The 72,089-nt window shown below is 39.7% G+C and overlaps 2 protein-coding genes across 6 annotated transcripts in view; both read right to left on the bottom strand.

Moving 5' to 3' along the window:
• Positions 1 to 534: 534 nt before the first annotated feature.
• Positions 535 to 39,972, bottom strand: slc7a6 (solute carrier family 7 member 6). Of its 4 annotated transcripts, none has more exons than XR_010000586.1 (12): positions 39,726 to 39,972; positions 37,967 to 38,085; positions 29,849 to 29,967; positions 18,357 to 18,921; positions 16,875 to 17,000; positions 12,182 to 12,326; positions 11,206 to 11,329; positions 7,213 to 7,316; positions 4,501 to 4,597; positions 3,278 to 3,427; positions 2,456 to 2,571; positions 535 to 814 (listed from the first exon to the last, which is right to left on the bottom strand). XR_010000586.1 is itself a non-coding variant. In XM_062961821.1 (12 exons), the coding sequence occupies exons 4-12, from the start codon at positions 18,880 to 18,882 to the stop codon at positions 741 to 743; spliced, it is 1,530 nt and encodes a 509-aa protein (XP_062817891.1). In that variant the 5' UTR covers positions 18,883 to 18,921; positions 29,849 to 29,967; positions 37,967 to 38,085; positions 39,726 to 39,972; the 3' UTR covers positions 535 to 740. The 4 variants fall into 4 exon arrangements, 3 of the variants coding, with proteins under 3 accessions (XP_062817891.1, XP_062817892.1, XP_062817893.1); XM_062961821.1 differs by having other exon boundaries at positions 2,456 to 2,639; XM_062961822.1 differs by lacking the exon at positions 29,849 to 29,967 and having other exon boundaries at positions 2,456 to 2,639.
• Positions 39,973 to 52,274: 12,302 nt separating this feature from the next.
• The window catches only part of LOC103279342 (receptor-interacting serine/threonine-protein kinase 2), a 22,895-nt gene continuing 3,080 nt past the window's right edge, over positions 52,275 to 72,089 (bottom strand). For both annotated transcript variants that reach the window (XM_008113950.3, XM_062961694.1), the window contains 10 exons: positions 71,658 to 72,089; positions 71,065 to 71,220; positions 69,640 to 69,788; positions 68,167 to 68,216; positions 65,326 to 65,487; positions 62,201 to 62,286; positions 61,947 to 62,015; positions 58,999 to 59,164; positions 54,494 to 54,709; positions 52,275 to 53,722 (listed from right to left, as the gene is read on the bottom strand). The exon at positions 71,658 to 72,089 is cut by the window's right edge and continues 881 nt beyond it. In XM_008113950.3, coding sequence (XP_008112157.2) covers positions 53,424 to 53,722; positions 54,494 to 54,709; positions 58,999 to 59,164; positions 61,947 to 62,015; positions 62,201 to 62,286; positions 65,326 to 65,487; positions 68,167 to 68,216; positions 69,640 to 69,788; positions 71,065 to 71,220; positions 71,658 to 71,768 — 1,464 coding nt within the window. In that variant the 5' untranslated portion in view covers positions 71,769 to 72,089 and the 3' untranslated portion in view covers positions 52,275 to 53,423. The remainder of the gene's footprint in view (positions 53,723 to 54,493; positions 54,710 to 58,998; positions 59,165 to 61,946; positions 62,016 to 62,200; positions 62,287 to 65,325; positions 65,488 to 68,166; positions 68,217 to 69,639; positions 69,789 to 71,064; positions 71,221 to 71,657) is intronic.

Below are 72,089 nucleotides of genomic sequence, written 5' to 3' on the forward strand. Positions count from 1 at the left end.
GCACCAAAGCGGCATGCGCAAATTCTTTGTTCATGAACTCGGCACATAAGAGCATGAAGCAAAGGATTCCTGCACATCTCTTTTGTTTATTTCTCCATTTACTAAACTGGCTAATTCTGGGCATTATACTGAAAAGCAGTTCTGCGGTGTAAAACATTTGATGGTTACCATTGGCCCATTATATTTCCAGGTTCGACGTTTGCAGATCTGATGAATAACTTTTCTCTAGGAATGTCAGGCATGGGCAAACATCAGCCTTCCAAGTGTTTTGGACTTCAACTCCCACAATTCCTGCGGCCAGAAAGTGTGGAAGCTGAAGTCCAAAACACCTGAAGGGCCAAACTTTGCCAATACCTGACTTAGGTCCTTCGGTGTAGCAGAACTGTTGTTATAAAGTTGGAGAAATTATTGTTAAATTCCAATACTTGTAAATTCCAATAGTTCGGAACTGAGCATTTGCTGCCATCCTGCCTGGTTCCCTGAAATCCACTCAATTTGATACCTGAGTGCTTGTCCTAAGATACTCTTTGTTTCATGGCTGAAAAGTATTTATTGTTTTTAGATGCGAACCGTGAGTTCTATATGCCTGAGAAGACTGGCCTTATACAAAAAAAAGAAATAAAAAATAAAAAATAAAATCCCCGAGATCATGACACAGTATGATCTGGCAAGAATCTCAGTCCGATAAGAAGTCCAAAATTCAGTGATGCCTCCAGTCCTCTTTATGGAGACTTGATTTCTCATTTTTCATTGAAATTATCCATTTCTGTCAAAACGGAGTAGCAAAGCAGTTGAGTGGCTCGTGTGACAGAACCTGCAGAAGAGATCAAACACAAGCAGAAATGGACCATTACCAGTACATTGCCAAGACTACAGGCAGTCCACAAGTTATGAACAAGATCTATTCTTTAGGTTTATTCTCATGTAGAATTTGTATGTAAGTCGGAGCAAGGACATTTTTAAGTGTAACTCTATACAATAGAGTTCCGGTTATCTGACTTCCGCTTATCCGACACACCGTATTATCCGATTTGCTGGCGTCTCACTTCTCCTACAAACTAGTACCCTCCAGAAATGTACTAGAAATCCCATCATTCCCAGTCAAGTGGATAGTGATGGGAACCATAGTCCAATGTACCTGGAGGGCACTAGATTTGGCTCGGGCTGATCTACATACATCCCAACAAAGCATCACAAGTACCAAGAAAGTTGGGTATTCTGTTGTTCTTTTAGTAAACACAGCCACTAATGCGCTGATATGAAACAGAACTGATAAATCATGAATTGTGCCTGGAAGAATGCACAATATGGGCGCATAGATCTTTCATTATAGATATTGTAACAAAATTCATATGGGAAATATTCTTTCTATAAACTATGGTTTATATTTAGTTCTGAATGAATCTATCTATCTATCTATCTGTGCTAGTACGGCTGTACCAAAAGCTCCAACTTTATTTTCTTTCTGCTAATGTTTGCAGTCATAGGGCAGGCCGCCTGTCCATCATCATTAAGTTTGGTTCCGCCCTTGTTCAGGGCTCTGGGAGGGAAGGAGCCATTTTTAAGTCAGTCTCACTTAAGGAAGCTATGCTATAGGACGTAGGCCAGCTCGTCCCGTAGAAAAGCTTCATATCTCAAGAACATCCGGGGATATAGAACATCCGAGGAATCAGAAACAGAAATTCCAGGGGAAAGGTCCCAAAGGTTCTGGCTAAGAGCTCACAGCCCCTCAGCCTCACAGCTCCTGAGGGAAACAGCCCTAAAGTTTCCAAAGAAACCTCGGAAAGGGAACAGTACCACAGATCCACAGAACCCCAGCTGAAACATCTGCAAGCCTTGGTTGGTAGGTCCACTCGATACCCAGACGCATTTGGAATTGGTAGTGGGTCCCACATCAGCTAGGCCCATATGATAGGCAGCCTGGGAGAGGTTATAAGGGGTTTTTCTTCTTATAGAGAAAGCACAGTAATCCAAAGCCAATTGTCTGTCCCCTGGGGACAAGACTGAAAAGGCCAACAGTTTATTAAGGAAACCTTGAAGTGTTATTTGACTCTTTGAAGATTTATTATTTGTTCAATAATAAATACTTTGTTATCTCATTAAAGTCTCAAAGGATTATCCTTTTCAGGAAAATCCTCAAGAACCTCTCTTTGAGGCGCCCTGGCTTCCCCCGCTGGGCATAAAGTATATGTCCTATACAAAGACAATCGTTACAGGCTACTGTACTGAACATAAACACCCTTTCCCATGAGATGCAGTTCTTTCTGAATAGCAATGATTTGTAAATATTCTACAGAGTTCTAAGTCTTTATGGCTGCCTCGACAAAATACTGTTTTTAACAGTACTATTTTTGGGTTCATCATATAGCCACACAAACAGGGTCTGCAACTGCAATTTATGTGCACATTGTTGTATTTTTCATTTGGTAATGGAAGCCCTCGAAAATGTTCTTACCTATGATTTTGCTGACAAAAGGAGGTCTTTTGGAAGCAGGCAAGGAGACTCCCATGAAGTAGACTGGGATCCCAGAGAGTGCAATGCCGATGCCGATCAGGGAGTTAATGGTGTCGCTATAGAGTGGCACAACCACCAGAAAAATTGAGCACATACAGAAGACTATGGGGAAAAACAGGCTCAACTGTAAGAGAGGAAAGGTGTACACTGAATGAGTAATTCGGATGAAGAATCACCACTTTTGCTCTAGCGTAAGCTTATGATTCCTCTCCAGAAGCCATTTCTTTCATAAATAGGACTGAGATTCAGAGTATAGAGCTAATCTCGGCAGGTAGGTTTACATTTTGATAGGCAGTCCTTGTACTGAATGTCAAATTGACAGAACTGAGTATACAGTATAACCAAATAGGTTTGCACTTTGCAAAGGCACATCACCGTTGTGGGATGGGTTCGTGAAGTCATGTATAGTTTCCAAATCACGATGTCCCTGAACCACTGCAAACTGGATAAGTGTCCCAGAAGCAAGCAAAAATACAGCGGAGTCCTTTCATAGCATAAACATGCTTCAAGACATCTATCAGTATTTGACCTTATCTACACACATTGTTTAATAAACTCAAAGATTTGGGTTTTCATCCAAAATATCTGGAGGCTTTAATCTTCACTGTTGTAATGTATACAAATATACAATCAGGATTCACAGATTCGATTTTCTTTTCTTGTATTTGCAAACAATCAGAGTCATCAGATAGTCACATACAACATAGGCAGATACTCACACTGAGTCACACAGGAGAGAGAAAGATGGATTTTTACTCTCACCTTGAGGGGCCGGTGCCGATTTGGTTGTTTCCAGCGGAGGTAGAGTTGCCCAGCAATTGACAGTCCCACAAAGAACCAATAGCTGAAGCTGAAGTAGTTTATAAGCTGGAAGACATCTTCTACAGTCAAGTATATGAGGGTCATAGTACACTGGAAGACAACAGAATGCCATGAAAATCTCCAAGAGTGATTTCCCCCAATATCTGTGTTGTTAGCCTTTAATTGCATTTATTGTGTGTTGCAATATCATCTCTTTGAAATCAGAAGCCTTAAGGGCTCTACGGAACATAGTTTGAGAACCCTAGTCTACAGTATTGCCCAGTATTGCCTTTATTTGTAAAAAAAATTAAATTCCTAAAAATCAGATTCCTAAAAATTCAGATTTTTTTCCTGAAACTTGGAAGGAATGATGCCTTACTCCTGTTTTGTGGCTGTGGAAAAATTCCGCAGGATAGCTCTTTTGTTTTTTTTAAAATGACATTTTATTAGTAGAAACTTTAACAAATTCCTAAAAATCAGTGGATAACTGAAACATTCTAAAATTTTGCTAGCTCACAAATCTGACCTACAAATGTGGTAAGTATAGTCTCAATAGCCAAAAAAATGACGGAAAGACGGGCCTCGCAAATTTCCCCATTGGCATCAATAGACTGAATTTTCCCAGAACAAAAACAGAACTTTGTATTTTGAATTACAGATCAAACTTCCCCTCCCAAATCTCCCAATTTTCCCCAAAAACAGAACAGTATTGTAGATCAGCCTGAGACTGATGGGTTCACTGATGTTTTAGAGAGGATTGTGGGATTGCCTGTGGGATTTTCGGGGGCATGAAGTGATGAAGATTTACGTAAGTCAAGGGAATGATCCTTTTGTCTGTGAGAAAGTTGACTGTGAAAATGCAGGCCTTCAAGGTCAGGCCAAGCAGCCAGAGACATTAGATAAGGAAGAGTCCAGCGGAGAATTGCGTGGTACGGAAGGACCTGGAAATTAACACAGGCCTTCGTTTACAGATCAGAGCAGACAACAGACATTGCGTGGGAAAGCTGGGGAGAGATTTCAGGGGAGACAAAATGCTTTCATGGGCGGCTTTTAATTGGCAAGATGTTTAATTTCAAGTTAGTTCAGGCAACGTAGCGTTTGGAGTAAGAAGCTAGGCCTAAGTTCCTGTTTCAATCAATCCCAAGCTTTGGATTTTTGCAAAATAACTTCTACAGATAACTCACATTGAAAAGTAGGGCTGGGACAGGTGTAAACCTCCCTATATGGATCATAGATAAGAGATCTGGCAAGTGACCCTCCCGGGATCCTACAAAGAACAACCTGCAAAAGAGAGATGAAAGTTAGTTAAATCGCATGTATTCTGAAACTAAGAATTGCACCCAAGGTGTCTCTCCATAAACTGGACTTTACAGGCCAATGAAGACTCCACCACAGACATCAGAAGAGTGGCAAGACCATGAACAATCTATGAGAGGAAAGACAAAGATCCACCCAAAGGAAAATTATTCTTACCATACAACAAGGGAACCACTGACCGCATAGGGAGCTGAGGAAGAAACACAACCTACTAACTATCAACAGACCCACTCAGAAAATCCAACAAATTCTACATTCAGCAAAGGACAAGAGGGATCCTTTCACCTCTGTAGGACTCTACCATATACCATGCAGCTGTGGACAAGTCTACATAGGGAGGAACAAACACAGCATTTCCCAGACACAAATCAAGGAATATGGAAGGCTCTGCAGACTAATTCAACCCCAGAAGTCAGCCATAGCAGAGCACTTGATGAACCCATCTGGACACAGAATATTATTTGAGAACACAGAAATGCTGGACCAGTCTAATAATTACCATGTCAGAATACACAGAAATGCCACTGAAATCCACAAGCATATCAACAATTTCAACAGAAAGGAGGAAACCATGAAAACGAACAAAATCTGGCTACCAGTTTTGAAAAACTAAAAAAAAAACAGGACAGTAAATAAAGAACAACTTTCTGAAAACAGGGGGATTCTAGGCATGAAACAACCAGGGCCAGTTAACACTTCCCAACAAAGGATTCCCCCTGGCAGGAAGCAGCCAGGCCTTGAAGCTGAAAGACCATTCAATGCTAATCAAAGTGGTCACTTGCAACATTCACATTTGCCTCAAGCGGACAAGAGTTATTTCTCCCACCTTGGACATTATTCCACAGATATATAAACCCCACTTGCTTAGTTTCCAACAGACCGCACAACCTCTGAGGATGCCTGCCATAGATGTGGGCGAAACGTCAGGAGAGAATGCTTCTGGAGCATGGCCATACAGCTTGGAAAACTCACAGCAACCCACTGTCTCTCCATAATTTATTTTATGAACAAGGCAAGGCTATTTTTGTCTGATTACAAGCAATTGCTAAGTGAGTCCATGATGACTAGAGGCTTCCTACAGATCTGAGAGGTTTTCATGAATCATACAATCCAAATATCACTTTGTCTTTCTTCTATATCAAAAGGATTGTGCGATGTATGATACCATGCATTTGTTCTGTTGGATTCGCAGAAATTGTTAGATGTTAGAGAGATGGACAATACGCTTGAAAATCAAAGGGATCTTAGATTTGGCTTTCTTTGTCTTGTTCCATACTTCCAAATCTGTTTGCTGTATTCATTGTTGTCTTCTCAGTCCCTAAACCTTTTATTTTGTCCTCTAAAAATTCTTTGCAAAATAATCCTGAACACTTTAGACATTTAACTTTGCATCCAGGACAGAATCAGTCCTAAGCAAACACAAACAGGTTTGTGCAGAAGGCACAAACATATGTGAAAAGTGTTAGGTAGAAAAACGCTGTATTAGATAGGAATGTATTGCATGTACCCCTGTGGGAAAAATACAGTTCACAGCACAGTCCACAATAAGGGTAAAAAAAATAGGGATGTAATCTTAGACGGACAGCTGAGTTATTTCCTCCTTGGAGGGAGAAATGGGAGTAGCTAAAATGTGCACTTCCTCTTTGCTATGGTTGTGAGTATCTCTGTATACTGATAGCAGACCTGTAAATAGTTGTACGTAGCAACAACTGAAGAATAAACCCCCAAAAGAGTTTGGATAAAAGCCAGAGCTCAAGTGTGCTTATTAAAGTAGTGAGCTACTATACAAGGTCGGAGGCTGGGCTATAAAATTTCTGCTAACTGTGATCAAGACTCTGCAGTGTTTTGGATCAGAATTGCTTGGCTTTGAGACAGTCCGTCCCATTGCACAGTTGGAGGAGGTGGCCATGAGAGAAGAAATTCACGTGGTGTTGTGTGTGTTTACTTTTCAATAACCAAATGACAAAAAAGCAGGTAAGACTTAGGCAAAAATATGAAAAATAAATTGTGTGACCCATCTAGTTTGTTATCAAAATACTATAAAGAATTGATTTGTTTCTTGAACAGAACTCAGAACAAAACCAGAAGGCAAAATACTGAAACCGGGTATATACAGATCATGTTAATGTGGGATTTGTGTATTGGTAGTGTTTAAATGAATTTTGTGTCTTGTATGTATTGCATACTGATTGCATCATCCAGAGTGTACTATAGTCTGGAAAGAGTTAATTACTGAGAAGCTGTGATGACCTTGATGTGTGGCTGGAACTGGGGAGTGTCCAGACACAAGTGTTTGTGCATTACTGATTACATCTGTTCTGTTCTGTCTGCCTAGAGTGAGAGTCCTGTGTCTATTGTCTGCAAGTCTGTTTGTCTTGTACAGTAAAACTTTGTATATAGTTTTACCAAAGTCTCTGGATGTCATTTCGTTCTGCGTCCCACTGACTCCAACTACTGCTGCGCTGCTATTACTCTGACAGATCAAATGCACAAAGACAGAATTTATGTTTTGATTCCTTTCCTCTCTGTTGGAAAGTTGCCTTCTTGAGCACGATGCGCTGAAATTAGAAATGCTTTACCTGGATGATGCTAAAATAGATGCATTGAGTCCACCAAAACAGGACAGGGCCACTGCAATTGGAATTGTCCAGCTGAAAATGCCAAATACCTGGTCCGCAAAGGTCTGGTTAAGGAAAAGAGAGGAAAGGTGGAAAATTATTAATTAATTATTATTAACGCACCCAAACAAAGAAAGATACTGTCTCTGCAAAAGGTTAATGTTCAAGACATCTCCAGTCAGTAGGATTGACTCAGCAAATTAGCAGAGTTTCTGGAAAACATTTCTGTCTGGTTTAAAGTTCAGGTCAGGTCAAATTGAATTTCAGAGGTAAACTCAATTTGATTTGACATTCAGAAAGCCTTGAGTACAAAAGAATTAGAAACACACATTATAAACTATATTGCTGTATGATTCAGCTTCTCCATGTAAGCAACATACTGAATTGAAAATGATATAAAACTTGTAATAAACTGGCTCCAGGAGAAGATTAAATTAAATGGCATAAAGCTTGGCATTTTGGTGTTTAACATAAGGAAAGAGCAACTTGCTTGTCTGAAGCCTACACCGAGGTATATATTCACTCCGAATATTTTTCATAGTTGCTTATTTTTATTATGGTCTTTATTTTACTTTATTATTATTATTATTATTATTATTATTATTATTATTATTATTATTATTATTAGTATGACACAGCAAAGAAGATAGATATGCTGGATTTCGTTTCAGTACACAACCTCAGAGGTTGTGATGTACCTCACAACCTCTGAGCATGCCTGCCATAGATGTGGGTGAAACATCAGGAGAGAATGCTTCTGGAACATGGCCATACAGCCAAGTAAACACACAACAACCCTATGACTCTGGCCATGAAAGCCTTCGAGAACAAAAAGCACAAAGCACTCCCAACAGATGGCCATCCAGCCTTTGTAATAAATAATAATAATAACACAACACAACACACCAGACATCACAGTTGTGGAAAAGAAAAAGGTTTGGATCATTGATGTTGCCATCCCAGGTGACAGTCGCATTGACGAAAAACAACAGGAAAAACTCAGCCGCTCTCAGGGCCTCAAGATTGAACTTCAAAGACTCTGGCAGAAACCAGTGCACGTGGTCCCGGTGGTGATGGGCACACTGGGTGCCGTGCCAAAAGATCTCAGCCGGCATTTGGAAACAATAGACATTGACAAAATCACGATCTGCCAACTGCAAAAGGCCACCCTACTGGGATCTGCGCGCATCATCCGAAAATACATCACACAGTCCTAGACACTTGGGAAGTGTTCGACTTGTGATTTTGTGATATAAAATCCAGCATATCTATCTTGTTTGCTGTGTCATAATAAAATAATAATAATAATAATAATAATAATAATAATAATAGTGGCATTTCGTCCATCACAACAGGAGAAAACCACTATCATGGGAATGGTTGATTTCATAAAAGCCAAAGCCCCTTCCTAGGAAGCTTGAAGCGCAAGAAGCAATTTGTATCATTTACAACATGTTTGACAAGTCCAGGAATCCAATGTTTCCTGAACTGTGACCAGAAAGTCCTTAGAAACAAAGTAAGTGGATTAATAAAGAAATCGGATGGCCCAATAGCTCTTCCAATTAGAGAGATTAGAAATAACCACGTACATCTGCTAAATCCGCTGTAACGGCCGGTGAAACCACTAGACAGGCATTAATGAAATGGGAAAGATGGGGAGTGATGCCAGGAGCTTCCAGCTGGGTATTTAAACCCAAAACATTCACATTCGTGATGCTATTAGCAGATTAATCTCAGGAGAGAGATCTAATTACCGCGAAAATGTAAAACACTCATTGTGAGACATAACAAACTGGGATCACTCTCTTAAATTAAAGCACTTCATTTTGTATATTATGCTTCTGGTTTCCCTGCAGTATTGGAATTGTTAATATATCCTATATAAGTAGAGGAGTTACAGTATTTCAAAATGAGATGAGGCAGGAATTGCAAAATCTCCCAGATAGAACAGATCGAAGTAAGTTCAGCCGCTGGTGCAACGAAGATTAAGAATATGAGTTCTGATTTAGATAGTTCCCAGATTTAAATTCTACTTAAATTGCAATATGTAACAAAATGTGGTAAATTTTCTGTTCCTGGTTTGAAACTATGAATGTTTGGTTTAATTGTGCAGTATGGTAGAGTCTCACTTCTCCAACCTTCGCTCATCCAACATTCTGTATTATCCAACACAGTCTCCCTTTTAGTAGTCAATGTTTTCAATACAATGCAATGTTTTGGTGCTAAATTTGTAAATACAGTAATTACTACATAATGTTACCAAGTATTGAACTGCTTTTTCTGTTGATTTGTTGTAAAACATGATGTTTTGGTGTTTAATTTGTAAAATCATAACATAATTTGATGTTTTCCTTAATCCCTCTTTATTATCCAACATTTTCGCTTATCTAACGTTCTGCCGGCCCGTTTATGTTGGATAAGCAAGACTCAACTGTATATAACGTTACAGTGTATTGAACTGTTTTTTTTTTTTGTCGATTTGTTGTGAAACATGTTTTGCTGCTTAATTTGTAAAATCATAACGTAATTTGACGTTGAATAGGCTTTTTCTCAATACCTCCTTATTATCCAACATTTTTGCTTACCCAATGTTCTGCTGGCCTGTTTATGTTGGATAAGTCAGACATTACTGTATTTACTTTGAAAGTAGTTGTTATACTCCAGAAACCTTTTTGTGCCCTAGACTATGCTGAATTGGTTGCCACTCTATGAAAAATTCATTGAAAAACTATTGCAAAATGTGCTGTGTGGTGTCCAAGAAAAACAAAGTTTTTTGCAGTTAAATAAACTGTTCCCATATTTTTTATGATATAACCCATTGGGAAATGACATTTATAACCCAGGAACAAAATCGTGATGCATAGTGTTATACACAATATGCGATGTTTTCTTGAACTCTTATAGCTCGCATCTTCAATTTATTTCCAGTTTTTAAGGCCCTATCTTCACTGCCATATAAAATCCAGATTATCTGCTTTGAACTGGTTTATATGGCAATGTAGATTAATATAAGAGACAGGCTTAGCACAGCAGGCTAAACTTCTGAGCTACAGAATAATCTTGCCGCTTGAAAAGTTAGTTTGAGCCCAGGTCGGGGTGAGCACCTGCCGTTAGCCCCAGCTCACCTGCCCACCTACCAGGTCGAAAGTAGAAATGTGAGTAGATAAATAGGTACTGCTTTCAGTAGGGAGGTAATAAAGATATCCTTAAGGACATCAATCAGAGGAAAGCTCCTCGGCATGGAAGATGGAGCGACAGCACCCCGCCTTCAAGATGCCGGAAATAAGATAGGAAAAACTGCCTTTACCTCTGTTTGTGTTGTCTGTCCTTGTTAATTGTATAATTGGCATTGAATGTTTGCTGTATATGTGTTCTGTAAGCCACTCTGATTCCCCTTCAGGGTGAGAAGGGAAGGGTATAAATAGTAATACTGTAAATAAATACATAAATAAATAAATATAATCCAGTTCAAAGCAGATAATGTGGATTATCTGATTTGATAATCTGGATTTTATGGCAGTGAAGAAGGGGCCTGAGCCTCTGCAAGGGACAGATGTTCAAGGCTCACCCATTAGGAAACATTTCTTTGGGAGATGTAAACGAGCAGTCAAAAGTCAGCCAAAATCATGAAATGTGGCCCAAGTTCTACAACACATAGAAACTGAATGATCAGATTAACAAAAAGGCCACACAAATTGCCCAGAAAGAGAAATGCAAAACCCAAAACACAAAGAGGCAATACTACTCGATCTGCACTTGCAGAAATGCCCTTCACTCTCTCTCTCGTGCACTTTCAAACTTCCGATTAAGTTGTATATTCAGGTGGTGTCCCCATAGACCATATGAAATAAAAGCGCTGTCCGTTGCAGAAATGAAAATACAATGCAACTCTCTGTGCGTTATATTGATTTTTAGGCCAAAAGCCTGAGAACGTACAGAGGTCTCCAGACTTACCACAGCCACGGCATCGCTGGAGAGCACGGCATTAATATCCAGCACTGTATAGTAAGCGATATTGGTCAAGATGTAGATAATGGTCACAATCGGCATAGAAACAGCAATCGCTAGAGGCAGGTTCCTGGGTGAACAAGAGCAAGGCAGGTAAACTTAGAAACACTTACAGGTCAAAGTCAAAGCATGTACATTTGACTATTTGGGCCACAAAAGGCCGTTGCTAGGTGAAGTGGCCCTCTGTGATGTCACAAGACTGCCTGTTGCTAAGTGAAGTGGCTCTCCGTGATGTCACAAGATTGGCTGTTGCTAGCTGAAGTGGCCCTCTGTGATATCACAGGATTTGCTGTTGCTAGGTGAAGTGGCCCTCTGTGATATCACAGGATTTGCTGTTGCTAGGTGAAGTGGCCCTCTGTGATATCACAGGATTTGCTGTTGCTAAGTGAAGTGGCCCTCTGTAATATCACAGGATTGGCTGTTGCTAGGTGAAGTGGCCCTCTGTGATGACACAGATTGGCTGTTGCTAGGTGAGGTGGCTCTCCGTGATATCACAAGATTGGCTGTTGCTAAGTGAAGTGGCTCTCTGTGATGTCACAGGACAGCCTGTTGCTAAGTGAAGTGGCTCTCTGTGATGTCACAAGATTGCCTGTTGCTAGGTGAAGTGGCCCTCTGATGTCACGGGACTGGCTGTTGCTAGGTGAAGTGGCCCTTTGTGATATCACAGGATTTGCTGTTGCTAGGTGAAGTGGCCCTCTGTGATGTCACAGGATTTGCTGTCGCTAGGTGAAGCGGCTCTCTGTGATGTCATTGGGAAATGCGATATGTGTATGAGGGGAAAGGAGGAAGGAAGCCAAGAGTGATAAAGTATACTGATTTAAACCTCATTTAAACAAAATGGATCTCCATCAGAACAAGCAAATTGAGAAAATGTTATATTCAGAGTCCAGGTGATAGCCCTAATGAGTTTCACAAAACATACCTCTCTGGGTTTTTGATTTCTTCCGTTACAAAATTGAGGGTGTCCCAACCTGAGTACGAGAACAAGGCAGAATAAAGTGCGAGAGAAATGCCCCCGAGGTTCCACGACGATCCCTCAAAGGAGTCCTGAAAGTGTTGAGAGTATCCTGCGGGCAAAAGAAAAGCAGACAAATAAATAAACTTAACTAGATCAAAGGAATATAGTCGTCCCTCCATGTCCACAGATTCTGCAGCCAGGGATTCAACAATCTATTGCTTGAAAAACCATGATTTTGCAACTTTATATCAAGGGTTACCAGTTTACTACATTATATATAACTAGCTGTGCCTGGCCACGCGTTGCTGTGGCAAAGTATGGTGGTATGGGAAATAAAGTATTGAGGTATTGCTGGTAGTTAAGATAAAAGGTAAAGGTTTTACCTTACATTAAGTCCATTATAAATGGGTTATATAGCTGTGTGGAAGGGCCTTGAGTCTACACTGCCATATAATCCAGTGCAAATCAGATAATCGTATTTTATAGGCAGTGTGGAAGAGGCCTAAGTGAGGCCTAACTCTGCCTGTCCCCTGGGCTGAATGGGTTGCTAGGAGACCAAGTGGGCGGAGCTTAGCCTTCTAACTGGCAGCAATTGGACAAAAACAATTATTCCTCTCCCTCTAATTAGGACTTTATTTTTCTTTTTGTTGTATGAACGTAGAGGCATGGATGAGGGGTTGTGCTGCCAAGTTTAGTGTTTCTGGGATGTGTAGTTTTGTTGTTTTGTCCTAGGCCAAAATTTTATTACCCTTTTATATATACAGTAGAGTCTCACTTATCCAACATAAACGGGCCGGCAGAATGTTGGATAAGTGAATATGTTGGATAATAAGGAGGAATTAAGGAAAAGCCTATTAAGCATCAAATTAAATTATGATTTTACAAATTAAGCACCCAAACATCATATTATACAACACATTTGACAGAAAAAGTAGTTCAATACGCAGTAATGCAATGTAGTAATTACTGTATTTACGAATTTAGCACCAAAATATCACGATATATTGAAAACATCGACTACAAAAATGCGTTGGATAATCCAGAACGTTGGATAAGCGAGTGTTGGATAAGTGAGACTCTACTGTATATAGATAGATGGATCTCGAGTATCCATGGGGGTCCTGGAAATAAGGCTGGATCTACATTGCCATATAACCCAGTTCAAAGCAGATAATCTGGATTTTATATAGCAGTGTAGAAAGGGCCTTAATCTCATTTGGGATTTTGAAGCATTTGTGACAGTACTAGAAATTTACTTTTAATAAAGATGAATATAATGAACTATTGTAGCCATTCAAAGCTGAGCAGTCATGAAAGCCTTTGGCAACACAGTCTATTTTTTCCTTTCACTATTTACATTACTTTGCTTCCTCCAAAAGCATGGCAACAAAGTTATAACAGATATCATGAGCAAGACTCATGTTGCCAGAACATACAGTATTCCTTTTTGTTATGCCTGTATATTATTCTGCAAAGGGCTGCTACAAGGAGAAAACATCATATGATCCTTTTCTAAAACAGAAGGTAGAAATGACATTTTAAAAGAAGAAAAAAAACTGCATTTTCAGCACAGTGGAAACGTGGGCTTCCTATTTTCTCAAGTCAGCATATCAAGAAAGCGTCCAAAACAAACAGGAATCAAATAGCTTTTCCCTTTGAAAAATAAAAAAGGAAAAACCCCAGATAAATTGACAATAGCAACGATAATATAACTCTAAGGGAAAACAAATCCGCAGGCCCAGCTGTTCAATGAATAATAAAACAAGTAAAGAAATAGAAAAGGAGAAAGTGTCGATCTTTGCACGAAGCTAAAATCTCGCCAACGCTCTCCAAATTGTAGCCATACAAATTGCCCTTCAAATGCTGTTAATAGTTGGCCAAGAGGTCAAATTAGTATTAAAAGAAAAGTAGCCCATTTTAAAGTAGCCTATACATGTGCCCAAAGGCATTGCAGTCCACTAGTTTTGTAACCCCAAAGCATAGAAAATGAGTCCAAAGTGTGCCAGTCAAAGTACAATGTCCAGCAGTGAAGGATAAAAATAAAGCCATCTTAAAACATCGTCTCTGGAGTTTTTTCCCCTCTCTCCAGAAACCTACAAAATATCAGAAGTGTACATTTGAGGTAATAATTTTCACAGGCTCATGGTAAATAATCCCTTTGTTGAACTGCATAACTTAAATACAAAGCAAGATTATTAACTGCACAAACAACAAGCAACTAAATGTTCCCAAGGCTTAGTCACAGGACACATGATGAACAAGTAAAACTGAACTGGTTTGGTCTAGTTAGTACCAGAATGGGAAAACTACTTGGGAACTATTAGTTAACTACCTTACATTCTTTGAAGTTAAGTTCTTATGATTTGATAGAGTATTTTTGCAAATGTATGTATGCTTAAGGCCAAAAGTTGGAGGACATCTTGTTTTTCTTTCCAATACAATACAGAAATACCTATCCTGTTTCCCCGAAAATAAGACTTCTCCTGAAAATAAGACCTGGTAGAGGTTTTGCTGATTTGCTAAATATAAGGCCTTCCCTGAAAGTAAGACCTAGCAAAGTTTTGGTTTGGAAGCATGTAAAATGTAACGGTGGGATTTCAATTATTGGTAAACAACTTTCACCCCTTTTTCGCCAAAAATCCGGAAGATTTACAAGAGGAACTCAGACAACTAGATCGACTCTCAAAATCAGGAGGACTGAAAATGAACTTGAAGAAAATGAAATGCATGAAAAATTAGCCGTGTATCCAGGGCTGCGTGGCTATAAACAGATATGAAATCGAGGAAATGACTTAATATGTGTATCTTGAATAACAAGTACAGTCAAATAATTTGGCAAATGGTAAATGGGAAGACGCAAGGCTGCTTGGATGGCTTTTAATCGAAACCGGACAGTGCTAACAAATGATAAGCTGTCAATGAAGATATCTTCATCACTGTGAAGTCTTGGCTCTGCCTTTTTCTCTCCTTTGCTATTCATAAGCTTTCCCAATAGTGTAGATACCTCCCGTTGTATTCGTTTTGGGTGGAGCATTAAAAAAAAACCCTAGAAGCCAGCCTTAGTTGGTCTAGTCCATTTGCCGTACATAATTCTCTTACTAAACTCTTCATATTCTGCAGCAGAGATACAGTGTTTTAGAGGCTTGGGCATTGTCTGGTAATCCTAGGCCCAAGCAATTGAAAACAGGCATCCTTAGCACTAAACACTGCATCCAGCCAGTGTCCTTATACCACCAGACACAACAGAAGCCTTTGACCAGCTTAGGCTTCACAAAGAAACAAGATTGAGACTGTTTATGAGCTCCATCTTGTAAGCCATTGTTTTGTATCAGAGGCAAAAGACTTTCAAAGACTCCAGAGAGATGACTGCAACCAGCAAAATCTCTATTTTGTAAAGTATTTTCTTAAACTTTCTTACAATAGTCCTGGATGGAGTTAACCCTTTATTTATCTTACGTTCAGTAAACTCATTTTAGTTATCTTTTCACCTTGCCTAAAGTGCCTCTGTATGTTAAGGGTCTTGATCTTAACAGAAGGTATACAGATAGCCCCCGAGTAAAGCCAGACACTGTAGTTTTTCCCAAAGGCTTGGGAATGCCATCACAAACACTACAGTTATACTGGCAATGTTATATGCATCTGAGGAGGAAAACTGGTGGTGACTCAGGGAGCAATGAAAAAAAGGATGTGTGACGTGACAATAAGAGATAAAGCCAGCAATAAAGAGCTGCATCAAAGAACTGGGGTACGTGACGTGATCAATGAAATATAAGGCAAAAAGAAGATGGGTAGGGCATATGGCACAAACAAAACACAATCAATGGACTTGTTGACTAAAAAACTGGACACCAAGAGGCCACAAGCAGCCTTTGGACAGACCTCGTACTCGACGGGACGAACCAATGGTTAAGCTATTCGGCCAGAAATGGAAAAGAAAAGCACAGGATCATCTATTTTGGCAAATGGTAGATTTGTGTGAAGCCCAAAGGAGTGAACTGATGACAAATCAGATAGAATAATAGAACGATAAATATCTCTTCAAGGAGTTAATTTCCTTTCCGAGGGGAAGATTTCACTCAGTCCCGTTCTTAACTACGTGTCGTTTGTAAGTCATGTATTTGGAATTCAGAGACTGCCTGTATTGTTAATAATCCCCAAGAATACAATGATAAATATCACATTCTCTTGATACATCTGCCCCATGGAGAGAACTCGCTCCACATGTTAGTTCATTTTGAATCGACATAAATCTCCCAACAAACCCCAGGCACGAAGCAGTCAGACTTTGAAGCTGAAAGGCCATTCAATGCTAATCAAGGTGGCCAATTTGCAACATTCACACTTGCCTCAAACAGACAAAAGTTATTTCTACCCTGGACTTTCCACAGATATATAAACCTCGCTTGCCTAGTTTCCAAAAGACCTCACAATCTCTGAGGATGCCTGCCATAGATGTGGGTGAAACGTCAGGAGTGAATGCTTCGGAACATAACCATATAGCTTAGAAAACTCACAGCGACCCAATGTAAACCTTGCTTGCTGTGAGTTTTTCGGATTTTATGGCTGTCTTCAAGCAGTATTTTCTCCTAGTGATTCTGACCAAGAAAGCCTTCGATAATACAGTGTAAACCTTGATAGAAGCATCTCTCAGTCTTACCCTGGCATAATCTAACAACTCCGCTTACGATGATGACAATAAGGGCGAGGACTTTGGCATAAGTGAAGGCGTCTTGCACCCTCGTTCCCCATTTCACGTAGGCACAGTTTATAAACGTTAGGAGACCTGGGAAACAAAAAAAGGGAAGCAAAAAAGGGGAAAAGATTAAAGCAAGTGTTGTTTTTGTTCTGGATATAGTTGAAATACAATAAGGTTTCCCTTGACGTTAAGTCCAGTCGTGTCTGACTCTGAGGGTTGGTGTTCATCTCCATTTCTAAGCCAAAGAGCCGCCATTGTTCGTACACCTCCAAGGTCATGTGGCCATTGGCATGACTGCATGGAACGCCATTACCTTCCCGCCAGAGTGGTACCTATTGATCTACTCACATTGGCATGTTTTCAACTGCTAGGTTGGCAGAAGCTGGGGCTAACAGCGGCTGCTCACTCCGCTCCGGAATTTGAATCTGGGACCTTTCGGTCTGCAGGTTCAGCAGCTCAGTGCTTTAACACACTTCGCCACTGGGGCGAAGTGTGTTAAAGCTCCTTATTATCCAACATTTTTGTGGCGCCATCTATATGTCGAACTGTAACTTGCAAGATTTGAATTGTTGTATCATGCCTGATTTTGCCTTTACCCTGCAAATGTAGTTGGATTAATTGGTTATTTATAGCTATCAATCAATGTTGTTTGCACCAGTTATATTACTCCCTCAGCTCAATTATTTGGCTCCACCCTTTCCTGAAGTGAGTCAGTGTTTCCTTTTTCATTCCACCATCAAGCTTTCTATCAGATGAACGTGAGAGAGGGACTTGGCTCTAAAAGCCCTTGATTAAGTTACCTCTCAGCACCAATTCTGAGGTTCTTACCCTTGAGACTTATGCTTCAGGGCCAACCTGGATGACGTTGAGGAGTCTCAAGCGCCTTCAAATCAGTTCTTTGGCATCAGAGGAAGACTCTGTGTCTTCAAACATAGGCCATTTGGACTGAGGCTGAGGATTGCTCCGGCATTCACAGCCATTGAGAAAGAGGGACCTGGAAAAGCTGCTCAGCTACAAAGCTCCTTGGACTTAAGACAACCAAAGACTGTAATGTATATTTTCCCTTTGAAACTTCCAGCTTATTGGGATAACCTTTTGGGAACAATAAAACCAGTTTTGAGTTATCTACAGTGTTTTGGTCCTTGGGAGTTCCAGTTTCCCTAAAGGAGGGCAAGAAGCAACCCCTGGGGAAAGATGTCATGTCCATGCCTCTTTCGCCAAGAGTTATAGCCCCAGGCACAATTTTATTGGTATATAGCGACGGCACAATTTTCGTTTATCTGATGTTCTGCCAGCCTGTTTATGTTGGATAAGCGAGACTCTACTGTAGATAGTGATTTGTCAGACAGCCTTATGGGGGCTAACATTTTCATCAAATGTGTCATCAGATTTATTTCAAGTCTAACATACTCACGAACACTTCTTTCTAAACTACGTACTCACATATACAAGCGGCTGCAATGAGGCGGCAAGCAGCGTAAGGCGGCTGGCAGGAAGGGAAGACCGGCTGCACAATGTAGTTGGCGAAGGTTATTGCAATAATGGCTTGGCTGGTGGGCTCAATGATCAGGAGCGAGGTCCACAGGCGGATAAAGGCAATGAAGCTCCCAAAGGCCTCTAAGATGTAAGCGTAGCTGGCTCCCGACTTTGTGATCGTGGTTCCCAGTTCAGCATAGCAGAGAGCACCAAAGACAGAAAAAATCCCCCCAATGGCCCAGATCACCAGCGACAATCCGTAGGAAGTGCTGTAGAAAAGGACTCCTTTGGGGGAAACAAAGATCCCGGAACCAATCATGTTTCCGACGATGAGGCTGATCCCGTTCAGGAGGGAGATTTCCTTCTTCAGCTGCATGGCCCCGTGGCTTTCTCGACGTGCTTGTCCGTTGCTGCTGTGGTTGTTCTGGTCAGCCTTGACGGCATGATACTCGGTCAGCGAATTGAGAGCCGAAAAATTATTCCTCTCCTCCATCGCAATATCGGCACGGATCCAGTCGATGCCAATCCTGAACTGCCACAAAAGAAGAAAATACAGTTACCGTATATACTCGAGTATAAGCCGACCCAAATATAAGCCAAGGCAGCTAATTTTACCACAAAAAAACTGGGAAAACATTGACTCCAGTATAAGCCGAGGGTGGTAAATTTCAGAAATAAAAATAGATACCAATAAAATTACATTAATACATCAGTAGGTTAAATGTTTTCGAATATTTACATAAAGCTCAAATTTAAGATAAGACTGTCCAACTCTGATCAAATCATTATTCTCATCTTCTTCAATGTAAGTGTGCTTATGTATCCATTTTAATAATAATAGAGTAAAATAATACATGTAATAATAATAATAATTACAGGAAAATAATACATGTAATAATAGAGTAAAATAATAAATGCAATAATAATAATATCAGAGTGAAATAATAAACATATTATTAATAATAATAAAAATGGAGTAACATAAATGTAATAGTAGCAACAATAATAGAGAAAAATAATAAATGTGCCATATATTCTCGAGTAAAAGCTGACCCAAATATAAGCCAACCAGGACCCTCACCCGAGTATAAGCCGAGGGGCACTTTTTCAGTCTTAAAAAAAGGGCTGAAAAACTAGGCTTATACTCAAGTATATACAGTAATACAGATAGTAACTGACACTACTTGCACTTTCTTTGGCCCAGTTCTTTTTTGGAGCCAACCCAGGATTTTATCATAGTATATTTATCGTATGTGACCTCATTTGTTTTATGACTTGTTTTATTGCTGGGTTTTTATATTGTCTGTTGCCTGGGCTTGGCCCCATGTAAACCGCCCCGAGTCCCTTCGGGGAGATGGGGCGGGGTATAAAAATGAAATTATATTATTATTATTATAACAACCAGTGAACTTATGACAAACTTGTTGCCTGCTGGGCAAAATGGGCTTCAATGTGTCATATGGCTGCAAAAATGTTGCGCTCATATCTCACACTAAGATCTTGCCCCAACTCAAGATGTCGAGCCTTGGATCTACATTGTCAAGTAATGCAGTTTGAACTGTGTTATATAGTCAGTATAGTTCAGGCAAGGGGAAACTTGCCTTCCCGCCAGAGCGGTACCTATTGATCTACTCACATTTGCATATTTTTAAACTGCTAGGTTGGTAGAAGCTGGGGCTAACAGCAGGAGCTCATTCTGCCTCCCGGATTCAAACCTGCGACCTTTTGTTCCACAGGTTCAGTAGCGCAGCACTTTAACTCATTGCACCACCGGAGGTCCCACAGCTGGACCATGAGGATAGGATGCATAAAGAGTAATACATAAATGCACAAAATGTAACATACTTTGACCTGAGTAAATGGATACTTAATGGTTGCATTGCAAAACCAAAACATATCAGTCTTGTAGAGCAACATTTTTTCTTTCAGATGATACTATTCACAAGCATATTCAGGTAGACTCTTTTTTAACAATTGGCCTTGAACTTTGGTAGATTTTACCATTTGCACGGACAGTGCCAATTTGAAGAGATCCTTTAGGGCGGTTACAGATGCTGGATGGTTGCAAATCTGGCAGTATTATGTCCAGCATAAGCATAAGGCTTGGTCAAAATTTTAAGTCTGTATTTTAAATTTTAAATTCCACTTGGCATGGAATGATGATAATGGCTGTTTGTTCTGTCTGGATTCGGCAGGATGGTGGTGGTAGTTCCGGGTTCATAAGTTGAGTCGTATGTGCAAAATTCTGCCGAAATAGTAACGACTTACGAACAAGTCCAAAATTTTGCACAGCTCTACTAACTAGCATGACCATGTCGAGGCCAACTGGCAAATGACCTTTGAAAACTTCCTCCTGTAAAGCTGTCTTGTAAGTACCCAGAACAACTCACTGCCTGCAGATTTTATCATTTAAAAAATCGAAATTGGCATTTTTTTCCATGCCTAGAAACAGGCTTTTTCCAAGACCTTGGAGAATTGCTGTCCCTCAAAAGAGACAGTCATGATTAAAAGAGAGACTACAGAGAGCAGCCCCATATTTTCAGCTTCAAAAACTTCACACGTAACTCCTTCTGACATCCGAAATCACGTCAGTGTGGAAAAATGCCAAATTTCCAAATAGACCTACTTCTGGAGTAACACATACCAAGGTCACAATATAATGGGCATGCCCACCAGAATGAAAAAGAATGTCTAGTGTCATACCCCCGGGATGTGTGGCCAAGATTAAGAAAAAGACAAGTGAGTAATAATATGTACAAATCATTAAAAAACTCACTTATTTTAGCAATACCATTTTGCATTTTTGCAGCAGTTAATGGCGTTCTTATACAATCCGCATTCAAATCACGCTGCATATTCAGGTCATGAATAACCAGCGTGGCTTTTGCTTCATTCCAGACATCCAAGGGAGAAAGCATCCAATTAGTCCGCCACAATCAATTCTACGGGATTAACATCCCGTCTAGGCAATCCAGACAGACACACTTATTGCCACAACACAGGTTAGTTAATGCATATTAATCTACTTGGGATCTGAATGCTTTGTAGCTTTTGATTCTTTAATGTAACTGTGTATAATGGAATACACAGTCAGCACTCCCTATCCATGGATTTTGCACCGACAGATACAACTATTCATGCTAAAAATATTCCCAAATCCAAACCTTGATTTTGCCATTTTATCGATACACATAATAAAAGTGAAAATAGGTATGTATGTCTGTGGCTAAGGTGCATAGCTTCGGTGTCAACTTCCACAAAGAGCTAGAGCTCCCACTACTCAGAAGACACCAAAGGCCTTCCCTCCAATGACATTGTAGGTTATAGTGAGCGCTGTGAACATGTCCAAGAGCCCTGCCAATGTCCTCCACAAACACCATATTGTCCACCACCCAAGTCAAGGCTTTCATTCGGAGACAATTTCATTTGATGTGTTTCCTCCACCACAGACATCCCAGTGTTTCTTAGTCTCTCCGTTGGTGTGGAATTTGCATGACCGCGCCCACTGCCTCTCCCATAACCTTTCCCTATTTTTTTGTATGGCACACAGAAAACTGTGGAATTGATCAGCAACTAAATATACTGGAGAGAAGTCACCATGATTTATGGAGTTGTAGGGACTGGGATGTATAGTTCACCTGCAATCTAAGAGCACTCTGAAATCCACCAATGACGAACCTGGAACTAACTTGGCATACAGAGGCCTCATGAATAACAAAAAATACTGGGGGTCTTTGGGGAAAATTCTTCTTGATTTGGGGGAGTTGTAGTTCACCTACATCCAGAGCGCACTATGAACCCATTATTATTACGTATTATTATTACTATTATTTTTATTATTTTATTATGACACAGCAAACAAGATAGATATGCTGGATTTCGTATCAAAATCACAAGTCGAACACTTCCCAAGTGTTGTTGTTATTATTATTATTATTATTATTATTATTATTATTATTATTTTATTATGACACAGCAAACAAGATAGATATGTTGGATTTCATATCACAAAATCACAAGTCGAACACTTCCCAAGTGTTATTATTATTATTATTTTATTATGACACAGCAAACAAGATAGATATGCTGGATTTCGTATCACAAAATCACAAGTCGAACACTTCCCAAGTGTTGTTGTTGTTGTTGTTATTATTATTATTATTTTATTATGACACAGCAAACAAGATAGATATGTTGGATTTCGTATCACAAAATCACAAGTCGAACACTTCCCAAGTGTTATTATTATTTTATTATGACACAGCAAACAAGATAGATATGCTGGATTTCATATCACAAAATCACAAGTCGAACACTTCCCAAGTGTTATTATTATTATTATTATTATTATTATTATTTTATTATGACACAGCAAACAAGATAGATATGCTGGATTTCATATCACAAAATCACAAGTCGAACACTTCCCAAGTGTTGTTATTATTATTATTATTATTATTATTATTATTATTTTATTATGACACAGCAAACAAGATAGATATGTTGGATTTCATATCACAAAATCACAAGTCGAACACTTCCCAAGTGTCTAGGACTGTGTGATGTATTTTCGGATGATGCACGCAGATCCCGGCAAATGATGATGGTGATTATTATTATTATTATTGTGTTGAATACTTTCATGGCCAGAATCACTGGGTTGCTGTGAGCTTTCCAGGCTGTATGGCCATGTTCCAGAAGCATTCTCTCCTGACATTTTGCCCACGTCGATGGCAGGCATGTTCAGAGGTTGTGAGGTCTGTTGGAAATTAGGCAGGTGAAGTTTATATCCCTGTGGAAGATCTAGGGTGGGAGAAAGAACTCGTCTGTTTGAGGCAGGTGTAAATGTTGCCACTGGCCACTTTGATTTGCATTAAATAGCCTTGTAGCTTCAAAGCCTGGCTGCTTCCTGCCTGGGGGAATGCTTTGTTGTTGTTATTATTTTTAATGCTGGGAGTGGGGCAAAATAAAATATTTAAAATGTAATGTTCCAGCTGAGCAATGGTTTCGAAAAAAAGAGCGTTGTTAAGTGTACAAACAGAACAATGCTTGACAAATGTGCCCATTGTTATTTTTAGCAGCGTCAGGCCGGCTATAATTTTCATGGGTAACCTGAGCTGCTTTCCCGGAAAGAAAACCCATCTCCAATGTTCTTGCCTCCTGAACAACACAGCCACACAGCTGCCAACTACAACCCAGATTGACCCCAGATGACCACTCCCTTTTCCCAGAATATATATCCACTACTAGTACGGCCACATTTTTGGTCCTTGCGCAAAAGAGAAGAGCCGGAAGACATCGTGCAAAGTATTAAGTTTAGTGTTAAGCTGATCAAGTTTGCAGATGACACCAAATTGGGAGGCAGAGCTAATACAGTAGAGTCTCACTTATCCAACACTCGCTTATCCAACCTTCTGGATTATCCAACTCATTTTTGTAGTCAATGTTTTCAATACATCGTGATATTTTGGTGCTAAATTCGTAAATACAGTAATTACTACATAGCACTACTGCGTATTGAACTACCGTTTCTGTCAAATGATGTTTTGGTGCTTAATTTGTAAAATCATAACCTAATTTGATGTTTAATAGGCTTTCCCTTAATCTCTCATTATCCAACATATTTGCTTATCCAACGTTCTGCTGGCCCGTTTACGTTGGATAAGCAAGACTCTACTGTACTCCAAAAGACAGGATCAGAATGCTAAATGACCTTCATAGATTTAAGCAGTCATGTCACAAATCCGTCCCAGGAGCCAATTGCAGCAACTATAATTCTTTTGAAGTCCAAAATACAGTAGAGTCTCATTTATCCAACATAAACGGGCCGGCAGAACATTGGATAAGCGAATATGTTGGATAATAAGGAGGGATTAAGGAAAAGCCTATTACACATCAAATTAGGTTATGATTTTACAAACTAAGCACCAAAACATCATTTGACAGAAAAAGTAGTTCAATATGCAGTAATGCTATGTAGTAATTACTGTATTTACAAATTTAGCACCACACATATCACAATGTATTGAAAACATTAACTACAAAAATGTGTTGGATAATCCAGAATGTTGGATAAGCGAGTGTTGGATAAGTAAGACTCTACTGTAATAATAATATGATGATGATGATGATTAATAATAATAATGATAGGACAGGAGCAAGGTGAGGATAGGTTGACTTGTCCAGGAAGGTCTGCTAGATAAGCGAGTGTTGGATAAGTGAGACTCTACTGTAATAATAATATGATGATGATGATTAATAATAATAATGATAGGACAGGAGCAAGGTGAGGATAGGTTGACTTGTCCAGGAAGGTCTGCTAGATAAGCGAGTGTTGGATAAGTGAGACTCTACTGTAATAATAATATGATGATGATTATTAATAATAATAATGATAGGACAGGAGCAAGGTGAGGATAGGTTGACTGGTCCAGGAAGGTCTGCTAGATAAGCGAGTGTTGGATAAGTGAGACTCTACTGTAATAATAATATGATGATGATGATTAATAATAATAATGATAGGACAGGAGCAAGGTGAGGATAGGTTGACTTGTCCAGGAAGGTCTGCTAGATAAGCGAGTGTTGGATAAGTGAGACTCTACTGTAATAATAATATGATGATGATGATTAATAATAATAATGATAGGACAGGAGCAAGGTGAGGATAGGTTGACTTGTCCAGGAAGGTCTGCTAGATAAGCGAGTGTTGGATAAGTGAGACTCTACTGTAATAATAATATGATGATGATTATTAATAATAATAATGATAGGACAGGAGCAAGGTGAGGATAGGTTGACTGGTCCAGGAAGGTCTGCTAGATAAGCGAGTGTTGGATAAGTGAGACTCTACTGTACTTGCAGGGCCGAAGTTTGCCCATGCCTGGGCTAATGGGTATTCTACGACAGACATCAGGAGAGCTGCAAGACCAAGAACAAGCCACGAGAGTAAAGATCAAAATCCACCCAGAAGAAAAGTGTTCTTACCATACATTGAGGGAACCACGGACCGTATAGGGAAGCTGATGAAGAAACACAACCTATGAACTATCAACAGACCCACTTAAGAAATTTAACAAATGCTACGTTCAGCAAAGGATAAGAGGGATCCTCTCACCACTGTAGGAATCTACCATATACCATGCAGCTGTGGACAAGTCTACATAGGGATCACCAAATGCAGCAATGCCCAGACATGAATCAAAGAGAATGCCACTGGAACATGGCCATACAGCACGAAAACCTCATAGCAACCCATTCACATTTTAATCTGTGGTTTCTTTGGCATAATATCCAAATGTGGCAAGAACCGTCACTCTTTCTCTCGCTCTAACAAGTAGACAGCATGCTAAACAGCATTAGTTCTTCAGAAACATCCCCCATGACAGGCAAAGCGCAGAGTAGACATAGATAATACAGAACCAGACAGGCAGAAACCTCTAGCTTAATACAAGGCAGCTTCCCTTGGCTTTACACAAAGCACTAAAGGGACCTTTTCAGTTGGAACACACTGCAAAAATTGCATTGACTGCACTGTTTTCCTGATGCAAATGATGACTTTTAAACTAGTTTAAAAGAAATTAATTATACTAGAGATATACTGGAGCAACTGAATTGCTAAGAAAAAGATCTATGCTAATGCAAAAGCTGAGGTCCAAAGAAGGACCAGAGAACTCAAGAATATCTGGTGGACAAAGAAGATTAAAGAAATCCAACACCTGGGAGATATAATGATGCTCAGGAATTTTTAAAGCCACCAAGGTCATCTACAGACCAAGATATCATGGCATACACCAGGGGTCCCCAAACGAATTCAGCAATGCCATCAGCCATCAAAAAATAACAAAGCCAGCGGACCTGATGGGATCCCTGTTGAAGTCTTTAAAGAGGATAGACCTGAGCTGACATAACTCCACCAGCTCATTAAAAAAGTATAGGTGACTTCAAGGATGCCACTTAAGTAAGTGAATACTGGAGATGAAATATAAGGAGAAGAAGATAGATAACTGTTGATGTTTGATTAACGTTTGCATATTTCCATATTTTAGATTGTATGCTGATGCTTTTGTGTTAAGCTGCTTTGAGTCTCCTTTGGGAGAGATAAAGCGGAGCAAAATAAATGATAATAATATAATAATAAGCTGACACGATATGAGGATTTAAAGATCGAACTGCAAAGACTCTGGCACAAGCCAACAAAGGTGGTCCCAGTGGTGATCTGGTGCAGTGCCTAAAGACTTTGGCCAGCACTTGAAAACTATCGGCGCTGACAAAATTACCACCTGTCGGCTGCAAAAGGCCACCCTACTCGGATCTGCATGCATTATCCGCCAAGGTAAAAGGTAAAGGTTTTCCCCTGACATAAAGTTCAGCCATGACTGACTCTGGGGGTTGGTGCTCATCTCCATTTCTAAGCTGAAGAGCCGGCGTTGTCTATAGACACCTCCAAGGTCATGTGGCCATTGGCATGACTGCATGGAGCGCCGTTACCTTCCCGCCGGAGCAGTACCTATTGATCTACTCACGTTTGCATGTTTTCGAACTGCTAGGTTGGTCCGCCAATACATCACATAATCCTAGACACTTGGAAAGTGTCCGACGTGTGATCCAAAACCAGCATAGTGATCTTGTTTGCTGTGTACTAACCTTGTTGTGTATCAAAAAATAATAATAATATGATGATGATTAATAATAATAATAATGATAGGACAGGAGCAAGGCGAGGATAGGTTGACTGGTTCAGGAAGGTCTTCTAGGTATTAATGCCATGACATATAAGTGGATTTACTCACAAAATCCTCCTGATTCCAAGCGATTATACTTTCCGAGGAAACAAGTGGAGGCGAAGCTGCAGCAACCCAAGACAGTGTATATGATGCTCATTAAAAATCTATGCGCAAAATGAATACCAACGCAGACCAATTTTTTGGAGCAAGTAACACCTGCAAATACATCAAATTTGGCCCCAAGGCTTTCCGTTGAAAACAAGAATCCGAGCAAGAGGCAAACTCCTTGAAAAAGTCCAAAGTGCCAAGTTGCAAAGAGCCCTTGGGGGCAGGGAAAATCCTATTTTCTGAAGAGTTATCTCTTGCTTAGATTTCTATGAAACAACAAAGAAGTGGGTTTCTATGGAGTGAGGAAAAAGAAGGGGAAAAGAGGGAGGAAAAGGAACTTTAAGTGGCAACATACCTATACCATGTACTTCTGGAACATGCCCATACAGCCCGGAAAACACACAACAACCCAATGCACATATGCATGTCAAACATTCAATGCCATTATCAGACATACGATATATACAGACAGACAAATAGAGGCTATTTTAACATTTTTCCAGCTTCCCCCTTTATGAGGTTATGCTCGATTCCGGCCACAGGGGGAGCTGCCGCTTCATCATCCACTGTGACGCCGAGTCCTGTTGATGGTAGTACTTCCTCATATTCTTCATACGCTGTTGGCAGTTTTATGGTGTCATAAATTAAGTTAAATTAGCCTCCCCGCATTAAACGGTACCTAGAATTTTCTACTTGCAAACACATATGCTTTCAAGCTGCTTAGGTCAACAGCAAACTAGGTGATTAACGGTCGGGATAGATATTAAATCTGTGTTATTATTTATTATTAATGTATTGACAAAAGAACTGACTCTACGATATGTTAGTGGATAGATATTATTAAATCCATATTATATTGACAGAAGAACTGACTCTAAGATATGTCAGTGGATAGATATTAAATTATTATTATTATTATTAACATATTGACAAAATAACTTTTAGATATGTAAATGGATAGATATTATTAAATCCGTATTATTATTATATTAATATATTGACAAAAGAACCATCTCTAAGATATGTAAATGGATAGATATTATTAAATCCATATTATTATTATATTAATATACTGACAAAAATTGACTCTAAGATATGTAAGTGGATAGATATTATTATATCTGTATTATTATTATATTAATATATTGACAAAAGAACCGACTCTAAGATATGTAAGTGGATAGATAATAAATAATAAATAATATGGATTTAATATGTATCCACTTACATATCTTAGAGCAAGTTCTTTTATCAGTATATTAACAACAACAATAATAATATGGGTTTAATAATATCTATCCACTTATATATCTTAGAGTCAGCTCTTTTGTCAATATATTATTAATAAATAATAAATAATATGGATTTAATATTAATATATTGACAAAAGAACTGACTCTAAGATATGTAAGTGGATAGATATTATTAAATCTGTAATAATAATAATAATAATAATAATAATAATAATAATAATAATACTATATTGACACACACATCACACATACATCACACAGTCCTAGACACTTGGGAAGTGTTCGACTTGTGATTTTGTGATATGAAATTCAGCATGTCTATCTTGTTTGCTGTGTCATACAATAAAATAATAATAATAATATATTGACAAAAGAACTTACTCTAAGATATGTAAGTAGGTAGATATTATTAAATCTGTAATAATAATAATAATAATAATAATAATAATAATACTATATTGACACACACATCACACAGTCCTAGACACTTGGGAAATGTTCGACTTGTGATTTTGTGATATGAAATTCAGCATGTCTATCTTGTTTGCTGTGTCATACAATAAAATAGTAATAATAATATATTGACAAAAGAACTGACTCTAAGATATGTAAGTGGATAGATATTATTAAATCTGTAATAATAATAATAATAATAATAATAATAATAATAATAATAATAATAATAATAATAATAATAATACTATATTGACACACACATCACACATACATCACACAGTCCTAGACACTTGGGAAATGTTCGACTTGTGATTTTGTGATATGAAATTCAGCATGTCTATCTTGTTTGCTGTGTCATACAATAAAATAATAATAATAATATATTGACAAAAGAACTTACTCTAAGATATGTAAGTAGGTAGATATTATTAAATCCCACTTACATTATTATCCATATTAAATCCATATTGTGTTGTCAAGGCTCCATAAAAGCTTTCGACCACCCAATAAAAATAATAATTGTATTCCTTACCCGCCTCTTGTCTTATAATTTTCTCTGTCAAAGAGTGCTGGTGTCTCATCAACTAGACGACTCACGATTCCGTGATTGTATTTAAAGCGGTGCCAAACTGCATTAATTCCAGGGTGCGGACACCCACCCTTTGAGTGACAGCCTTCAGAGAATGCGATGAAGCCATAGTTCTGGTGCATTATAATGTCATAATATTTGATCCACACTGAATTCTAGTTTGTAGCTCAGGTATGGGCAAAACTTGGGCCCTCCAGGTGTTTTGGACTTCAACTCCCACAATTCCTAACAGCCTACCGGCTGTTAGGAATTGTGGGAGTTGAAGTCCAAAACACCTGGAGGGCCCAAGTTTTGCCTATACCTGCTAAGAAGTCAATTCTTAAGGCTCACCTGTGATGCTTGGTCCTCTCCTTCAAGGCCGCACCATGTCGCTTTGTCTTTTTCTCCCAAAGGGAAACTGAGGCCAGGCTCTTCTTCTCCTTCTTTCTCCCAAGAAAGAAGGAGGGATGCTTAAATAAAAATATGGCAGTGTAGACTCAAATAATCCAGTTCAAAACAGATAATGTGCACTATCTGATTTGATACTCTGGATTATATGGCAGGGTAGGAAATCCCTTAAACATACAGTCTAAAAAGAGCTAAAACACAAGAAAACGGGGATGGCACCAGGAAAGAGGATTCCAGCAAACCCAGAAAATGCTGGGCTTCTCCAGCATTTCTCTCCCTCAAGGCCAAAGAAGTGACAGTTGGATTTGAGGGAGGAATAGACCGTTTTCCTTATTTTTATTATTGGGGAAAAAACAAACACACCTTGAAAATTGTGTTGAAGCACGATAAAAATATTTTCAAAAATATTAACATTTCCTATTGGCAGGCTATGGCCTCTAAACACAACAACGAAACACCTGTTTTACTTGTAGGAGCAAGAGTCCAAATGAACCCATGTTAATACTCTGCAAGAATTTGGCATTGCGTCAGTTCTGGCACCAAACAGAAAGCTCAAATCAAAGGGAAACACGAGGAAACATCTTATCTTCAGAAAATGAATCCCACTGAATTGGGTTTTTTTTTAATTTCTGGAAGGAATAAATGGGCTTGTTACTCCATTGGCGTCTTACTAGAATAGCTACATTGTAGTTTAAGATATGAGTAACTTGATTGATATGTTGCTCACTTGTATTTCTGTTTTTATCTTGTTTTGGAAACAATGCCATGTGAAGGATATGTTAAAAAGTGGTATATATGATGGAATATACTAATTTATTTATTATTTATTATTTATTAGTGACATTTATATCCCGCCCTTCTCACCCGAAGGACTATTATATTATATGACTATATTGCAATATTATTACTGTTATGATTGAGCCTCGTGGCTCTGTTTCTGACAGGCGTGGGCGTAAGACTCCTCGAGAGTCGGATACTCTCGAGGAGCGAGAGAGAAAAAGACTGCGAGACATATTTGCAGCACCCTCTGACGAAGAGTCTTTCGAAGGGTTCACGGAGAGAATGGAGGAAGGGCTGGTTAGCTCAGAGGAGGATGAGATGGATTGGACTCGGGTAAGGGAGGAATTGGGGGCCACTGGCCATGATGGGGCAGAAGATGAATGGGGACCTTCAGGATTAGACCCATGGCGTAGCTGGAGGGATGGGACGGGATCCACAGCTGGAGATGCTGTTGGGCGTAGTCAGAGGTGTTCCAGCTCTGACGAGGAAAGTGATGAGGAAACGCCCGGGTTAAGGAGGGCAGCTGACAGTGATGAAGATTTGTAACTGGCATAAAATGGGGCTTGGGAGCAATTGCAAATTGCGTCGGGCAAGGTAATCTGGGCAAACGCTTGGGATTCGTGTGTGTGTGTGGGACGCTTCCCTGAAGACTTGTGTACTTTCCTGTGCTGAGACGTAAGTTGATTGGAATCCAGGGTCAGACGGCGGGAGGGATTGTGTGGGCATTTGTTTGTGCAAACCTGTGCTTACTCTTATTAGCTTGACCTTCCGTCATCTTCCTGACGGACGCCATCTCCTGCTTTGAGAACTCGGACTGAACTGACCACGGCTTGTCTTCCCCCCTTCTTGGACTTGGAAAAACTACAAACGTCTGCTTCTGGCTTTGATCTACGGAACGGAACTGGTCTACTCTACTGCTAAAATCCCTGGCTGCGTCTGCTCGTGTTGGAGATCCTGTCTGCTGTGTGTGTGTGTGGGAGCGACGCAAGTTACTCTAAACTCAGTGTTGGCAGCAGAGAGGAATCTGCTGCCAATTAGTTGCATTCCTTGTATCTTTTGTTCCTTGCCTTTCGTTTTGTTTATACCCAGGCTGAAGAAAGCAGTTTGTTTTTACCCGGATTAAACTCCGGTTTAATCCGGTTTATCTTTTGAACATTTACTTTTGTCCCTTTTTGCTCCTAAAGGCAAAAATTGCCTGGCCCTTGTGTTTTTACGGGCATTTTTGAGTTCTGTAATCTAATAAACTCTGTTACTTTGAATCTTGTGGCGTTCTGTCCTTGACAGATTGCCCGACGCAATAAAAAAGGTTTATTGCAGCAATAAACCCGTCAGGAAGACGATGGATGAGTTAAGGGTCAAATTAGATCAATTGCAAACGGCCTTTACCGTTAGCCAAACCGCTCATGCCGTGAAAGGACATGTTTTGACTCCTGAACGCTTTGACGGAACCAGGTGCAAGTTGCCAACCTTTTTGGCACAAGTGGAGCTTTATTTTTCTCAGCTCAGTGCTCACGCGTATCCTACAGACACTAGCAAAGTGGCCTTTATTTTGAGTTTGTTGACCGGTCCCGCAGGACAATGGGCCACTAATTTAATTTTGGGCAATGACCCAGTCAAGGACAATTTGAATGATTTCAGAAAGTTGTTAATTGATACTTTTGGGGATCCTCTCCGCACGGAGAACGCTGGGTGGGCTCTGTATCGGTTGAAACAGGGAAAGGGGACTGTTTTGGATTACTTAAATAAGTTTAACCTGTATCGCCACCAGCTGGATTGGGGGGAAAATGCATTCATGCTTTTATTTACTGCCGGGCTAAGTGATATGCTCCAGGATGAATTAGCACGCTTGGAGCCGGCTGAAAGCTGGGACGCCTTAGTAGCTAAGGTGCTGCGTTTAGACGCAAGGTTCGAGGCTCGTAAACATTCAAAAGCAATGTGTGCGCCACCCATGCATGTAACCAGGGCACCTGTGGTGATGGGGGAAGAGCCCATGGAGCTTGGGGTCTTTAAAAAGCTGTCTACAGAAGAAAAGAGCCGTAGGAGGCAGCTGGGCTTGTGTTTGTACTGTGGGAATGCTGGGCATTTTGCCAAAAGTTGTAATGTGAAACCTTCCCAGTTTTCGGGAAAAGGCCAGCCCTAGTGCGACGTGAGTCCAACGCACTAGGGCTCCTCAAGCAGTCAACTGAGGGGAGGAAGCATGTTTTCGTACCCATTACATTATCTGTTGGGGGAAGGGAACTTGTTTCTACTTTGGCACTGCTGGACTCAGGAGCCACGGTCTCTTATGTAGATATTGAGTTTGCTAAGAAGCATGGCATTCCTAAGGTGCGCAAGGCATGCGACGTGTGGGTGGAAGGAGCAGATGGGAGACTGCTGGAGACTGGGGTGGTTAACCAGGAAACCTCGGCAGTAACGTGGGAGGTGCAGGGAGTAACGGGAACGTTTGTGTGGGATATTACGAGCTTGCCTAGATATGATGTGATCCTGGGGATGGATTGGCTAGCTGTAGTAAACCCACAAGTAGATTGGGCAACACGTAAAGTGATTTTAAAGAGGCAGGATTGTTGCACTCTAAATGTTACTCATTCTGATATGGAGGGAGTGCCTGCTGAGTATGGGGAGTTCTCTGATGTATTTTGTAAAAAAGAAGCGGACAAATTACCACCGCACAGGCCATATGATTGCGCCATCAAGTTGGCAGAAGGTGCGAAACTGCCAGCAGGGAGGCTGTATGCCTTGACTGTACCGGAAAGGCAAGCTTTGCGGGAGTTTCTAGATGAAAATTTAGCCAAGGGGTTTATTCGCCCATCTAGTTCTCCAACTGCGGCACCAGTATTCTTTGTAGCCAAAAAGACTGGGGAACTTAGGCTGGTCTGCGACTATCGGATCCTAAACAAATACACCATTCGGGATAGGTACCCGCTCCCTTTAATCTCGGAACTGTTATCAAGGGTGCAAGGGGCTAAGGTCTTTACCAAGCTTGACCTGCGGGGGGCCTATAACTTAATCCGTATACGGGAAGGGGATGAATGGAAGACGGCATTTAACACGTGTTTCGGATGCCACGAGTTCCGAGTCATGCCTTTTGGGCTTTGTAATGCTCCTGCGGTCTTCCAGAGGTTCATGAACGATGTGTTCAGGGACCTAATTGACCAATTTTTAGTGATTTATTTGGATGATATCTTGATTTTTTCTAAGGACGAGAAAGAACATCGTCAACATGTCAAGCAGGTTCTGCACCGACTGCGGGCTAATGGGCTTTTCGCCAAGGCTTCCAAGTGCGTCTTTCATGTGCCTGAAGTGGAGTTCCTAGGTCATGTAGTGTCAGGTAGGGAACTTAAAATGGACCCACATAAGGTTGACGCCGTCAACTCATGGCAGGAGCTGAAGACTAAGAAGGATGTACAAAGGTTCTTAGGTTTCGCTAATTACTACCGGGAGTTTATTCCGAATTTTGCAAAGCTCACGGTACCTTTGACGCAGCTTCTGCGCAAGAAACAGCCATTTGTGTGGGGGCGGGAAGCTCACGAGGCATTTCTACAACTTAAGTCTAGTTTTCAATCGGACAACATACTAACCCATCCTGATGTTGACAAACCGTTTGTGGTAGAAGCGGACGCTTCTAGCTACGCGTTGGGGGCTGTATTGTCTCAGAAGGATTCCTCAGGGACCTTGCGTCCCTGTGGATTTTACTCGCGGCAACTAACACCCTTCGAGCAGAACTATACCATATGGGAGAAGGAGTTGTTGGCGATTAAGGTGGCGTTTGAGGTGTGGCGGCACTGGCTTGAAGGGGCACGGCACCAGATCGTGGTCAGGTCTGATCATAAGAACTTAGAGCACTTGCAAACAGCAAAGAAGTTAAACCAGCGTCAAATCCGCTGGGCTTTGTTTTTCTCCAGGTTTAACTTCAAGGTGCAGTTCGTGGAGGGGAAGGCAAACTTGCGAGCCGATGCTTTATCCCGCAAGCCAGAATTTAAGACCAATGAGCAGGTAGTATGTCAGACCATCTTGCCTACTGCCTCGCTGTGTGTTGTAGATAATGAGCTCGGGTTACATGACCAGATCCTTGAGGCTCAGAAAGATGATGTGTGGACTCAGGAGCAACTGATGTTGCTCTCAGCAGGTAACCGTACCATACTGCCGCATCTCCAAGATCAAGACGGGGTATTGGTGCGTAGGGGGCAGGTTTACGTACCAGTGGGGGCCCTCAGGTTGGAGGTGATTAGAGCCCACCATGACGAACCCATGGCTGGGCACTTTGGCAGGTTCAAGACCGTACAGCTTATCACCAGGAGCTACTGGTGGCCAAAGATGCGGCAAGACATTCTGCGCTTTTGTGACAGCTGCGCCGTTTGCCAGCAAAGTAAGACGCCTGTTGGGCGCCCTAGAGGGTTGTTGTCGTCTTTACCTGTTCCGGAGAGGCCATGGCAAATCATTTCCATGGATTTCATTTCAGATTTGCCTAAGTCTGGGGGTTATACTTGTATTTGGGTGGTGGTGGATTTATTTAGTAAACTGGCTCATTTTATTCCTTGTTCAACCATTCCGGCGGCCCCTACGTTGGCCTTACTATTTACAAAGCACATCTATCGCTTGCACGGAGCACCCGAGGTGATTATTTCCGATAGGGCTCCGCAATTTGTGTCACGCTTTTGGAAACACTTCCATGAGTGCTTGGGGACTAAGTTAAACGTGTCGTCCGCCTTCCATCCGCAAACGGATGGACAGTCGGAACGGGTTAATGGGCTCTTAGAGCAGTATTTGCGTTGTTTTTGTTTAGATCAACCCACGGCTTGGGTGAAGTGGTTACCGGTGGCGGAATTTGCTTACAACAATGCGGTGCACACGTCTAGTCAGCATACGCCGTTTGAGCTTACTTATGGCTTTCACCCACGGGGAGGTGTGGCGCCGTCGACCAATGTGGTCTCTTCGGACCCTGTGTACCGCTCTACGGAAATGGCTGCATTGCATGATGTTGCCCGTCGCTTACTGTTGGAAGCTAAGGCAACGCAGAAGACTCAGGCTGACCGCCACAGGCAGGCAGGGGAGGAGTTGGAAGAAGGGGATTTGGTGTGGTTATCTTCCAAACATATTAAACAGGCTGGGGGAAAGTTTGCGCCTCGGTATTTGGGTCCCTTTCCTATCGTTAAAAAGATTTCTTCTGTTGCGTTTCGTTTGCGTTTACCGTCTAGTTTAAAGGTCCATCCAGTCTTTCATCGTTCGCTGTTGAAACTTGATACCTCTAGTCGTCGTGGTGCTATAGCGGAGGGTATCACTGCCACTTCTCCGCCATCGGGGGAGGAGGCCTTTGTGAGAGGGGATAGTGTTATGATTGAGCCTCGTGGCTCTGTTTCTGACAGGCGTGGGCGTAAGACTCCTCGAGAGTCGGATACTCTCGAGGAGCGAGAGAGAAAAAGACTGCGAGACATATTTGCAGCACCCTCTGACGAAGAGTCTTTCGAAGGGTTCACGGAGAGAATGGAGGAAGGGCTGGTTAGCTCAGAGGAGGATGAGATGGATTGGACTCGGGTAAGGGAGGAATTGGGGGCCACTGGCCATGATGGGGCAGAAGATGAATGGGGACCTTCAGGATTAGACCCATGGCGTAGCTGGAGGGATGGGACGGGATCCACAGCTGGAGATGCTGTTGGGCGTAGTCAGAGGTGTTCCAGCTCTGACGAGGAAAGTGATGAGGAAACGCCCGGGTTAAGGAGGGCAGCTGACAGTGATGAAGATTTGTAACTGGCATAAAATGGGGCTTGGGAGCAATTGCAAATTGCGTCGGGCAAGGTAATCTGGGCAAACGCTTGGGATTCGTGTGTGTGTGTGGGACGCTTCCCTGAAGACTTGTGTACTTTCCTGTGCTGAGACGTAAGTTGATTGGAATCCAGGGTCAGACGGCGGGAGGGATTGTGTGGGCATTTGTTTGTGCAAACCTGTGCTTACTCTTATTAGCTTGACCTTCCGTCGTCTTCCTGACGGACGCCATCTCCTGCTTTGAGAACTCGGACTGAACTGACCACGGCTTGTCTTCCCCCCTTCTTGGACTTGGAAAAACTACAAACGTCTGCTTCTGGCTTTGATCTACGGAACGGAACTGGTCTACTCTACTGCTAAAATCCCTGGCTGCGTCTGCTCGTGTTGGAGATCCTGTCTGCTGTGTGTGTGTGTGGGAGCGACGCAAGTTACTCTAAACTCAGTGTTGGCAGCAGAGAGGAATCTGCTGCCAATTAGTTGCATTCCTTGTATCTTTTGTTCCTTGCCTTTCGTTTTGTTTATACCCAGGCTGAAGAAAGCAGTTTGTTTTTACCCGGATTAAACTCCGGTTTAATCCGGTTTATCTTTTGAACATTTACTTTTGTCCCTTTTTGCTCCTAAAGGCAAAAATTGCCTGGCCCTTGTGTTTTTACGGGCATTTTTGAGTTCTGTAATCTAATAAACTCTGTTACTTTGAATCTTGTGGCGTTCTGTCCTTGACAATTACAGTAGAGTCTCACTTATCCAAGCTAAACGGGCCAGCAGAAGCTTGGATAGGTGAATATCTTGGATAATAAGGAGGGATTAAGGAAAAGCCTATTAAACATCAAATTAGGTTATGAATTTACAAATGAAGCACCAAAACATCATGTTATACAACAAATTCGACAGAAAAAGTAGTTCAATACGCAGGAATGTTATGTTGTAATTACTGTATTTCCGAATTTAGCACCAAAATATCACGATGTATTGAAAACATTGACTACAAAAATGCATTGGATAATTCAGAGGCTTGGATAAGCGAGGCTTGGATAAGTGAGACTCTGCTGTGTATATGATGGAATATACTAATTGGAACTGTAACTGTGTACATTTCAATTGAACTGTTTTTTACTGTTGTTTTATGATGTTGTTTTTTATTACCGTATATACACAAGTATAAGCCAACCCAAATATAAGCCAAGGCACCTAATTTTACCACAAAAAACTGGGAAACATTGACTAAGCTGAGGGTGGTAAATTTCAGAAATAAAAACAGATACCAATAAAATTACATTAATTGAGGCATCAGTAAGTTAATAATAATAATAAGGAGGGATTAAGGAAAAGCCTATTAAACATCAAATTAGGTTATGATTTTACAAATGAAGCACCAAAACATCATGTTAGACAACAAATTCGACAGAAAAAGTAGTTCAATACGCAGGAAGGCTGTTAGGAATTGTGGGAGTTGAAGTCCAAAACACCTGGAGGGCCCAAGTTTTGCCCATACCTGCTAAGAAGTCAATTCTTAAGGCTCACCTGCGATGCTTGGTCCTCTCCTTCAAGGCCGCACCATGTCGCTTTGTCTTTTTCTCCCAAAGGGAAACTGAGGCCAGGCTCTTCTTCTCCTTCTTTCTCCCAAGAAAGAAGGAGGGATGCTTAAATAAAAATATGACAGTGTAGACTCAAATAATCCAGTTCAAAACAGATAATGTGCACTATCTGATTTGATAATCTGGATTATATGGCAGGGTAGGAAATCCCTTAAACATACAGTCTAAAAAGAGCTAAAACACAAGAAAACGGGGATGGCACCAGGAAAGAGGATTACGGCAAACCCAGAAAATGCTGGGCTTCTCCAGCATTTCTCTCCCTCAAGGCCAAAGAAGTGGCAGTTGGATTTGAGGGAGGAATAGACCGTTTTCCTTATTTTTATTATTGGGGAAAAAACAAACACACCTTGAAAATTGTGTTGAAGCACGATAAAAATATTTTCAAAAATATTAACATTTCCTATTGGCAGGCTATGGCCTCTAAACACAACAACGAAACACCTGTTTTACTTGTAGGAGCAAGAGTCCAAATGAACCCATGTTAATACTCTGCAAGAATTTGGCATTGCGTCAGTTCTGGCACCAAACAGAAAGCTCAAATCAAAGGGAAACACGAGGAAACATCTTATCTTCAGAAAATGAATCCCACTGAATTGGGTTTTTTTTAATTTCTGGAAGGAATAAATGGGCTTGTTACTCCATTGGCGTCTTACTAGAATAGCTACATTGTAGTTTAAGATATGAGTAACTTGATTGATATGTTGCTCACTTGTATTTCTGTTTTTATCTTGTTTTGGAAACAATGCCATGTGAAGGATATGTTAAAAAGTGGTATATATGATGGAATATACTAATTTATTTATTATTTATTATTTATTAGTGACATTTATATCCCGCCCTTCTCACCCGAAGGACTATTATATTATATGACTATATTGCAATATTATTACAGTAGAGTCTCACTTATCCAAGCTAAACGGGCCAGCAGAAGCTTGGATAGGTGAATATCTTGGATAATAAGGAGGGATTAAGGAAAAGCCTATTAAACATCAAATTAGGTTATGATTTTACAAATGAAGCACCAAAACATCATGTTATACAACAAATTCGACAGAAAAAGTAGTTCAATACGCAGGAATGTTATGTTGTAATTACTGTATTTCCGAATTTAGCACCAAAATATCACGATGTATTGAAAACATTGACTACAAAAATGCATTGGATAATTCAGAGGCTTGGATAAGCGAGGCTTGGATAAGTGAGACTCTGCTGTGTATATGATGGAATATACTAATTGGAACTGTAACTGTGTACATTTCAATTGAACTGTTTTTTACTGTTGTTTTATGATGTTGTTTTTTATTACCGTATATACACAAGTATAAGCCAACCCAAATATAAGCCAAGGCACCTAATTTTACCACAAAAAAACTGGGAAACATTGACTAAGCTGAGGGTGGTAAATTTCAGAAATAAAAACAGATACCAATAAAATTACATTAATTGAGGCATCAGTAAGTTAATAATAATAATAAGGAGGGATTAAGGAAAAGCCTATTAAACATCAAATTAGGTTATGATTTTACAAATGAAGCACCAAAACATCATGTTAGACAACAAATTCGACAGAAAAAGTAGTTCAATACGCAGGAAGGCTGTTAGGAATTGTGGGAGTTGAAGTCCAAAACACCTGGAGGGCCCAAGTTTTGCCCATACCTGCTAAGAAGTCAATTCTTAAGGCTCACCTGCGATGCTTGGTCCTCTCCTTCAAGGCCGCACCATGTCGCTTTGTCTTTTTCTCCCAAAGGGAAACTGAGGCCAGGCTCTTCTTCTCCTTCTTTCTCCCAAGAAAGAAGGAGGGATGCTCAAGCCAGGCGGCTCAGAGAGACCCAGAGCCCACTTCCAGCCCTTTTTCCTCTTCCTTTTCCTCCTCCTTCCCTTTCTTCTCCCGGTTTGTTTTTTCCCCGCAGCCGCCCCGCCTCTGTTTCCAAAGACCGCCCCTTTAAGACGCGGCTCTCAATTGGGCTGAGGATTATTATAGGCTTTCAGAGTCCGAAGGGAACCCCAAAGGGCATCTAGTCTGACCCTTGTTTCAAAGCCTCCAAGGAAGGAGCTTCCACTACACTCCCGCTGCTAAATAAATAGCAATAGCTAACAATCAAGACATTGAATTTCCTTTCCTGCCATTGGAAAGCCATATATGTCTCCATTGAGACCCAGGACAGCAGCAAAAAAAAGCCTTACAAAATGTATCAGAAGTATCAGAAGCTGAAGAATCAGTCTAAATAGCCATGTTCTAGATATAAATACAATAAGTATTTGCATATGTATGTATTACTAACATATTTATAAACCGACTCTTAGATATGTAAGTGGATAGATATTATTAAATCCGTATTATTATTAATAATAATATATTGACCAAAGAACTGACTCTTAAGATATGTAAATGGATAGATATTATTAAATCCGTATTATTATTATTATTATTATTAATGATATATTGACCAAAGAACTGACTCTAAGATATGTAAGTGGATAGATATTATTGAATCCGTATTATTATTAATAATAATATATTGACAAAAGAACTGACTCTAAGATATGTAAGTGGATAGATATTATTGAATCCGTATTATTATTAATAATAATATATTGACAAAAGAACTGACTCTAAGATATGTAAGTGGATAGATACGTATTATTAAATTAATAATATATTGACAAAAGAACTGACTTTAAGATATGTAAGTGGATAGATATTACTGAATCCGTATTATTATTATTATATTAATATATTGACAAAAGAACTGACTCTAAGATATGTAAGTGGATAGATGTTATTGAATCCGTATTATTATTAATAATAATATATTGACAAAAGAACTGACTCATAAGATATGTAAGTGGATAGATAGTATTAAATCTATATTATTATTAATAATAATAATATATTGACAAAAGAACTCACTCTAAGATATGTAAGTGGATAGATATGTGTTATTAAATCCGTATTATTATTATTAATAATATATTGACAAAAGAACTGACTCATAAGATATGTAAGTGGATAGATATTATTAAATCCGTATTATTATTAATAATAGTATACAGTAGAGTCTCACTTATCCAAGCTAAACAGGCCGGCAAAAGCTTGGATAATTAAATATCTTGGATAATAAGGAGGGATTAAGCCTATTAAACATCAAATTAGTTTATGATTTTACAAATTAAGCACCAAAACATCATGTTATACAACAAATTTGACAGAAAAAGTAGTTCAATACGCAGTAATGTTATGTTGTAATTACTGTATTTACGAATTTAGCACCAAAATATCATGATATATTGAAAACATTGACTACAAAAATGTGTTGGATAATCCAGAACGTTGGATAAGTGAGTGTTGGATAAGTGAGACTGTATTAGTAATATTACATTTAATATATAATATATAATTAATATTATTATATTGTATTATTGGTATAACATTGTATTCCATTATAATATTATTATCAATATTATATGCATTGTATATAAGGTAAAAGTAAAGGTTTCCCCTGACGTTAAGTCCAGTCGTGACCGATTCTGGGGGTTGGTGCTCATCTCCATTTCTAAGCCAAAGAGCCGGCATTGTCCATAGACACCTCCAAGGTCATGTGGCCGGCATGACTGCATGGAGCTCCATTACCTTCCCGCCAGAGTGGTACCTATTGATCTACTCACATTTGCATGTTTTCGAACTGATAGGCTGGCAGAAGCTGGGGCTAACAGCGGGTGCTCACTTTGCTCCCCGGATTCAAACCTGCAACCTTTCAGTCCGCAAGTTCAGCAGCTCAGTGGTTTAACCCAATGCGCCATCGGGGGTTAACCGGAGGGGAGGAACCTTAGATTTGAGTAAATATAGTTGGTAGCTATTATCTATTCAATTGAAGAAAATCAAAGTGTTCTTTCAGGAAACAATGCAGTACTGTTTACTTTCAGGTGCTCATGTGTTTATTTTCACAATGTTCTTCCTTAAACTTCCAGTGTTTAAAAATGCAAAGGGAGGGAGTTTACTTTCGCAGTTTGTTTTGGTCTTGAAAATCATGGTGAATAATATTGGATATAATCAGATGACTTCTGCTGGATCTACACTGCCATATACCGTATATACTCGAGTATAAGCCGACCCGAATATAAGCCGAGGCACCTAATTTTACCACAAAAAAACCTGGGAAAACATTGACTCCAGTATAAGCCGAGGGTGGTAAATTTCAGAAATAAAAATAGATACCAATAAAATTACATTAACTGAGGCATCAGTAGGTTAAATGTTTTTGAATATTTACATAAAGCTCAAATTTAGGATAAGACTGTCCGACTCTGATCAAATCATTATTCTTATCTTCTTCAATGTAAATGTACTTATGTATCCTTTTAATAATAATAGAGTAAAATAATACATGTCACAATAATAATAAAAATACAGGAAAATAATACATGTAATAATAAATAGAGTAAAATAATAAATGCAATAAAAATAATAATAAGATCAGAGTGAAATAATAACTGTATTATTAATAATGATAAAAATAGAGTAAAATAAATGTAATAGTAGCAACAATAATAGAGAAAAATAATAAATGTAATAATACCAATAATAATAGAGAAAAATAATAAATGCAATAAAAATAATAATAAGATCAGAGTGAAATAATAAATGTATTATTATTAATAATATAAATAGAGTAAAATAAATGTAATAGTAGCAACAATAATAGAGAAAAATAATAAATGTAATAATACCAATAATAATAGAGAAAAATAATGAATGTACCATATATTCTCGAGTATAAGCTGATCCAAATATAAGCCAACTAGGACTCTAACCCAAGTACAGTAGAGTCTCACTTATCCAACACTCGCTTATCCAACATTCTGGATTATCCAACACATTTTTGTAGTCAATGTTTTCAATACATCGTGATATTTTGGTGCTAAATTCGTAAATACAGTAATTACTACATAGCATTACTGCGTATTGAACTACTTTTTCTGTCAAATTTGTTGTCTAACATAATGTTTTGGTGCTTAATTTGTCAAATCATAACCTAATTTGATGTTTAATAGGCTTTTCCTTAATCTCTCCTTATTATCCAACATATTCGCTTATCCAACGTTCTGCCGGCCCATTTACGTTGGATAAGCGAGACTCTACTGTATAAGCCAAGGGGGACTTTTTCAGTCTTAAAAAAGGGCTGAAAAACTAGGCTTATACTCGAGTATATACAGTAATACAGATTTTCAGAGCAGATAATCCACACTATCTGCTTTAAACTGGATTATATGAGTCTACACTGCTATATAATCCAGTTCAAAGCAGATAATCTGGATTTTATTTGGCAGCATAGAAGGGACGCAAAAGCAATTTCTATGCTTTTAACATAGCCTTCACTTGGCATTGTTTCCAAAACAAGACAAACACACAAATACAAGTGAGCAACATATCAAACAAGTTACTAATATCTTAAAACTACAATGTAGCTATTCTAGTAAGACGCCAATGGAGTAGCAAGCCCATTTATTCCTTCCACAAGTTAAAAAAAACAATCAAGTTGGATACATTTTCTGAAGATAAGATGTTTCCTCGTGTTTCCCTTTGATTTGAGCTTTCTGTTTGGTGCCAGAACTGACGCAATGCCAAATTCTTGCAGAGTATTAACATGGGTTCATTTGGACTCTTGCTCCTACAAGTAAAACAGGTGTTTCGTTGTTGTGTTTAGAGGCCATAGCCTGCCAATAGGAAATGTTAATATTTTTGAAAATATTTTTATCGTGCTTCAACACAATTTTCAAGGTGTGTTTGTTTTTTCCCCAATAATAAAAATAAGGAAAACGGTCTATTCCTCCCTCAAATCCAACTGCCACTTCTTTGGCCTTGAGGGAGAGAAATGCTGGAGAAGCCCAGCATTTTCTGGGTTTGCTGGAATCCTCTTTCCTGGTGCCATCCCCATTTTCTTGTGTTTTGGCTCTTTTTAGACTGTATGTTTAAGGCAGGGGTCCCCAAACTAAGGCCTGGGGGCCGGATGCGGCCCTCCGAGGTCATTTACCTGGCCCCCGCCCTCAGTTTTATAATATAATACATTGTATATACATATAATATTGATAATAATATTATAATGTAATACAATATAACACTAATAATAATACCATATAATAATATTAATTATATATTCTATATTACATATAATATTACTAATAATATTACAGTATAGTGATATAGTTCAATATACAGTAGAGTCTCACTTATCCAACACTCGCTTATCCAACGTTCTGGATTATCCAACACATTTTTGTAGTCAATGTTTTCAATACATCATGATATTTTGGTGCTAAATTCGTAAATACAGTAATTACTACATAGCATTACTACGTATTGAACTACTTTTTCTGTCAAATTTGTTGTATAACATGATGTTTTGGTGCTTAATTTGTAAAATCATAACCTAATTTGATGTTTAATAGGCTTTTCCTTAATCCCTCCTTATTATCCAACCTATTTGCTTATCGAACATTCTGCCGGCCCGTTTATGTTGGATAAGTGAGACTCTACTGTAGTAATATATAATGCTAATATTGTGCTATGCTAATAATATAATATATTGTATGTACATATAATTTGTAAGCCGCTCTGAGTCCCCTTTGGGGTGAGAAGGGTGTGATACAAATGTAGTCAATAAATGCAGTAAATAAATAATAAATAAATTTTAGACTTAGGCTCGCCCAAAGTCTGAAATGACTTGCAGGCACACAACAACAACAACAACAACCCTAATTAACTTGACTATCTCATTGGCCAGAAGCAGGACCACACTTCCCATTGAAATCCTGATCAATGTATGTTGGTTAAAATTGTTTTTATTTTTAAATATTGTATTGTTCTTTCATTGTTCTTGTTGTTGTTGTTGTTGTTGTTTTTCCATTACAACTTCACTATACATCTCTCCACTACACACCCTTCATCTACCTATACATGCTTTATTTTCAATATTATTATTATTAATTTATAATTCAAAATGTATAAGTATACATTCTTTCCTCATTTTACAGTATCCCAGACATATCACAATCCAACAATAAAGAAAAATCAGAATCAAAGCATCTTTATGCATATTTCTTATCAGTTTTAGACTTTTCCATTACAACTTTACTACATATCTCTCTACTACAGCTTTTTATCTACTTATACATATTTTATTTATTATTATTATTATTATCGTTATTATTGTTATACCTTTTCCCCCTCTTCCCTTCCCCTTATTTTGTGCCACCTTCACCAGGACCAACCAACTCATACAACTCAAGTCCAAAATTTCATTGTCTCTGTTGCTGGCTTATACCCCTTTCCCTCATTAAAAATATACTCAATAAATTTTCTCCATATTTTCCAAAAATCTGTTTGTTTTTCGATATTTCCATTTTAATTTTAATACTGCAAGTCAGCTTATCATTGATTACTATGTTCCAAATTTCCCTGTACCATTCTTCTAATTGGATTTCCTTTTTTTCTTTCCAGTTTTTTGCTATTAGCAATTTTGCTGCAGTTATCAAATTAGAAACCAATTCTTTCTCCTCTTGTGAGAGGATATTATCATGCATAAGTAATAATGCTGAACCTAAATCAGCAATGATTCTAAACACCATAGTATTACCTTTTGTACACTGTTGAAACTTTGACTTGGTTTCTTTCCTGCTAGTTCTTACTGGTTCTCCTAAAAATAAAGCGCCACTGGTTGTAAAAAAGCTGAAGTTTGATTTGTTTGTTTGTAAATGGATAACTAAATGGCCATGGAGTTATATGCCAGATGTTGTTGTGTGCCTTCAGCTCTTTTCCTAGTTATGGTGATTCAAAAGCAACTTTAACAAGGGTTTTTTCTGTGGCCGAGAGTGTGACTTGCCCAGTGGGTTTCCATGGCCAAGTGTGATATCAGAATGTGACATTCAGAGTCATAGGTCCCTTCTACACTGCCATATAATCCAGATTAACAAATCAGATAATCCAGATTATTTGTTTTGAACTGGGTTATCTGCCTATACTGCCATATAATCCAGTTCAAAGCAGACAATCTGGATTTTATATGGCTGTGTAGAAGGTGTCATGGTTGCTGTGTGTGTTAACTGGAAAATGTTTTTAACAAACCTCTGGAAATTCAGAGACATTTAGCAGTATTGAATATTTATGTACAGTAGAGTCTCACTTATCCAACATAAACGGGCCGGCAGAATGTTGGATAAGTGAATATGTTGGATAATAAGGAGGGATTAAGGAAAAGCCTATTAAACATCAAATTACGTTATGATTTTACAAATTAAGCACCAAAACATCATTTTATACAACAAATTTGACAGAAAAAATAGTTCAATACGCAGTAATGCTATGTAGTAATTACTGTATTTACAAATTTAGCACCAAAATATCACAATATATTGAAAACATTGACTACAAAAATGTGTTGGATAATCCAGAACATTGGATAAGCGAGTGTTGGATAAGTGAGACTCCACTGTACCATACTTTTCCTTTTTTTGCTGTATATAATAGACATCTATGCTTTTTGCTAAGAAACAATTAGGGCCAGCTAACACCTCCCAACAAAGGATTCCCTCAGGCAGGAAGCAGCCAGGCTGTGAAGCTGCAAGGTTATTCAACGCTAATAGGTTTCGGCGGTGGCCAGGGGAGCTTTTACACAATTAAAACTTGTGCACCAGTACGTTGGGAAGTCTGACTTGGCCACGGTAGTCCACACTCAGGTTACATCCCGAATAGATTACTGCAACGCACTCTACAAGGGGTTGCCTTTGAAGACTGTTCAGAAGCTTCAACTGGTCCAATGGGCGGCAGCCAGATTTGCTCCCCGGAGCTGCGCACAAGAAGCATACAACCCCTTGTTGCGCCCACTCCACTGGCTGCCAGTCTGCAGACAGACTTTGAAGCTGCAAGGCCATTCAATGCTAATCAAGATGGCCAATTGCAGTAGACTTCAAAGATGCCACCACTTCAATTCTAGAAAGCTCAAAAGAGGTCGAGATGGAATGTGGAAAGTGCATGAGTGTGACTCAGTCTTTTCTGCCGTCATTAGGTGATGCAACCACACCTGCCAGGTGTTTGACCCAGCTTCATCCCCATTGCAAACAACACAGGAGAGCTGCCAATGCCTGGCATGTGAGATCATGCAGAATGAAAACCAATATTGCATTTTTTCATTGCAGGGATGTCATCATGGCCTGTCATATAAAGAAGAGTACACATATTTCTCCAAGGTGTGTTTATACCCAAAGTGTACTTTCTTAAAAAACTTCTATTTGTATCTCTTGCTTCATCATTCACCCAGCACCACATTTTCTATAGCAGTGATGGCCAACGTATGACACGCGTGTCAGCACTGACACGCCTAGCCATTTTTGCTGACATGCTGCTGCCTGCAGAATGATTGGATGACTAATGTCTTTTGTGGCCAAATTTGGTGTGATTTGGTCCAGTGGTTTTGTTGTTTACTCCATGGGAATTATGCACATTACATATATATATATATACTAGCTGTGCCCAGCCACGCGTTGCTGTGGCGAAGTATGGTGGTATGGGAAATAAAGTATTGAGGAATTGGTGGTAGTTAAGGTAAAGGGTCCCCTGAGCTGAGTGGGTTGCTAGGAGACCAAGTGAGCGGAACTTAGCCTTCTAACTGGCAGCAATTGGATAAAAACAATTATTCCTCTCCCTCTAGTTAGGACTTTATTTTTTCTTTTCTTTTTGTTGTATTAACCTAGAGGCATGGATGATGGGTTGTGTTGTCAATTTTCGAGGTTGTGGGGTGTTTAGTTTTGTTGTTTTGGCGGTCGCCAGGATTCCATCACACACACACATATATATATATATATATATATATATATATATATATATATATATATGCTATTATTATATTATTATTGTAGTATATTACCATTATATTACTATTATATTATTCATTATTCATGACTACATTGAAACTAGAATAGAGAGAAATCAGCGTGGAAACTGCAAGAGGTACCATAGATCGTTGTACATGGAAATAAGGGTAGTAAATAGTTTTTGATTTATTGAATACAGTTGTATATTACTATTATACACTTTTGTTATTTAAACTATACCTATTGCGAAATTATGGTTTTTTTTCTCAGTGACACACCACCCAAGTCATGCTAGGTTTTTTGATGAATTTTGACACACCAAGCACAAAAGCTTGCCCATCATTGTTCTATAGGCATGAGAACACTGGAATTGGCTGTAGCTCTCTGTTTGTTTCTATTGAAGTGGTTTGACCATGTACAGTAGAGTCTCACTTATTCAAGACTCACTTATCCAACGTTCTGGATTATCCAACATATTTTTGTAGTCAATGTTTTCAATATATCATGATATTTTGGTGCTAAATTCGTAAATACAGTAATTACTACATAGCATTACTGCATATTGAACTACTTTTTCTGCCAAATTTGTTGTCTAACATGATGTTTTGGTGCTTAATTTGTAAAATCATAACCTAATTTGATGTTTAATAGGCTTTTCCTTAATGCCTCCTTATTATCCAACATATTCGCTTATCCAACATTCTGCTGGCCCATTTATGTTGGATAAGTGAGACTCTACTGTATTTGAGAAAAGTACATCTAGATATATGTCCGGGCTGTGGTGCAGCTGGTTAGTAGCCAGCTGCAATAAATCAATACTGACCGAGAGATCATAATCTGGATAATGTGGCAGTATAGAATGGGCCTTAATCTCAGAGGTGTTGGGAAATCATCCTGGACTAGTCCAAATGTAGTTAGATAGATGATAGAGTTAGATTGAGGGAATCCTTTCCCTGTTTCCAAAGCATGCCTAGACAGGCTTTACTGTGTTTTACTCTATCCTGTTTACGTCACATCCCTTACTTTGAAGTTAGTAGAAATGTGACTCTCCAGGGACACTAACTTATCATTGGTCAGAATGTCTTTTATGGCTCCGATAAACTGGACCATGCGGTTGGAACCATTTTGGTTCTCTCTTCTCCCTTTGTTCTTCAAACTAACAAGCAGCATCCTGCCATCTCTCCTGGCAAGATGTAACTATGTAGATGTTTGTTATTTTTGCTTTCTTATTCTTCCTTAGAAACCAGTCTAGAGTAGACTAGACAGCTCCCAAGCCTTTCTATCTACAATGGAGTTCTTTTTACCTAAATAAATACTTTTTGAACTTTTATTGAGACTCTGCAGTCCATTGCAATCCTAAAGGCTTTTCTTGCTCGCCAGTGTAAGTAACTGCTGCATTTGAAAGCTTTGCTTTTGCTACTCTGCTGATTTTGGTGGAATCTCCCCCAGAGAGGGTTAAATTGAGTCTAACCGCTCAGAGATTACCACAACAAGAGGAACACAATGGCGAAAGTCTTTTGGAAAGATCCTCTGAAATCCACACAAACGGAACCAAAACAATGTGATTGACAGATTTTGCTTTAAGTTAGAAACAACTAAGTGTCACATAACAAACCATCATCCAGAGTTACTCACAGCACATCATTCAAATAAAGCAAAGAGAAGAAAGAGAAGATATATCCAGTCCACACACTTTCAAGGCAGCGTTCTCACCCTGAGATTCCTCCAGCCCAAAACCAAAGCCTAAGATTTGAGAATTAATCCAAGAATGTTTCTTACCCTTTGCTTTTCCTTATGTGTAATGTTTGCAGGGAACTGGGAGACAAAGGAAGATGGTTTTCCAGTCGCCTGCATGCCTGTGTCCGGCCCTGTTAACGTCTACCACTTTTCCTGCTCTTTGGTGTCCATCTGAGCTTTGCTTAAGGATCTCACACCTTTTGGCCCCGCTGTTGATAAAAACATGAAAGTAAGTTTGGCTCACAAAAGCCTTTGCTTCAATACACCTTGAAAATGCCATTGTTTTCCCCGGAACAAACTAGTCTGTCTAATCCCTTCAGGAATTTGTCACCGTTCTACTATGGGTTTGGATGGTTTTGCATTAAACTGGACTTTGACACAATTCAGCCACTTTCTTCCTTAGGAGAGAAAAAGCATCCCACCAAAGAAGTCTGGGAAGCTGTTTTTATAAAGTTGTCGTAAATTTTCTGAAGCATTCTCTCCTGATGTTTCGCCCACATCTATGGCAGGCATCCTCAGAGGTTGTGAGCTCTGTTGGAAACTAGGCCTGTAGGGTTTATATATTTGTGTAATGTCCAGGGTGGGAGAAAGAGCTCTTGTCTGTTGGTGGCAAGAGTGAATGTTGCAGTTGGCCACCTTGATTAGTACTGAATAGCCTTGCAACTTCAAAACCTGGCTGCTTCCTGCTTGGGGGGACCCTTTGATAGGAGGTGTTAGCTGGCTCTGATTGTTTCCTATGTCGTTGTGTCAATAATAATAATAATAATAATAGAGGAGGGGAGAGGAGGAAGGAAGCACAGAGCACACTTTGAGAACCGCTGGTTTAGAGTAAACCTATTTTTAGATAACTGTCTGGATATACTGCGCAAGCTTAAAAATTAATTGCTCCATTAACAAAAAAATAGGAAATCTTTCAAAAGGGCATTATTTCCACAGAAAAAAGTCCCCACATATGCCCAAATAAGCCACAATCTCAAGGAAGTTTCCCCCCCCTTCCTGCTTAGAGTTGGAGGAAAGACATTAAAATGATTGTCCTTATATGAACTGTGTTATGACCCATGCGGTTCAGAGGAGGGAGAGGGAGGCAGAGGAGTGTGTTTACTTCGATGACATTCAATCAACTTTCTCAGTATTTATAAGCATGCTGAAGCCTGTGTTTAAAGGGGCATTGCCAACTCTTTCTTCTCATTTATTTTCCTAAATGTCCGGAAGGGAATATTGCTCAATAGTAGTCGCGTCAGTTCCTTGTGGCAAAAGCCATTCCGAGAATATTGTGATGTTGCTTGCCCACACCTGGTTTTCATCCATGAAACGTTAAGGTAAAGGGTTGTTGTATGTCTTTCGGGCTATGTGGCCATGTTCCAGAAGTATTCTCTCCTGATGTTTCGCCCACATCTATGGCAGGCACCCCACAAAACTCTGCCGCTTGTGTCCTCAACCAGCCAGTCACCCCTGGTTGAGGACACAAGCGGCTGGTTGGGGACGCAAGCGGCAAAGTTTTGTGGGGAAGGAGTTTCCAAGCTCATTCATCGCTATGATAAGTGCCTAGATTTGAATGGCGACTATGTGAGATGTGGTATTTGGGTCTGGCTTTCAAATGCATATGGTAAATGTTTTCTTCAATATTTTGTTCATTTTTAATTCCAAAACGTAACCTACTTTCTGGATAACCCTTGTATATATTATATATATATGAACAAATAGCTAGATTATCTTATCACAGGATTCTCAAATTATCCTTAGGACAAAAACCCATTTAGTTTTTGCAAGCAGGCTTATCTGTGTGGCTTCTCGCTATATTTGGAAGCCCTGCAGACTGCCAAAGTCAATAGATATTACGAATTTGAATAGATAAAGTTACTTCCAGAAAACCATCCCCCTTTGCCCATGCAAATGTTATTTAGGAACCACTGATTTCACTCTTCCCAGATCTCAGGTGCAGGTAGAGGCAAAGCGGTTTGAAAGTTCGAATCTGCGTGATCTTCATCATGTCACATTTTTTTAGACTCAGAGGAAGGCACAGGCAAGCCAGCTCTGAACAAATCTGGCCAAGAAAACCCCATGACAGGGTTGCTTTAGGGTCAACTTAAAGTTGGAAATGCCTTGAAGGCACACAGCAAAGCAAAACATTGTCTGAGATCTTACACAAAGGAAGCGGAATGTAAAGCGTTCAGTCACAGTTCCGCAATGACCTCTTGTTATGGGAATGCAATGTGTAACAAAATATGAACATGGAACAAAATGCCCATGCACCGCTGCCTGGATGATCTGTATGTCCAGTGTCTTTCTGCACATACAACGCTCAATCAAAATGTGTGCCACACATTTTAAATGTGCATTGTCATCATGGAACTGAATGCATACTCTCTGCCTTGGACACCTATTGAAGGCACCAACAGGAGCCTGGGTATAAGTTGTTCTAAACCAACACTGAACAAACATCCAACTGAATGATTAGATGTTTAAATCCTGCCACATTTGTGTCATTTTGGAGAAGGCACTCAAGCTGTGTATGCCGTCACACCCAGGCACCTTTTAAAGCTTTAAGATGTGCTTCTTCCTTTGCCCAGGTGAACTGCGGGGCCTTACTTAGAAGCTCTGGAAATCCCAGTAACCAAAGGCACTTCAAATTGAACAATTAAACTAAATTTTATTTTCACAAAGTCCATGGCAGACTTGGCACACGTAGTTAAGGTTGCAAATATAAACAGTCAACTTACAAAACCTTGCAGATGTTCCTTTCTTGCTTTTCCCCTTTAGTTGCTGGTTTAACTTCCTCCAAAGGCGAAGAGATCCTGAGATCCTCTTTACCCTAGCCCTGAGCTATCAGAAAGAGCAGGTCTATAACTATCTAAGCTCCAAGCTAGTTTTTGAGGTGAAGTAGGTAGAACTTCCTCCAATGGCAGAGAAATCCTGAGATATTCTCTGCCCCAGTGCTAAGCTACTATTTTTTAGAAAGAACAGGTCTTTCCCTATTTATGCTCAGCACTGGTTTTAAAGGCACTTATGATGGCTTTGTCAGAGTTGGCCTGGCTTGGCCACACAAGCACATCTAAGTTCTTTCTTCTTTAGTCTAGAAGGCAAGAGGCTTCTCAAAATGGAGCCTTCTTTCCCCAGGAAAAGGGGTGGTCTCAAGAACAATAAGATACACTTGCAGGCTGCAAGCAGCAAAGACTTTGCTGAGCTGGCTACACACTCTACTAATGGCTAACTATCAGAGTGCTGCAGAATCTGCAACAGCCCTGGAACAAATGCAAACAGGTGCTATTTCTACAACTATGGGCAGCTTGTAAAATCAAACTCCTGGGAGACGGAACACTGTGCTTCTCCTTAAGTTCTGCCTCAGCTCAACAGGTTTTTCTTCCTGCTTCGTGGGAGCAAGAGGGCCCCTTAAGTGCCTTTTCTGTTCTCTTTGCCAAGTCTCTGCAATTCCTGTGTCAAACAGTATGAAAACAAGGGCAGCTCCAAAGTCTGACTTCTTTTGCCCAAAAGGCCCAGAACCGAAGCTTGACCGCAGTCCCAATTGCTCCAGCGTCCAACTGTATGACCATCGATATTAAAAGCATATTGAAGTTATTACTGCAGGCATTGGGCAGCTCAGCTCCGTAATCCAACTCACGTTCCTTCATTAAGTGGATAAAAGTCACTGAGCAGAAACAGTGCAAGGCTCTCTCATCTGCGACAGCAAGCAACAAAGGCTCAATAAATCAGTGCTGTCGCAAATTACCAGCTGGCAGAGATATGTTTTCATTTCTTTGAAATGCCAAAAGGTAAACGGTTTAATTCACAGCATTTGTCTGGAAGCTCTGTAGCAAAGGACTGCATTTGCTCGTGGACAAGACAGACACCACGGTCTGGGCGGCTTTTTCACCGAGGCCAAGGCAAGTGTCCAGCAAAGCTCGGGAACGAGCCGTCAAAGTGGGGAAGGAGGTGATGCTCTCATAGTCCGTCCTGGACAAGAGCTGTTGGGAGCGCAGGACGTCCAGGAGGTGATTCAAACGTCCTTCGGTCATGCAGTGCAGGATGGTCTCTCGTCCACAGGTCAGGATGGAGCAGCTCTTCTGCTGATAGCGGGATCCTGGAGCATAGAGGAGTTAAGAATGAATCCTGAGTAACTTTTGGGCAGCATGGGTTAGAGGTCTGAATATCGGGCTAGGGTCTGAATCCCTACTCAGCCATTAAACTCTCTGGGAATCTTGGATGAGTCACACTCTCTCAGCCTCAGAAACTGCCACTTCCTAATCCTCCAAATCCATTCAAGCATCTAAAACGACTTGCTAAAACACAGATTCACCATGGAGATATCAGGTAGATAATGCTATGTTAGTTAGTTAATACTCCAGTTAGTGAAAAATACAGTTCTAATGGACATGTGGTCACAGCAAGTTAAGCAAATGGAGATCTGGATCCAGAGGGACAGCTGAGTCATGACCACATGAGAAGCATGACGAGAATTGTATCATTTCATGTGGCTCCTATGGGTATCAAAAAAGTGGCAGACATGTGCACAATCTCTTTACCATGCATTCTCTTTGCCATGATAATCTATTGCCATGGACATTGCTTCTCGTTGTGTTGCTGTGAGCTCAGGTGTCTTATTAAACAAGGTCAGAGGCTGTGCTATACATCTCTGCTAAATACAGAAAAAGACTCTGCTGTGTTTTGGTTCAATCTAACTGAGAGAAAATCAGTCCCATGCGCAGCACAGGGAGGACGTGAGAGAGAAGGAATTAATTCACCTAACTACCCAGTGAGTGTTTCGTGTTTGTTTATTTTTACCCCGACAAGGGATGCACCAGCTACCATTGCGTTCATCCTGTTTCAACCCAAACCCATCAGATAATCTCACCTGTTAACGTGTTTTCTGACCAATTCATCTGACGGTTGCTGTAGGTTAAACTATGGCCAGAGTTTTGTACAAATTCTGGAGGTGGCTGCCGCTTGCCTTCGGACTCTTTGCAAAAGGGCAAGGTGCTCCTGCCATTCACACTTGAATCAGGCTTGAGAAAGGAGGATAAGGAATGTGGAGGCGATCCGGGTCCTTCGCTGTTACAGATGGGATGACCTGGAAAAATACAAAAAAAAGATAGATCCAAATGTGAATGTAGGAATCATTGATGTGATAATGAATCCATTCCAAGTTTCCTCCAAACTTTAAAAGTTCAAGCCAAAGTCCTAAACCTACTTTGGGCCTAGCTTTCAGCATTTTGGAAAGATCAGACTAGAATCAGAGAGTTGGAAGAGACCTCTCAGGCCATCCAGTCCAACCCCCTGCCAAGAAGCCGGAAAGTCACATTCAAAGCACCCCTGACAGATGGCCATCCAGCGTCTGCTTAAAAGCTTCCAAAGAAGGAGCCACCACCACACTCTGGGGCAGAGATAGATGGCTACTCCCATGTATGTCAAAAACAAATACGTTGCAGAAGAGATGCAAGATTGCCATCCGGGAAACAAGCTTGAAAACATCTGGATAAGAATCAAGGGAAATGAGACCCAAAAAGATATCTAGGAGTCTAGTGTCTAGATCCGGGGAAGTCATTCTCCCCCTGTGTTCTGCCTTGCTCAGTGGTGTTTAGAATTCTACGATTCTATTAAGTTTTTGCCTAGAAAAATGTCACTTAATCCACTTCCAAAATAATGTTGTTCCACTTTGTACATTCACCACTTGCATCTCGTTGGCATGCTCTCCCAAAGGGCTGATTAAGTGTGTTTCTTAGAGACTCATTTATTTTATTCACTGTTCTTTTAAGTGCACATTTACAAAAAAAGGTGTGCTCATCTGTCTGGTTCCCAGGTACTCCAAACATGTCTTAAAAACCCGGACAAGGGAGAAGTGATATGGGAAGCCACTCATAAGATGACCTTCACCCTTTAGACTTGTTTGTTCAGACTTGTTTTGCATCCTGCTGACAGGTTGGGGATCCTGCTGGGAAAACAATGCTGCCCGATTTCAGCTGCATCCAGCTTTTGGCTGCGTGCGTAGATTTTGGAGTGGATATTTCTCCTTCCTTGAACCAAGTAAAGAGGAACACTCAGCATTTGTCCTTCCAGAGGAAGGAAGGATGTTTCATGATGCTGTTGGCCTTTTGGGTCTGAGCTACGTAGTACGTAGGACAGACTGCTTTTACAATCGGTAACAGACAAAACAAATAGATTTAATCCCCATCAGGCAGGGGCACACAATCCTGTGTGCCTGGAATGGATGGAAAGGGATATTCCCCACTCTGAAATGTGCAAGACGACAGGGAACAGAGCTGATAAATTTTGGAAGCACCTCTCGCTACCTTATTTGCTCCTACCCCAAAATGCATAGCCTTGCCTTGTCCCTAAATGCCACATTTGGAGGCTTTTCTGGGCAATTTTCAACCAAGTAGTGGTCTATTTTTTTTTTTTGCAAGATGAAGTCTCGTATATACTCGAGTATAATATTTCCAATATTTCCAATACAGTAGAGTCTCACTTATCCAAGCTAAACAGGCCAGCAGAAGCTTGGATAAGCGAATATCTTGGATAATAAGGAGGGATTAAGGAAAAGCCTATTAAACATCAAATTAGGTTATGATTTTACAAATTAAACACCAAAACATCATGTTTTACAACAAATATGACAGAAAAAGCAGTTCAATACGCAGTAATGTTATGCTATAATTACTGTATTTACAAATTTAGCACCAAAATATCACGATATATTGAAAACATTGATGACAAAAATGGCCTGGATTATCCAGAGGCTTGGATAAGCGAGGCTTGGATAAGTGAGACTCTACTGTATTTCTATCCCGCCCTTCTCACCTGAAGGGAATCAGGGCGGCGTACAATTGGCAACAATTCGATGCCAACACATCATTAAAAACAACAACATATAAAAATGTATAAGCCAACCCGAATATAAGCTGAGGCACCGGATTTTACCACAAAAAAACTGGGAAAACATTGACTCCAGTATAAGCCGAGGGCGGTAAATTTCAGAAATAAAAATCGATACCAATAAAATTACATTAATTGAGGCATCAGTAGGTGAAATGTTTTTGAATATTTACATCAAGCTCAAATTTAAGATAAGACTGTCCAACTCTGATCAAATCATTATTCTCATCTTCTTCAATGTAAATGTGCTTATGTATCCTTTTAATAATAATAGAGTAAAATAATACATGTAATAATAATAATAATAATAATAATACAGGAAAATGATACAAGTAATAATAGAGTAAAATAATAATGAGGCAAGTGTATATACGGTAATGCAGTTTGGAATTGTATAATATGGTCAAAGTGGACCCATATAATGTAATTTAACTGCATTATATGGGTTTACACTAACCATATAATGTAAATTCTTATTGCATTGTATGGCAATGTAGATCCAACCTATTTCAATACAGTAGAGTCTCACTTATCCAACACTCGCTTATCCAACGTTCTGGATTATCCAACACATTTTTATAGTCAATGTTTTCAATATATCATGATATTTTGGTGCTAAATTCGTAAATACAGTAATTACAGCATAACCTTTCTGCATATTGAACTACTTTTTCTGTTGTACAACATGATGTTTTGGTGCTTAATTTGTAAAATCATAACCTAATTTGATGTTTAATAGGCTTTTCCTTAATCTCTCCTTATTATCCAACATATTCGCTTATCCAATGTTCTGCTGGCCCGTTTACGTTGGATAAGTGAGACTCTACTGTACTAGTAGAAAGTCAGAGGCTAAATAGACGGAAAGTTCAACCTCCAACTACTAACATCTTCCCAAACTTCAAGGCTATGCTTTGGCTGGACAGCTATGCTTGTTGTTGTTGTTCAAGTCGTTTCTAGAGGAGTCTAATATGGTCTGGTGTAAGACAGAACAAAAGAGAGCAGGGGAAATTCTGTCTTGCTATTTCTGTCTTGAAAGTGTTCTTCATAATGAGAGCTCCAAAGGAAAAACAGACGCTTAAGTGCTCTCTCTCCGTCACCAACATGTTTTTCCACCCTGAAGTGTGCATGATTGACTGCAGATTGCCAGAGTAAAACACAGCTGAGTTTCAGTTTTGGAGAGAAAATAGCCTCATGCACAGCAGCAAAGTGTGTTGTGACTAGTGTTAGGCAAAAAAGAAAAATTAAAAAGCCGTGCAAGTTGATATCACGAGAAACTAGAAAGAGCACTTCAAACATATCTTGTAAGAACTGTTTGCATGTCACTGAATTAGATGTTTGCCACTGTGTTTCCTTGGAGTAAAGAGAAAACACATAGGCTATAAATTAAATGAGTAAATAAACAAGTAAGTTGGTTCAATACTCGCTTCAAAAGTAGGGGACGCTGGCGCTTTGTTTCTAAAGTCATTTCCGAATTTTGAAGCAAAAATTTCAAAACTTTCCGAAACTTCCGACTCTTCGTATGTACTTCGTTAATGGCGGATGCGCATGCCGGAAAACATTACAGTAGAGTCTCACTTATCCAAGCCTCACTTATCCAAGTTTCTGGATTATCCAAGCCATTTTTGTAGTCAATGTTTTCAATATATCGTGATATTTTGCTGCTAAATTCGTAAATATAGTAATTACAACATAACATTACTGCGTATTGAACTGCTTTTTCTGTTAAATTTGTTATAAAACATGATGTTTTGGTGCTTAATTTGTAAAATCATAACCTAATTTGATGTTTAATAGGCTTTTCCTTAATCCCTCCTTATTATCCAAGATATTCGCTTATCCAAGCTTCTGCCGGCCCGTTTAGCTCAGATAAGTGAGACTACTGTATCATCAATGGGGAAAATTGAGGGGCCTCTCTCTCCCTCATTTTTTGAGCTATCCTAATGAAATTTGCTACAGTGGTAGAACACCAAAACTACTGTTAGCTCACCAAATCTAAGAATGTTTGACTTATCCTCAGATTTTTGGCAAATTTTCAAAGTTTTTCCCTTTGCAAATGAGCAAGGCTCCCTCCGCTTGCTCCGCTTCTGCAAGCCGGTTTAAGAGCCCCATATAAACCAACCACTCCAGGATGGGAAGGGGATTTCTCTCCTGAATCGCAACGGTTGGTTGAATTAAAACACTTTCTCATATATCCGAAGGTTATCCGAAGGTATTTCGAGGCATGGGAACCAACGCTTCGAATTGGAAGGTTAATTCCGAAGCGCCAAACCAGCTCGGAACCCAGTTCAATATTAATACGATTAACAAATGTATTACAATTAACGACTTTTACGATTTTTTCGCTCAACCCTAGTATATACACTCCACTCGCTTCACTGCCAACAGATCCTCTGAAGATGCCAGCTATAGATGCAGGCGAAATTTACTCAAGGGAAATCCCCTTTTACCACCCATTGTAATGCATTTAAGATCTAATTAAAACATCACCTCTTCTTATCAATGTATCATGGTGAGGATCATTGTTGGTAAGGAATATCCGCTCAGCTTTACTTCCTGGGCCTCTTACACTGCTATCAGGACAAATGTTCGACCAAGTCTGTACTTTCAGATCAATGTCCTTGTTGGGCCCATTGTTGTTCTGGGCACAAAGGATCTGAAACAATGAGAAAAAAGTGATACTTCATTCACATAATAACACCGATCGATTTTATTTCTATCCCATCTCTCTTCAAATAATGTATCAACAGAATTATCAACATGGGGAAAAAAGCAGTTGATCATTATGGAGGATTGTGGAGTTTCACAATATATAATAGAGAGGATTTTTCAAATTTGCCAGAATTGCAAAGGCTTTTATTTCTGCTGCTACCAAACTGCAGAGGATTTGAACTTGCTACTTCTATCAATACTTTATTCAGGAGCCTCTTCTAGGTTAGGATATTGAGAGAAATACACATGACACTTTATGTGAGGAGAAACAAGAAATGATTATTTATTTGTAGTTTGAACAGTAAATATGCATGATGATTTCATTAACACTGAACAGTAAAGATGCTTAGCGGTTTCATTAAAGGCGTATGCTTTTCTCTTCAAAGGATGTTTATATGACTTGTTTCTGTGTAAACAAGTTCCTTCACCAACGCAACAGAAACAGGACAATTTACTTCTTGGATTTAAACAGTAATACTATGAACTTTAGAGTTCACAAATATAGTTTTCAGCCCTTCCTTTCCTGAAGACTTTAACTATATTTCCTCAAAGAGGCTTCCTTTTTAAAAGACAGTTCCCAACTAACTGACTTTCAAACTCCAACTGCTAACTGACTGGATTCCAAATCCCTAACTGAAAAATAACCCTGGCTCCAACTGTCACTTTGGCTTTGCCCATCTCTAGTTGCTAAACAACTTCTCATTTGCATCAGCCAATCAGACTACATCTATGGTAATGGATGCTTGACTGTTCTTCCCCCTTGCTCCGCTGAGCTTCTGTAAGTAAGGCCTGCAAAATGGCCGCACAATCAGCCCTGCCCACAAAATGACCACACACCAAGGTGGGCCACTTACCAACCTTGTAAGGTAGGCAAGATCCGTTATAATCATCATGAATCATTTCTACCACTTCTTCCTTTTTTAGCTCAAGGATATGATAGAGATAATTAATTGTAATGTAGAGGCTCGAGGATATAGAGATGGAATTCCAGATAACTGGGAATCAGACTTCTTAATAGAATAACTGTTATGCCCAAACATGACAAGAGTACACAGATGTGTTTCTCTAGCTATCCAGGCAATTACTCATGTGCTTTTGGATTGTTCCAGATACAATTATCTTCCCTATCTCCATTTCCATCTCTTTATCTACATACACACATTAATGTCCGATGCTGACAAATACCTATCTTTTAGAATATCTAAGTTTCTGTCAATGTTTTGCAACTGTATAAACGGTAGGCCTCAAGGCTTTAGGTACAATTAGGAGGCATTTTAAATCTTATAATGCTATAACGATTTAGCTGTTGGGTTTTAATAGTCTATAATGGAAAATTGCTAAATTCAAATGAATTTCTTACCACTCAGAAACAGGAGAACTCCAGACAGCAAATAATCAAGGACCAGTTAACACCTCCCAAACAGAGGTTGCCTCCTGGAAACAAAGGCCAGACCACCTCTATGCAGATGCCCTCACTGATTGACTTTGCTGCTTCATGGCTACTCGATCCTATTAAACCTTGCTAATTGTAACATTCACATTTGCTTTAAACACACAAGGGTTCTGTTTTAGTGTGAAATGTTCAATCAATTGTTGCTGTTGGATTGTGTATATGTGTTCCGGCAAGCATTCCAGCAGTCCAGGAGTTAATTACATGCCAGCCCTGATTGATTGCCTGCAGGGCCAGTGGGTCAAGACTTCATTTCAACTACGTGGACGGAACATCCGTCATGAACTGTGGAATGCAGGGAGGTGCTTGCTAACACTGATAATGGACTCGGCAAGCCGAGAGGATGCACCATGTTTTGTCCTTGCCGAGGAAACGTGTCCAGAGAGTGATGGTAATTAGTGTTGCAAATGACTTGTAAATAAAGTCTTTAGAACCGCTGGGATCAGCAGATAATTTACGACTGAGCTGTCGTTTGTCAGTACCACTTTCGCCGCTGCCTGATGAGGAGAAGGTGAGACCTGACTTGGTTCTTTCTCCCACCCTGGCCATCCCACAGATATACACTCCACTTGCTTCACTGTCAACAGAACCTCTGAAGATGTCAGCCATAGATGCAAGCAAAACGTTAGGAGAGAATGCTGCTGGAACATGGCCATACAGCCCAAAAAACTCACAGCAACCCTGTGATTCTGGTCATTAACACCTTCAACAACACAAAGTCAAGATAGACCGGGGCCGGGCTGTGGCGCAGCTGGCTAGTAACCAGCTGCTATAAATCACTACTGACCGAGAGGTCATGAGTTCGAAGCCCGGGTTGGGTTAAGCCTCCGACCATAAAAAAAAAAAATAGCCCCGGCTTGCTGTTGACCTAGCAGCCCCGAAAGACAGTTGCATCTGTCAAGTAGGGAAAATTTAGGGACGCTTTATGCGGGAGGCTAATTTAACTAATCTACAACACCATAAAACTGCTCACAAGGAAAAGAAGAGGAAGAACAGCCACCAATGGATGGTGAAGCAACAGCTCCCCCTGTGGCCGGAATCGTGAAGCTGGAAAGATGTTAAAAAAAATGCCTCTGTGTCTGTCTAAAACTGAATGTTGTTTGTCTGTTGGCATTGAATGTTTGCCATATATGTGTTCATTGTAATCCGCCCTGAGTCCCCTTTGGGGTGAGAAGGGCGGAATATAAATACTGTAAATAAATAAATAAATAATAATAAATAGACAATAATGAACTAGAAGGACCAATGGTGCCACTCAAAGTGTTCCCATGCTCACCTCCAAATTGTGCCTATCCCTTTCGAGGACATGAGCAACTGGACCTTTGGCAGCATCGATGGCACAGTCCTGAAAGAGAGAATTAGAGTAAATAATTGGAGGCATGACTATCCCCACAGATGAGTCCGGGAAAATGCCATCCCCAACATGGACACAAGTTTTACCTCTGCGATTCCAAACACGATGACATTTTGCAGTTGCATCTCCTACTGTCATGTTTCATTGGAGTGACATACTAATGGATTACAACTCACCTTTACATGAATCAGGTTGTATATTGCATCCGAAATCGTCTCTTTTCTGAACGTGCCAAGAATATCCTGTAGAAGTGCTGTGCATTCTGTAAAAGGAAACACACACACACACACACACACAACCTGCATTTATTATAATAATAATAACTTTATTTTTATTCCCAAGGTGGCTAACATAGGTATAGTACTTGGGCTGTATCATGAGAAAGGATGACTCACTAGAAAAGCTTAGTAAGATACAAGGAGGAAGGAAAAGAATAAGATCGCTATCCAGATGACGAGACTCAACCAAGGAAGCCACAGCCCTGACTTTGCAAGATCTGAGCAGGGCAAGGAATAATGTTGTTTTATTCATAGAACAGCCATAAGTTGAGGTGTTGGGTAGTTTCCAGGCTGTATGGCTATGTTCTAGAAGCATTTTCTCCTGACGTTTCATCTGCATCTTCAGAGGATCCTATGAGAATGCCAGCGACAGATGCAGGCGAAACGTCAGGAGAAAATGCTGCTAGAACACGGCCATGCAGCCTGGAAACCACACAACACCCCAGTGATTTGGTTTCGACAATACAGTTGAGTTTATTTGTTTATTTGTTTATAGTACAGTAGAGTCTCACTTATCCAACATTCACTTATCCAACGTTCTGGATTATCCAACGCAGTTTGCCTCCTGCCCCGATCCACAGCTGTTTCTCTAGGCAGCAAGGATTGAACTTTTTATAGATTTAATTTCTGACAATCTTGCTACTGTAAGTTCAATTTTTGCAGTTCTATCTTTTTTGTAGTCAATTTGTTAGTAGTCAATGTTTTCAATATAATGCAATGCTTTGGTGCTAAATTCATAAATACAGTAATTACTACATAACGTTACCATGTTTTGGACTACTTTTTCTGTCGATTTGTTGTAAAACATGATTTTTTGGTGCTGGTTTGTAAAATCATAATGTGATTTGACGTTTAATAGGCTTTTCCATAATCCCTCCTTATTATCATGAAATAAAGACAGATGACCACAGATATTGTGTGTCATAGTTTGCAAAGGCACTGTGCTGTGTGTGTTAACTGGAAAATGAAGTGCATGAAGCCGATTGGCTGAGCCTGCAAAGACCTAGGGATTGATTTGATACTGGGGTGTTGTATGTCTTTCGGGCTGTGTGGCCATGTTCCAGAAGTATTCTCTCCTGACGTTTCACCCACATCTATGGCAGGCATCCTCAGAGGTTGTGAGGTATGGATAAACTAAGTAAGGAAAGGAAAAAATATATATCTGTGTAGAGTCCAGGGTGTGGCAAGAGACCTTTGTCACTGGGAAGCCAGCATTAATGTTTCAGTTAATCACCCTAATTAGCATTGGAAAGGTTTTTGTCTCTTGCCTGGGGGCATCCTTTGTTCAGTCATTAGCTGTTCTCTGCCCTCAGAGTGTTGGTTCCCATCTACTGTTTTGATTTTGGAGTTTTGTAATACTGGTAGCCAGATTTTGTTCATTTTCATGGTTTCTTCCTTTCTGTTGAAGTTGTCCACATGCTTGTGGATTTCAATGGCTTCTCTGTGTAGCCTGACATGATAGTTGTTGGAGTGGTCAAGCATTTCTGTGTTCTCAAATAATATCCTGTGTCCAGGCTGGTTCATCAAGTGCTCTGCTATGGCTGATTTCTCTGGTTGAATTAGGATGCCCCCAGGCAAGAGACAAAAACCTTTCCAATGCTAATTAGGGTGATTAACTGAAACATTAATGCTGGCTTCCCAGTGACAAAGGACTCTTGCCACACCCTGGACTCTCCACAGATATATATTATTTCCTTTCCTTACGTAGTTTCTCCATACATCACAACCTCTGAGGATGCCTGCCATAGATGTGGGCGAAACGTCAGGAGAGAATACTTCTGGAACATGGCCACACAGCCCAAAAGACATACAACAACCCTGTGATCCCGGCCATGAAAGCCTTCGACAACACACTGATTTGATACTGTTTCTGTACTGCTGCTGCAGAACCAGTTTGGACAGGTTTTTCAATGCTGGCTAAGTACTGCTAGAGAGCAGTGTGTACTCTGAGAGGCCTTGCAATTTTGAGGCCTGTTTGATGCTGAGTTGTGGACTGAGAAAGAACTATTTATGACTGTGGACTTCTATAAGTGATCAGAGAGACCATTGTAAATACAGTAGAGTCTCACTTATCCAACATTCGCTTATCCAACGTTCTGGATTATCCAACACATTTTTCTAGTCAATGTTTTCAATACATCGTGATATTTTGGTGCTAAATTTGTAAATACAGTAATTACTACATAGCATTATTGCCTATTGAACTACTTTTTCTGTCAAATTTGTTGTATAACATGATGTTTTGGTGCTTAATTTGTAAAATCATAACCTAATTTGATGTTTAATAGGCTTCCCCTTAATCTCTCCTTGTAATAATAATAATAATAATAATAATAATAATAATAATAATAATAATAATAATAATAATAACTTTATATTTATACCCCAAAGGGGACTCAGGGCGGCTTACATGGGGCCAAGCCCGAATAAAAACAGTAGCAGTATAAAACTGCACAATTAAAAAATTTTAAACATTAGCCAATAAAAAAACAAGAACTAATAAAAACATGGATTAAAACGGAGAGATTGTAAAAGTAGACTGGGTAAGGTGCACCATATAAATATTGTAAACACAAGGTGACTGATAAAGTGCTGCAAATTCTTGGAAGTGCAAATTGGGATGGGAATAGACCCTGTGTCTTTATCAAGTTGACAAAGGTAAAAAGTGCAAACCGGTACAAGAATGGTCACAGATACAGATTGCTTCTGAATATGTTGTTATCCAACATATTCACTTATCCAATGTTCTGCCAGCCCGTTTATGTTGGATAAGTGAGACTCTAATGTACTACTGTTTTTGTTCTCTTGGAATCAGTAAAGTTCCTGTGTTTTTGTTCTGCAAACCTGAGCGGCATGTTATTGTTCTGCAGTTGACTCTGGATCACGGGCACATGGAAGAGCTTCCATTTATCATCATCAATCCGTAACATTGTGGTCCACGTGATGAGGTGGTTTATGGCATCTAACAACAAGTTATTGACCAATCAATACTTGGTCAGAAAGTAGAAAATGCACATTATTACCTGCAGCATTTGGCCTCTTAAAGGGTTCATGGTGCCAGCACAAAACGACGAGTTGCACCAGTTTGTTGCGATGCGGCAGGCTGCTTGCTATGAACGGCGGTTCAACCCCAGGCCGCACTCCACCGCAGACTCCAGTCATGGCTTCAAGCAAAGTCTTCTTGCCTGCAGGAGGAAAAGAAAGCATGCGGAGAATGACACTGGTCAACGAAAGCAGACAAGGGCCACGAGAGGGCAGCACGGCATTGCATGAAGCTGCAATTTCCGTCATTTTTCCATCTGCGTTTGGCATTCGCTCTTACTTCTGTCACTAAGGCAGACAGTAGGTAGAATCCTACTGATTCACAATACTGTTTGCTCCATTTTTCCCAGGGTGACTATGCAGCTTTTTTCCCTTGGCTGCCAAGGAAAATGGGAGTCTGGCCAATGTTTGTGCAAGGCTTAGAGAGAATTAAGTTTGCCAAAGGTGTTACTATATCCACATTTGCTGTTTCCAGTCAAGAACTAACCAGCCAAATCCAGCTGATTATTGATGCCGGTCATTAATACAAGCCATGGAGAAGGGACAGGTGCAGAAAGGAGGGAGCAAATAATCCACTATCTGCTTTGAACTGGGTTATCTGAGTCCACACTGCCATATAATCTAGTCCAAAGCAGATAATCTGGATTTTATCTGGCACTGTAGAAGGGCCTACATTCCCACTCAAACCACTATGCCACACTGGCTCTTCACTCATGTACACACACAAGCACAATTGCCCGTCCACATTTGTGGGTGTAACTTTTGAAGATATTATTATTTACAGATGTGATTCATATATTTATTTATTTATTTATTTACAGTATTTATATTCCGCCCTTCTCACCCTGAAGGGGACTCAGGGCGGATCACATTATATACATATAGGGCAAACATTCAATGCCCATATACACATAGAACTGAGACAGAGACAGACGCAGAGGTAATTTAACCTTCTCCTGAGGGGATGTTCGATTCTGGCCACAGGGGGGAGCAGCTGCTTCATCATCCACTGTGAAGGCACCTCCTCATTCCAATGTTGTAAATTAGTTAAATTTGCCTCCCCACTTTATAAGTGGTACCTTATTTACTACTTGATAGATGTAACTATCTTTCGGGTTGCTAGGTCAGCAATGGGCAGGGGCTATTTTTTATTTTTTAATTGACGGGTGCTCACCCCGCCATGGGCTGGCCTCAAACTCATGACCTCATGGTCAGAGTGATTTATTGCAGAAGGCTGCTCACCAGCCTGCGCCACAGCCCGGCCCCACATACTCTCTCTAGCAATCTCTAGATCCTTCAGTGTAATCCTATGACTAGTTGGCCACACTAGAGGACCCAATCAGTGTGAATCATGAATGTCAAACTCACATCTGGACTTCACTATATTTTACATCTTTGTTCTGTATATTTTAATATATGTATTTTTAGAAATACGTTTAACATGTGTATTTTATATAATGTTTAGAATGACTACGTGTTTTTATCTATGTTGTAACCCGACTTGAGTAACTAGGAGAGGTGGATAAGAAATAAAATTATTATTATTGGGTTGCTGTGAGTTTTTCAAGATGTATGGCTATGTTCCAGCAGCATTCTCTCCTGACATTTCGCCCGCATCTGTGGATAATGGCATCTTCAGAGGTCTAATGGAAGTGAAGCAAGTGAAGTATGTATATGTATGTATGTGTGTGTGTGTATATATGTGTGTGTATATGTGTGTGTGTGTGTGTGTGTGTGTGTATATATATATATATATATATATATATATATACACAGTAGAGTCTCACTTATCCAACATAAACGGGCCAGCAGAACGTTGGATAAGCGAGTATGTTGGTTAATAAAGAGAGATTAAGGAGAAGCCTATTAAACATCAAATTAGTTTATGATTTTAAAAATTAAGCACCAAAACATCATGTTATACAACAAATTTGACAGAAAAAGTAGTTCAATATGCAGTAATGCTATGTAGTAATTACTGTATTTACGAATTTAGCACCAAAATATCACGATGTATTGAAAACATTGACTACAAAAATGCGTTGGATAATCCAGAACGTTGGATAAGCGAATGTTGGATAAGTGAGACTCTACTGTATATATAATGTCCAGGGTGGGAGAAAGAACCCTTGTCTGTTTACAGCAAATGTGAATGTTGCAATTTGCAAGCTTGAATAGCACTGAGTAGCCACGAAGCTGCAAAGTCAATCAGTGAGGGTATCTGCATAGAGCTAGCCTGGCTGTTGTAGCTTGGAGGCATCCTCTGTTTGGAAGGTGTTAACTGGCACTGGATTGTTTGCTGCCTGAAGTTCCCATGTTGTTGTTGTTATTATTATTATTGTCGCTGTTATTAATAGTAATAATAATAATAATAATAATAATAATAATAATAATAATTCCTAGAAAGGTATCTCATAGGTTAAAATAAATGGGTGGTTTTTATTTGTGGTTTTCCTGTGCCCTTAACCCAAGAGAAGTTGGAAGGCTGACTCTGTGTGTGTATATATATTAGGTATATGTACATTCAATTCAGTTATGTGTGTACACAACTACGGCTTTCAAGAAAATGAGGGTCGAACATGCTGCCTGGTTGACAAGGATGAAAAGGAAAATTGGGGAAGAAGGAATGGAATGGATTATTATTCTGAAAGAATAATAAAGAATATGAAACACTCTTACAGATGTCCCTTGATGTAATAGAAAGAGGGAACAGATTCATGCATGATTACATCTTGGAAAGGATCAAATCAAAGAGGAAGAGATTTGAAAAAGTTTGTGCAAAGTTAAAGGGAAAAGATGACGAAAGGCGTCCGAATGCCTACCTCTCAAGGGTTTCTGTCTGCTTAGAACTTCCCAGCACATCATTCCAAAGCTGGACACAAATATTAAAAAAATAGCCATGTATTAGTTCAGAATATTTGCTCCATAAATTAGCAAATTAACAAACACAAGAAAACCTTACACAAAAACCATCTCCATTTTTATTTTTTGACCGTATATCTATTCCAACTATTCTGAAGACAGAATAAGCCGACCCGAATATAAGCCGAGGCACTTAATATTACCACAAAAAAACTGGGAAAACATTGACTCCAGTATATGCCGAGGGTGGTAAATTTCAGAAATAAAAATAGATACCAATAAAATTACATTAATTGAGGCATCAGTAGGTTAAATGTTTTTGAATATTTACATAAAGCTCAAATTTAAGATAAGACTGTCCAACTCTGATCAAATCATTATTCTCATCTTCTTCAATGTAAATGTGCTTATGTATCCCTTTAATAATAATAGAGTAAAATAATACATATAATAATAATAATAAATTATACATGAAAATAATACAAGTAATAATAGAGTAAAATAATAAATGCAATAATAATAATAAGATCAGAGTGAAATAATAAATGTATAAATAATAATAATAATAATAATAATAATAATAATAATAATAATAATAATAATAGAGTAAAATAAATGTAATGGTAGCAACAATAATAGAGAAAAATAATAAATGTAATACAGTAGAATCTCACTTATCTAAGCCTCTGGATAATCCAAGCCATTTTTGTAGTCAATGTTTTTAATATATCATGATATTTTGCTGCTAAATTCGTAAATACAGTAATTGCAACATAACATTACTGCGTATTGAACTACTTTTTCTGTCAAATTTGTTGTATAACATGATGTTTTGGTGCTTAATTTATAAAATCATAACCTAATTTGATGTTTAATAGGCTTTTCCTTAATCCCTCCTTATTATCCAAGATATTCACTTATCCAAGCTTCTGCCGGCCCATTTAGCTTGGATAAGTGAGACTCTACTGTAATACCAATAATATTAGAGAAAAATAATAAATGTACCATATATTCTCGAGTATAAGCTGACCTGAATATAAGCCAACCAGGACCCTCACCCAAGTATAAGCCGAGGGGGGCTTTTTCGGTCTTTAAAAAAAGGGCTGAAAACTAGGCTTATTCTCGAGTATATACATTATTATTATTATTATTATTATTATTATTATTATTATTATTATTATTATTATTTAGCAGTGTAGAAGGGCCTCAGTTTGCATTTAATTTGGGGACAAATATTGCTTTGCTATCGCCTATCACATTGGGGATGAGGTTGCGTTTTTATTTGGTATTACTTGGTATATTTAATCATTTCTGCATGTTTGCTGCAATCCATCCTGAGAATTGTAAGTTATGGGGCAGCATATACATACCATAAACCCACGAACAAACAAATGAAATGTTTCAAGTGATGCTGTTTTGATTTAAACGCTCACCTGTACATGTCACCTTCTTGTGAGAAGCAGCCTCCTTGAAGGATTTCCGGTGAGAGGTAAAGCAAATCCCAACTGCTTCTATTGTTACAGTTCTGCAGGAGTGAATGGATTTGCTGACTTCTCCATGTGCCTAAGCCATAATCTGTTATCTGCAAGAAGGAAGTGCCAATTGAAGAAAAGGCATTAAAGAGTATCTCTTTCATGCTACACAATTACAACCCTTGTAAACCACTTTAAATGCCATGGCGATAGCCTTGTCAAAGGCCTTCCTGAAATTCAGATATGCCACATCCATGGCGTTCCCTGTATCTACCCATATTGTAACTCTATTTAAAAAAGAGAACAAATTAGTCTGGCATGAATTGTGATGGCACGCCCAAGCTTTTGGGAAAACTATAGTGTCTGGCTTTACTTGGGAGCTATCTGTATACCTGTCAGGATGTGATCGCCCAGCATTCACACTGAGCTGATCTATTCCCATCCTGCCAGAGCAACTGGGATGGAGATAGCCTAATTGATAAGAGCCAAATGCCTAAGAGGATTGATTTGTGGCCTGCTCTGACCTCCGAGCCTGGGAAAGGACTGTCAACAGATAGGTGTGAATGTGGAAGGGGGGGGGGGTCGGGGAAAGTAGTAGTTTGATATGCTGAGGTCTGGGCGGGTCTCAGTCAGTAGTAGCTTCGTTTTCATCTTGGCAAGAAGGACATCAATAAAGTGTTTCCACGGAGCTACCTGTGTGAGCCTGCTTTGTGTCCTATAACTTCCAAGGACTGACAATACCTTCTGTTAAGATCAAGATTCTTAACATACAGAGGAACTTTAGGCAAGATGAAAGTTAACCAAAACAAGTTTACTGAAAACAGGAAGAACAAAGGGCTAACTCCACCCGGGACTATTTTAAGATAGCTTAAAACAATAACATTATGAAAGGAAATTTTGCTGGTTGCAGTCATCTCTCTGGAATCATTGAAAGTCTTTTGCCTCTGATGCCAAGTGATGAATTATAAGGTGGTGTTTATAAGCTGTCTTGGTCTTCTATTTTGTGAAACTTGGGCTGACCACAAGCTTCTGTTGTCTCTGATGGTTTAAGAATACTGCTAAATGCAGTGTTTGCTAGCGCTAAGGATGCCTGTTTTGGATTGCTGAGCCTAAGATTACCTCTAGTCACTGTAGCTTTGATGCAAGAAAGCTATGCGTAGGGAAATGGAACAGACCAACTAAGACTGGCATCTAGGGTGATTTTATTCTCCAATAGTGTAGAAATTGAAGTATCTACCCTATTGGGAAAACCTAAACAGAAGGAACTAAAGCAAAGGAGAGGAAAAATCGGAGCCAAGACTTCACATGACTTGTTCGTTCCATGTTCAACCTGTATTGATAAGGCATGCTGTCAACTGAAAGGAAAACAGAGGAAACAACATGCACCTTAGCTCTGTAGTCCCGATCTATCAGAACATTGGACGGCTTCAGGCTGCGATGAAGGACGGGCGGCTGCAAACTGTGCAGATAATTCAGGCCTTCGGACACGTCCGAGAGGATTCTCACAGAAAGAGGAAAAGGCAGATCTGGGCAGAGATCATGCTGAGAAAAAAACAGAAACAAAACACAAGAAAGAACAATACAATACATTCCTAAAAAGTTGCCCTGTTGAGTAACACCTTCCAAACATAGGATGCCTCCAGGCAACAAAGACCAGGCTTCCTCTATGCAGATAACCTCACTGATTGGCTTTGCAGCTTCATGGCTACTCAATGCTATCCAAACTTGCTAACTGCAACATTCACACTTGCTTTAAACAGACAAGGGTTCTTTCTCCCACCCTGGACATTCCACAGACACTCCACTTGCTTCACTGTCAACAGAACCTCTAAAGATGCCAGCCACAGATGCAGGTGAAACATCAGGAAAAAATTCTGCTGGAACATGGACATACAGCCCAGAAAACTCACAGTAACTCAGTGATTTGGGGCATAAAAGCTTTCGACAACACAGAACCGATTTTTCTGTCTCTTACATACTTCATGGATGAGCGAACTGAGCGATCCATTGTGCATCCATTCTGTGACGATGCCAAGAAAACCCTGGAAGTGGCAGATGCCGACGGAAGGCACAAGCCTGTTGCATTGCATGCGCCGAGTGCGAGCCACCTCTTGAAGTAGTGCCTTTAAATCCCTACAAATATATTAAGAATGCAAAAAAGAGCAATTTTTAAGCACTGTTTTAGATGGGGTGAATGATCATTCTGCTCCCGTTTGATGAGTTCGGTAGAGTTCAGCACGGCAACTTATCACATTGAGACATGTTCCAGTCGTAAGACACTTCAGCCTCTTTTCAAGCACGGAGAGGCACTGAGTTTCCCATCCTGTTTCATTGGCCAACCATTAGCAGTCTCTTGTATCCTATGGAGTTTGATGCAAAACCATATGATCCCATGGAAAGAAATGGTTTTG

The sequence above is a fragment of the Anolis carolinensis genome, unplaced genomic scaffold (genome assembly GCF_035594765.1).
Source record: "Anolis carolinensis isolate JA03-04 unplaced genomic scaffold, rAnoCar3.1.pri scaffold_9, whole genome shotgun sequence".
Taxonomy (NCBI): Eukaryota; Metazoa; Chordata; class Lepidosauria; order Squamata; family Dactyloidae; genus Anolis; species Anolis carolinensis.

What these genes read in the sequence shown, in the direction of transcription:
- slc7a6 (XM_062961822.1), bottom strand. Translation starts at nt 18,882, where the DNA reads ATGGAGGAGAGGAATAATTTTTCGGCTCTCAATTCGCTGACCGAGTAT. An exon ending in GAAATCAAAAACCCAGAGAG is followed by an intron (nt 11,330 to 12,181) that starts GTATGTTTTGTG and finishes TTGTTCACCCAG; the next exon opens with GAACCTGCCTCTAGCGATTG. An exon ending in CCAGCGATGCCGTGGCTGTG is followed by an intron (nt 7,317 to 11,205) that starts GTAAGTCTGGAG and finishes TTCCTTAACCAG; the next exon opens with ACCTTTGCGGACCAGGTATT.